This window comes from Equus quagga, chromosome 2 (assembly GCF_021613505.1).
Source record: "Equus quagga isolate Etosha38 chromosome 2, UCLA_HA_Equagga_1.0, whole genome shotgun sequence".
Lineage (NCBI taxonomy): Eukaryota > Metazoa > Chordata > Mammalia > Perissodactyla > Equidae > Equus > Equus quagga.
The window spans coordinates 102,480,304-102,552,065 of record NC_060268.1 but is presented as its reverse complement, the minus strand read 5'-3'; the positions used below and the strand labels follow the sequence as shown (position 1 = coordinate 102,552,065).

Sequence of the window (71,762 nt, the reverse complement as noted above, 5' to 3'; positions counted from 1 at the left end):
GGCTGTCCAAGCGAACATTACATAATTGTATCTGGGGTACAGCCTCTGAGTCCAGGATCCCCTCTGATTCAATCTCGTTCCCCACCCCCTAACAATGTTTAGACCAGCATTCCCACTGCCAGCCCAGAGGCCATCTGGCGCCATTTTGAGAAGGCGTCAGACAGAAGCAAGGAAAACAGCGGCTTGGTAGTAGCTTTACTAGGAAGCTGGTGAATGCAGAGCAATTGCCAGTAGCCCGCCCACCACTGTGAGCTTAAAGCTCAGGTGGGAGAAATGTGTACCGAGAGGATAATTGTAAAATATTGCCTTTATCCTTGAGGGACACTGCCTCTGCTCTTAGAGAGCATCTGAAAACTCCCTTCGTATTAAACAATCTAGGAACGTGTGAAGCTGACAGTTCTCAGCCTCCAGGCCTATCCTGAAGACTCCTTCTTCCTCTTAGTGTCCACTTCTTGTGCTTAGGCTCTCTGGAGTCCCTTCTAGTGCCCGTGACCTGTGGCCTCTGCCACTCTACTCCTACTCCTGAGCATGGGATCAGTCTAAAGAGCACCTCCACCCCACATGTGGGCACAGAAACTCATTTCAGTCCAGCATCTCTCCAAGCCCTAGCCATTGTCTGCACACCCCACAGTCACATTCTGTCACCTCTCAGCAGTTCTCCACCCCAGCAGCATCCTGGACTTCCTGAGCCTGTTGCTGCCACATATGTCCTAGTGGCTGCTGCTGCTCCTGCTGCTGCCCAGACACCTGCCTCCCAGGGCCAGAGCCTGCCTTGTCGTTACAACCATCCCAGGTGGCAATGCCCACTGATCCATAGGCTAGCTCAGCATTCAAAATGGTACCTATGGAGCCACCCTTATTTTCCTTTACTTATGGGCCCATACGTTTGTTTTCCTAGTAAATTCCTCCAGATTTTGCCTGGGGTGGCCACAGAATGTGAGCAGCCAAGTCAGGAAGTTCTGAGTCTGTCACAATCAGCCATTGCTGCCTACTGCCACTGGATCGAGCAGTTCCACGCAGGAAGTGGTCCCTGTTACGCGGCCCAGCATCTAAGGCCTGGCCTCAACGCTTAAGGTCCTGCCTGCTCTCCTGTCTCTTCCTGCATTTCACCTTACTTGTACCTTTTCCTAGAGTCCTAACTATAAACTTCCTGCATATTCCCTCACAGCACCTTGAAATCCACTGAATAATTTCTAATGTATGCGATACTGACTGATCTTGCTTATATTTTCACTAAGTCCATCCACTTATTTTGCTACCATATAATATGTCTGTCTATTTCTATAATAAGTCTATTTCTAGGAATGAGGAGATGGGAAGGCGATAAAGAGAGGGTGGGGAGAGGCAGGGGGCTGGAGGATTGGAGTCTTGCTCCGAAAATCTTGTTATTCCTGCATCTTCTGATACTTCCCAGGTTCACCTCAGGCCATTTCTGAAGGAAAAACAGTTTCTAGCAGGCCTTTTTAGTTAAATTTAAATGACCTACAGTAGTTTGTCAGGCAGACCACGGTTTGCCTGTTTCCATGCCAAAACTGATTTCCAAAATCATTTGTGATCATTGAGCTGTGTTTACTTCCACCAGAGTTCAAAGAAAAGCTGGATTCCTTCTGTCTCCTCTGTCATTTCATGGAAGATGCCGTCACTGCACTGTGATTAACCAAGAGGTGGTGTGCAAGTCACAGCCATAATCAAGCCTTGCCCGATGCCCACTGAGGACCCCGCATCAGCAGAGAAACGCCACTGGTGTCTTCAGATGACCTGTGGTCAGGCCATTAGGACCCCAAAGATGGTCTATTTCTGCGCCTCCTGCTCTATTCCTGTCTCAGTCAGCTGAGGCTGCTGTAATGAAATACCACACACTGAGTGGTTTAAACAATACACATCTATTTCCCACAGTTCTGGAGGCTGAAGGGCCAAGATCAAGGTTCCAGCAGATTCTACTCTTGGTGAGTACTCTCTTCCCAGCTTGCAAACATCCAGCATCTTGCTGTGTGTCCACAGCCCTCTTCTGTGTGCACATGAAGAGAAAGAGCGCTCCAGTGTCTCTTGCTCTTTGTAGGAGGGCACTAACCCCTTCACGAGGGCTCCACCTTCACTCATGTAAACCTGATCACCTCCCAAAGGCGCCATCCCCAAATACCATCACATTCGGGATTAGAGCTTCCTCACGTGAATCTGGGGGGACGCAAACATTCAGCTCACAGTAACAACTGCCCGCAGACTGCAGGCTCTGGACTTCTGCACGGACACACAAAGGCAACTTGGGAGCAGGACAGCTGGAGGGGAGAGGGAGAGCAAGAGCCCATGGACAAGCCCCATGTAATCTGTCCAGAGTTCCTCTCGGGAGCCCCACTGCAGTCCAAACACCACCAGGTTCAGACCCCCATCTAGAAAGGTCTGCTGATGCCCGGTGCCGACAATACAAAAGCGCAAACATCACAGACAAAGGACAACCTAACCAGCCAATGCAAAGCCTGCATTCTCACAGTTTGAGGTCCCCTCAAAGAAGCCCAGCCCCCCAGATGAAACTCTATTCCTGCTAACACCAACCAGAGCTGGCCATTTACTTTTGAAATGTCACCATGTAGCCCTAATCGATGTGGGACCTTAACTCCCAACACCAATTCTATGTGCAGATACTCACTTGTCCTGTGTGTGTGTGTGTGTGTGTGTGTGTGTGTGCGCACGCACACATGTGTGTGTAGGCTGGTTGGTGTCTGCATAATCTGACCACATTAGACCCCTGAAGTGACTATGCATCTCAGTGCCCTGCTTCGCTCTTGGAAATGCTGCTTGTCCCTCCTCCTCCATGTGGGACCTGCCATCTGAACACAGATGCCCTTCCCCCAGCCAGTTGATTGGCCCAGAGAAGTCACCTGACTCAATTCCAGCCAATCAGATCTCAGCCCAGGATTCTTCAAACTGGAGCTGGAGAAAGAGGTCCCTTCTTTTCTGGAGGTTGGGTGAGGACTGCCTGTGGCCCTGCTTCCTGGCTCTCACTTTGGTGGCAAAGCGGGAAGGTGCCTGATTTGACTAGGAGTTTGAAAACCCAGAAGTGCTCCCTAGCTGCCTGGCACAAACCTGCCAAAGGAAGCAGCCCACCTTGTTTCATCTGCTCTGACCTTTTGCTCTCTGGTGAAGTCCTGGCCATGATGTCCTGGGCACAGTCCATTCCAGCCTGGCAAGGCCCTGCTCTGCCCAGGCACTGGACCTGTCCTTGCTCAGTGCTCAGGACACCCAGAGGCACCTCATCACCCCCAATTTAGCCTTCATGCCTCCTAAGTTAGCCACAGAGAAGGAAACACGAGGCAAGGACTCCTTCCTGGCTTGGGCAGCGCATGCGGCCTCTCTCTCCAGCTCTGGGTTTTCCACATGCTAGTCCCTCCTCAGAATTTCCCTTCCTCCTGGACCCACCTGGTGCCTGTTCTCCTCCAAAACCCCACTCAAACATCACCTCCTTCTCAGAGGAGGAAAACCTTCTCTAAGGCCCTCTCGGGCTGTATGTCCTGCCTGACAATGCTTCGTTATAGCACCGGCCGCCTCATATGGGAGGGGGAGCATTTGAGTCTCTCTCTCACCAGCTCATGAGTTTTCAGTGGACGTGAGTGTGTCTTATTCTTTGTAAAACCAGTCCTAATACACAAGATGGAATTGAGGAACAAATCTGCAGGTGATTGAGCTCTAGACTCAACCACCTTTTAAGAGCAAAGCCCAAACTGAAAGGAAAGAAATAATATAGACTAAGGCAGAAAATAATGAAATAGAGAAAATAAACAAGAGCAAAAGTTGGTTCTTCAAAAAGATCATCAAAATTGACAATCTTTTAACTACACTGACCAAGAAAAAAAGACAGAAGAATAAAATCCAGAGTGAAAGAGAGGACGTTATCACCAACCTTACAAAAATAAAATATTATAAGGGAATACTAGGAACATTTGTATGTCAATAAATTAAACAACTTAGATGAAATGGACAAATTCCTAGAAAGACACAAAAACTGAAACTGAGTCAAGAAGGAATAGAAAATCTGAAGATTCCCATAACAACTAAAGAGATCGAATTAGTAATCAAAAAACTATCCATGAAGAAAAGCCAAGCCCAGATGGCTTCACAGGTGAATTTTACCAAACATTTAAAGAATAATTCTTACCAATTCTTCGCAAATTCTTCCAAATAATAGAAGAGGACTTCTCAACTCATTCTTAAGACCAGTACTACCCTGATACAGAAATCAGACAAAGAATCACAAGAAAAGAAAGCTAAAAACCAGTATCTCTGCCAATATAGATGCAATAATACTCCAGAAAACACTAGAAAAACAAATTCAACAACATATGAAAAGTATTACATACCTTGATCAAGTAGGACTTATCCCAGGAAGCAAGGTTGGTTTAACATCCAAATATCAGTCAATGTAATCCACCCTATTAATAGAATAAAAGACAAAAACCACATGATTATCTCAGTAGATGCAGAAAAGGAATATGAAAAAAATCCAAAACTCATTCATGATAAAGACATTCAACAAATTAGAAATAGAAGTGAATATCAGCCTCAACCTGATAAAGGGCGTCCATTTAAAAATCCACCCTTAACATCGTACTTAATGACGAAAGACTAGATGCTTTCCATTTAAGATCAAAAAGAAGACAAGGATGTCTACTCTCATCACTTTTATTCAACATTGTAGTGAAGCTTCCAGCCAGGGCAATTAGATAAGAAAAAAAAAATATCCAAATTGGAAAGAAAGAGACAAAATTCTCTATTTGCAACTGACATGATCTTGAATGTAGAAAATACTAAACAGTCCACAAAAAATTAGAAAAACTAAATGAGTTCAGCAAGATTTCAGTATACAAGATCAGTATTTCAAAAACAAGTTCTATTTTTATACACTAGCAATGAACAATCAAAAAATGAAATTAGGAAAACAATTCCATTTACAATAATATCAAAAAGAATAAAATATGTAGGAATAAAGACAACAAAAGAAATGTAAAACTTATACTCTGAAAAATACAAAACATTGTTTAAAGAAATTGTAAAAGATCTAAATAAATGAAAATACATATCATTGTTCTTGGATCAGAAGACTTACTATTATTAAGAAGGCAATACTATCAAAGTGATCTATAGATTCAAAGCAATCCCTATCAAAATCCCAGATAATTTCTTTGCAGAAATTGACAAGCTGATCCTCAAATTCTCATGGAAAGTCAAGGGACTCAGAATAACCAGAACAATCTTGAAAAAGAAGAACAAAGTTGGAAGACACTTCCCAATTTCAAAACTTAGTACAAAGCTATTGTAATCAAAACAGGGTGGTGCTAGCATAAGGATAGACATATAGACCAATGGAATAGAATTGAAAGTCCAGAAATGAATACATACATCTATGGTCAATTGATATTTGACAAGGGTGCAAAAACCACTCAATGGGGAAAGAATTATCTCTTCAACAAATGGTACTGAGATAATTGGATATCCATCAGCAAAAGAATAAATTTGGAGCCCTACCTCATACCATATACAAAAATTGACTCAAAATGGATCTGCAATCTAAAGATAAGAGCTAAAACCATAAAACTCTTAGAATAAAACAGAGGGGTAAATCTTGAATTTAGCAATAGATTCTTAGATATGACACCAAAAGCATGAGCAACAAAAGAAAAGTAGATAAATTGGACTTCATAAAAATAAAAACCTTTTGTGCATCAAGGACATTATTAAGAAATTTTTTAAAAGACCTACGTTATAGGAAAAAAATATTTGCAAATCATATATCTGATAAGGGTCTAGTATCTAAAATATAAAAAGAATTCTTTCCTGAGTGATGTCATGTCAGAGTGAGCTCTTCCCTTAAACTCTCCCCCCTAAGATACAATGAAAAGGAGGTTCATAAACCAACAGAGGACATTCACACAACACAATAGATGTCTGAGAAATCCACACAGCCATACATCTGAGAGTGGGGGTGCTGGACCCCCTCCCTAGGAAAGAGTGGAAGGAGGTAAGGGGATCTCCTTTCCCTCCCCAGTGGCAGTGATCTAGGGCATAGGACCTTGCGCAGCACCTGGCACATGGCTTTGAGAGGAAAAGGGAAAGAGGCAGCCCTCTGCAGGAATGCTTGCACTCATGGAGTTGCCTCCCAGCCTGTGGGATGCTCCACACCAAGGAGGCTAAGCAATCATGGAGGCATCCCCACCAAGCTGAGCAGCCCAGATAGGCAGACAGTGAATGCAGAGTGGAAGCATGTGGGATCATGCACACAAAAGAAAAGCACCACTTCCCCCATAATGCCTGGTGCACCAGCTCGGCCAGCCAGCCAGAGCAGGGGATCCCCGCCAGAGCACCTGCACCTATGTGTGTAAAGCAGTGGCGGCCAGTGGGCAAATGTAGATGGTCCCTTTTGGCACAGCTTCCAGTGGACAGGCACATTGCCAGGGGTCACAGCAGGCTCAGAATACACAACTCCTGCCCCCACCCCTAGTGGCAGCAGGTGGAATCTGCAACCAGATACTATCACTATGTGATGGCAAAAGTCCACCCCATCAAATAGCATGAAGAAATATATTAACACTCAAGACCCAAAGGAAAGTGACAAGTACCCAGAAATAAATCCTGAAGTCACAGAAATGTACAATCTAAATCACAGAGAATTCAAATTAGTTATCATACAGAAACTCAGTGAGTTACAAGAAAACTCAGACAGACAGTTCAATGACCTCAGGAATAAAATTAATGAACACAGGGAATTCTTCACAAAAAAGATTGAAACTATAAATAAAAAATAAGAAATGTTGGAGATGAAAAACACAATGAAGTGATAAGGAAAAATCTGGAATCCTTAAAAAAACAAAGCTGATATTATGGAGGCCAGAGTTAGTAATTTAGAAGGCACAAATATAGAAATGCTGCAGATGGAGGAGGAGAGAGAACTAAGACTCAAAAAATGAAGAATTTCTCCAAGAAATACCTGACTTAATTAGGAAATGTCACATAAGGGTTATAGGTATCCTAGAGAGAGAAGAGAAGGAGAAAGGAGCAGGGGGCTTATCCAAAGAAATAATAGCTGAGAACTTCCCAAACTTGGGGAAGGAGCTGGAATTACATGTAAATGAAGATAATAGAACTCCTAATTACATCTATGTAAAAAGACCTTCTCCAAGGCACATATCAGCAAAACTGGCAAAAGTTAATGACAAAGAAAAATTATTAAAGGCAGCAAGGCAAAAGAAAATAACCTACAAAGGAACCTCTGTCAGGCTTTCAGTAGATTTCTCAGCAGAAAGCTTACAGGTTAGGAGAGAGTGGAATGACATATTCAAAATTCTAAAAGACAAAAACTAGGCAAGAATATTCTATCCAGTGAAACTATTCTTCAGATTTGATGGAGAAATAAAAACTTTCCCAGATAAACAAAAGCTGAGGGAGTTCATCTCCACAAGACACCCCCCCCACAACAAGAAATGATCAAGAATGCCCTCATACCAGAACCAAAAAAGAAAAGCTTTAGAAAGCTTTGAGCAAGGAGAGAAATAGATAGACAAAATCAGAAAATTGCAGCTCTCTATCAAAACAGGTTTAACAAACAATTATAACATTGAAGATAAAGGGAAGGAAAGCATCTATAATCACTTTATTTTAATCACAAACTCACAACAGAAAATGGAATAAGTTATGATGACAATAACTTCGATGGGGAAGAGGAAAAGGATAGGACCTGCTTAGGCTAATAGAGATAAGAGGCTATCAGAAAATGGACTATTTCATCTATGAGATCTTTTACATAAACATCATGGTAACCTCTAAACAAATAATCAGAACAGAGACACAAATAATAAATAAATAGAAAACTGAGAAAATCATCACAGAGAAACACCAAATTGAATTGGCAGTCAGAAATACACAGGACGAGAAGCAAGGGGAATACAGAACAACCAGAAAACAAGTGATAAAACGGCAGTATTTAGGGGCCGGCCTGGTGGTGCAGTGGTTAAGTTCACACATTCTGCTTTGGCAGCCCACGGTTCCCCAATTTGGATCCCCGGTGCAGGCCTATGTATCACTTGGCAAGCATCCCACATATAAAGTAGAGGAAGATGGACATGGATGTTACTCAGGGTCAGTCTTCCTCAACAAAAAGAGGAGGGTTCGCAGCAGATGTTAGCTCAGGGCTAATCTTCCTCAAAAAAAAAAAACAGGCAGTATTAAGCTCTCATATATCAATAATCACTCCAAATGTAAATGGATTGAATTCTCCAATCAAAAGACACAGAGCAGCTGGATGGATTAAAAAACAAGACCCAACAATATTCTGCCTCCAGGAAACACATCTCAGGTATAAAGACAAACACAGGCTCAGAGTTAAGGGGTGGAAGACAATACTCCAAGTTAATGGCAAACAAAAGAAAGCAGGTGTTGCCGTACTTATATCAGACAAAGTAGACTTCAAGATAAAAAAGGCAATGAGAGACAAAGAGGGGCAGTATATAATGATAAAAGGGACACTCCACAAAAAGGACATAACACTTATAAATATATATGCACCTAGCACAGGAGCACCAAACTACATAAAGCAAATATTAACAGATTTAAAAGGAGAAATTAACAGCAACATAATAATAGTAGGGGACCTCAACACACCACTTACATTGATGGATAGATCATCCAGACAGAAAGTCAACATGGAAATAGTGGAATTAAATGAAATACTAGACAAGATGAACTTAATAGATATATACAAACACTCCTTCCAAAATCAGCAGAATACACATTCTTCTCAAGTGCACATGGAATCTTCTCAAAGATAGACCATATGTTGGGAATCAACGCAAGCCTCAATAAATTTAAGAAGATTGAAATCATATCAAGCATCTTTTCAGACCATAATGCTATGAAACTAGAAATCAACTACTCTTGTAAAAAAAAAAAAAAAAAGCTGGGAAAGTGAGAAATGTGTGATGACTAAACAACCTGCTACTGAACAACCATTGGGTCAATGAAGAAATTAAAGGAGAAGTCAAAAAATAGCTGGAGGGGGCCAGCCCAGTGGCCCAGTGGTTAAGTTCGCATGCTCTGCTTCAGCGGCTCAGAGTTTCTCTGGTTCAGATCCTGGGCATGGACATGGCACAACTCATCAGGCCATGCTGAGGTGGCATCCCACATAGCACAACCAGAGGCACTCACAACTAGAATCTACAACTATGAGCTGGGGGGCTTTGGGGAGAATAAGGGGAAAAAAATAAAAAAGAAGATTGGCAATAGTTGTTAGCTCAGGTGCCAATCTTTAGAAAAAATATAGCTGGAGACAAATGAAAATGAAAACACACCATATCAACTCTTATGGGATGCAGCCAAAGTGGTCCTAAGGGGGTAATTCACAGCAATACAGGCTCATCTTGACAAACAAGAAAAATCTCAAATAAGTAATCTTAAACTACACCTAACAGAACTAGAAAAAGAAGAACAAATTCCAAAGTCAGCAGAATGAAGGAAATAATAAAAATTAGAGCAGAAATAAATGAAATAGAAACCAAGAAAACAGTAGAAAGGATCAATGAAACTAAGAGCTGGTTCTTTGAGGAGACAAAATTGACAAACCCTTAGCCAAACTCACGAAGGAAAAAAGGGAGAAACCCCAAATAAAATTAGGAGTGAAAGAGGAGAAATTACAATGGATACCACACAAATACAAAGGATTATAAGAGGATACTATGAAAAGCTATATGCCAACAAATTGGATAACCTAGAAGAAATAGATAAATTCTTAGAATCATACAATCTCCCAACACTGAATCAAGAAGAAATAGAGAATCTGAATAGACCAACCACAAGTAAAGAGATTGAAACAGTAATCAAAAACCTCCCAAAACACAAACGTTCAGGACCAGATGGCTTCTCTGGAGAATTCTACCAAACATTCAAAGATTTAATACTTACCCTTCTCAAACTATTCCAAAACTTGAAGAAGATGGAACACTTCCTAACTCATTATATAAGGCCAACATTACTCTGATCCCAAAGCCAGACAAGGACAATACAAAGAAGGAAAATTACCAAAATCACTGATGAATATAGATGCAAAAATCCTCCAAAAGTATTGGCAAACTGAATACAGCAATACATTAAAAGGATCATACACCATGATCAGGTGGGATTTATACTAGGGACACAGGGATGGTTCAACATCCACAAATCAATCAATGTGATCACCACATCAAGAAAATGAAGAATAAAAATCACATGATCATCTCAATAGATGCAAAGAATGCATTGGACAAGATCCAAGATCCATTTATGATAAAAAAAAAACTCTCAATAAAATGGGTAAAGAAGGAAAGTACCTCAACACAATAAAGACCATATATGACAAACCCACAGCCAACATCATACTCAATGGTAAAAAACTGAACGCCATCCCTCTGAGAACAGGAACAAGACAAGGTGTCCACTCTCACCACTCTTATTCAACATAGTACTGGAGATTTTGGCCAGAGCAATTAGGCAAGAAAAAGAAATAAAAGGAATCCAAATAGGGAGGTAAGAAGTGAAACTCTCGCTGTTTGCAGATGATGTGATTTCATAAATAGAAAACCCTAAAGAATCCATCGGAAAACTGTTATAAATAAACACCTGCAGCAAAGTTGCAGTGTACAAAATCAGCTTACAAAAATCAGTCACATTTCTACAGTTTAATAATGAACTAACAGAAATAGAAATCAAGAATACAATCCCATTTACAATTGCAAAAAAAAGAATAAAATATCTAGGGATAAATTTAGCCAAGGAAATGAAAGACCTATACAATGAAAACTATAAGACATTATTGAAAGAAATCAATAATGACGTAAAGAAATGGAATGATATTCCATGCACATGGATTGGAAGAATAAACAAAGTTAAAGTGTCCACACAATCTACAAATTCAACGCAATCCCAATCAGAATCCCAGTGACGTTCTTCACGGAAATAGAACAAAGAATCCAAAAATTCGCATGGGGCAACAAAAGATCCCTAATAGCTAAAGCAATTCTGAGAAAAAAGAACAAAGCTGGAGGCATCACAATCCCTGACTTCAAAAGATACTACAAAGCTATAGTAATGAAAACAGCATGGTACTGGTACAAAAACAGACACACAGATCAGTGGAACAGAATTGAAAGCCCAGAAATAAAACCACACATGTATGGACAGCTAATCTTCAAGAAAGGAGCCAAGAACATAAAATGGAAAAAGGAAAGTCTCTTCAGTAAATGGTGTTGGGAAAACTGGACAGCCACGTGCAAAAGAATGAAAGTAGACCATTATCTTTTGCCATACACAAAAATTAACTCAAAATGGATTAAAGATTTGAAGGTAAGACGTGAAACCATAAAACTCCCAGAAGAAAATATAAACAGTATACTCTTTGACATCGCTCTTAGAAGCATCTTTTAGAATACCATGTCTACTTGGGCAAAGGAAACAAAAGGAAAAATAAACAAATGGGACTTCATCAGACTAAAGAGCTGCAAGGCAAAGAAAATCAGGTACAAAATGAAAAGACAACTCACCAGCTGGGAGAAAATATTTGAAAGTCATATATCTGACAAGGGGTTAATGTCCAAAATATATTTAAAAAAAAACTCATACAACTCAACAACAAAAAACAAACAACTCAATCCAAAAATGGGCAGAGGACATGAACAGACATTTTTCCAAAGAAGATATTCAGATGGGCAACAGGCACATGAAAAGATGTTCAACATCACTAATTATTAGGGAAATGCAAATCAAATCTACAGGGAGATATCACCTTACACCATTATAATGCCTATAATCACCACGATAAAAAATAACAAATGTTGGAGAGGGTGTGGAGAAAAGGGAACCCTTATACACTGCTGGTGGGAATGCAAACTGGGGCGGCCTCTCTGGAAAACGGTATGGAGATTTCTCAAAAAATTAAAAATAGAAATACCATACAACCCAGCTATTCCACTACTGGGTATTTATCCAAAGAACTCGAAATCAACAATTCAAAGTGACTTATGCACCCCTATGTTCATTGCAGCATTATTCACAATAGCCAAGACATGGAAGCAACCCAAGTGCCCATCGACTGACAACTGGATAAAGAAGATGTGGTGTATATATATATATATATATATATATATATATATATATATACAATGGAATACTACTCAGCCACAAAAAAACAACATGGATGGACCTTGAGGGTTTGATGTTAAGCAAAATATGCCAGTCAGAGAAAGACAAACACCATATGATTTCACCCATATTTGGAAGATAAACCAACACATGGACAAAGAGAACAGATGAGTGGTTCCCAGAGGGGAAGGGAATTGGGGGTTGGGCATAAGGGGTAAAGGGGCACATATATACGGTGACTGATAGATGATAAAGTACAACCGAAATTTCGCAATGTTATAAACTATTATGACCTCAATAAAATAATAATAATAAAAAGAACTTATAACAACAACAAAAAGACAACCCAATTAAAAAAAAATGGCTAAGGACTTGAATAGACATTTCCCCAAAGAAGGTATACAAATGCCAACAAGCACATTAAAAGATGCTCAACATCCCCAGTCATTGGGAAAACGCAAATTAAAACCGCAGTGAGGCACCACTTCACACCCACTAGGATGGATATAATAAAAAAAAAATTGAAAATAACAAACGTCGGCAAGGATGTAGAAAAATTGGAACCTTCATACATGGCTGGTGGAAATGTAAAATGGCGCAGCTACTGTGGAAAACTGTTTGGTGGTTTCTCAAAAAGTTAAATATAAACTTACTATATGACCCCACTAATTTCTCTCCTAGGTATAAACCCAAAAGAACTGAAAACAAATACTCAAACAAGTGTATGTCCATGCATGTTCACAGCAGCACAACGCACAACAGCCAAAACACAGAGACAGCCTAAATGTCCATATCAGATGCATGAACGGATAAACGAACTTGGAATACAATGGAATCATAGGCAGCCAGAAAAAGCAATGAAATACGGATATATCGTTGTGACTTTCTCGGGTCCCGGATGTCAGACGGTAAGCTGCAGTTCATCAAGAGACCACAAGGAAAATTTAAGCAGAGTAGTTTATTACTCATAGGTCATGGAGGAAGGACACAGCACATCTCAAGCGCCCAAGCAAGGAGGTCAAGGCAGGGTGCACCCTCGGTCCGTGGGTGGAGTGCTTTGGGGTTCCTGGGCTAAAAATCAGTCAGTTCAAACAAAAAAGAGTGGGGTTTTGGTAAGTTCCACAGGGGTCTTCCCTAAGGGGCGCACGAGGGGAAGATGCTGGGAGGCGGGGAGACTGCTGCTCACAGGGGCCGCTGGAAAGTCAGATCAGGAGTTACGTGTGCCAGTGCCCACAGCTGTAATCTAGGGTGGGTGCTCGGCAGGGGCTGCCATCAGCGCAAGGCCCCTGCAAGCCGCTTGGCCGCACAGAATGGATGCTCAGGCAGCAATATTGCGAGGTCGTTTAGCTGCCCTCTAGACACACATGCTCTCTGTGGATGAGCCTCTGGGTCTTGCCGCCAGTTTACAGGAAAGACAGAGGACAGGGCACATGGTGAAGGGCAACAGAACAATGCAATCAGCAAGACGCAGCCTGTGCAAAACCACAGGTCAAACGACCCCGGTCTGCAATAAGTAAATTCTAAGAATTAAAAAAAAGATGGAGAGGGAGCCAGCATATTAACAAACATTTAAAAAGATATGTTTTTGTAAAATAAGTGAGGCTTAAGTGTAGTGTGAAGGGATGCACACTTGGGTAGTAATTAAACTACAAAGCCAAGCAGGAAAGTGATTATTATAAATCCGGATAGTGATCATTTGCGGCGGGAGGGAGTGGGGGGAGACCGCGATGGGCACAGGGAGGCGCCTCGGTGAAGTTCCATTTCTCCGTCTGGATGGCCATTACAAGGTGTTCCCCTTCTAAAAATCATTAAGCCGCGCATTCGTTTTATGTGGCTTCCTATAGCTTCGTTTTACTTGCAAACAATGCCCTAGCCCAGAGATTCTGATTCAGGGTGTGGGGCGGTGCCCAGGTATGTTTTTAAAACTCCCTGGGTGATCATATGGTGCAGGCAGGTCTGAGGATAACTAAACACAAGCACCCCAGATCAAGCTTAAATAATACTCAGGAGAAACGACACAAGAGCCAGAAGCCCAGAATACTTAAGTAGATCAAAGACTTAGACGTTCACAAAACAACTCTGGATGTTTTTCAAGGATTCATACACAGGTAGGACCAAATATACTGGACTGGGTCTTTAAAAGGAGAGAAGGGAATGAGAGGGGCAGATCAAGAAAGAAAGAGAAAATAGTAATAAAATACAATTTAAGAAGAGAGGGGCCTTGTCTCAACCGATGATGACGAGTGCCATGAATTGAGAATTCTGATCAAAAGATATTACTAATCCCATTTTACAGGTTAAAAAAAAATAATGTTCAGAGAGGGTAACTCATTTGCTCAAAGTCACACAGCTACAATGTAACAGAACCCAGACTCCAACCTCAGGCCTCTTCTGATTGCTAGTCCAGGGTTATCTCCGCTTGCTCTCTATGTTCAACATCTCGTGGTAAGGCCACAGCAGACCACAGTGCTGGTCACACTTGTGAGCTTGCTGGCATTGGAGCTCAGGCGTCACCCGTCTGTGCTGTCTCCTCCAGGGAGTCAGGTCCAGAATACGCGCTGACAGCTTCCATTCTGTGAGCATCTGTAATGTGCCAAGCGCTTTATGCTCAGTTTCTCACTTAATCGTTGCGGTCACCGTGGGAGTCCATGTCATTATTCCCATTTTACAGATGAGGAACAGACTCAGCGAACGTAAGTGGCACGCCCAGGTGAGGTGAGTCAGTGGCGCCAGTGGAGGTATGGCAGCTGGGGTCACCCCTTGGCCGAGGGCACCAACAGTGTGCAACTCCATGCTGCCTGTGCCCCTGCAAACAGCGGGACCACCCAAGGTTGCTGCTGTTGCTCTCACCTGTCGCCAGGTAGGGAAAGGGCTTTGAAGAAAGCCAGCATCTCCGCATTCGGCCTCGGGGCGGAAGAGGAGCAGCATGCCGGGAGGGACCTTCCGGGTGATCCCAAGAGGAAAGAGGTGGAGCGCTTCACCTGACAGCTACAGGTTTATCCACACACCCTTGGGTCTCCCCTGCTCCTCCCCGCCCTCCTGCCCTCAACAGCACTACTGGATGCCCTGGGCAGGTCCTGTGCCCCATAGTGAGGACTCAGAGGGGAGCAGAGGGGTCCTCAGACGGCTCGTCATCTCAAGGCGGAGACCGAGTAATGCAGTTCACTCCAGGAGGTGCTAAATGCCCAGGACAGGGCACAAGGCACCTTGGGAACCTGGGCCCCGCGGTCATCGTCACTCAGCCCTCAGAGTTGAGAGGCGGCTTCCCAGAGGAAGGCACGTTTGTGCCGAGCAGGATGTCCTCAGGCAGATGCACGGGGGCAAAACCGTTTCATAACTACAGCTGAAGACCAGTTAACACGGATCCATCAAATGAGACTTCGGGATTTTCATCCCTGCGAACAAAAGGGATTCATCCTTCTCCGCAGCACTGTCAGGTGCAGACAGATCAAGAGCTTCCTTCTCTCCTAAATAAAGCCCGGGAACTACACTGGTCCTGCCAGGCTCTCTCACCTTAGCAGAGGGTGACTGGCCCACTGGCCCAGGGGTCCTCCTGTCTCTTCTCCCGCCCACTCCTTCTGCCTCTTTCTTCCTCCCGGCTGCCCCAGACCCACCTTTCTGCTCAGTTGCTTCTTTTCTCTGATTCCTCGAATTTCTGATATTAAGTAGCATTTCCTCTGCAGGCAAAACTACACTAATTCAGATGGAGCAGGGGAAGTCCAGTCTGACCTTCAGAATGTGTGCACAGAAGCACTTTGAAATACAGCCTCTCACTCGGAAACCACAGCCTTGGGAGGGTCCCCAAGGGATTGCTCTAATCAATAGACGGTAGCCAGCTTTAACCCCCTTCTAGAACTTTCCACCCTGTATGATTTCTCAGGCCTGGCTGTGAGCTCCTTGCAGGTGGGGTCTCGTCTTAGTCATTTCCAGGTGGCCAGCCACACAATAAATATATGCTGAAGAATAGTTCACAAACAGGGCAGTTGTTTCTTTGGTAAATGGATGTTTTGGAAACCCAAGCTGTCGTCAACTTCCACGCTTTCCACTTTCAAATGACCTGCCCTTGAATATATCTCGTATATGGCCTTACATATGCCTGATTCAGACTTTTTCTCACAGCTGTGGGGAGAAGTGTTGAGTTGGGCAAGGCCCAGCAGATTGTCTATGCAAATAATCCATAGTTAGTCTATAAATCAAAATTGGGGTGAGTTTATTATGAGCCAGGTTTGAGGACTATTTCCTGGGGCCTTCCTTCCCCAAGGAAGGAAGGGCACCAAAGAAGTGGGGGTGTACAGAATGGTTGTATACCATCTTGGAACAACGAGCATCCATCACATGTGACAGGAATGTCTCTTTTACTGCTGTCCTGAGATGTGTAGCTGGCACAGCAGGTCAGTGGTCAGCAGGTCAGTGGTCACAAGGGTAGCACAGCAGGTCGGTAATTAATTTTCAGTTCCCAGGAAGAGATGCTTATCCTTAAAGAAATGCCAATATGGTGGGAAGTTACACCCCTATGTTTAAGGACACCATTCTTCTCTTTGGGACACAGTTAAGTGTTTAAGGCAGAAGTACAACATATGCTCAACAGCCACATCAGGCCCTTTTGGAAAAAAAAGGTCAGGATGAATTAGTTTACACCAAACAGCTTCCTCATATGCTCCAATATATCCTGTTGCTTTTCACTCGTTTTTCAGGATCCAGACAGAAAGACCTCCATGTCTATACAGCAGTATTTGTCCATTATTCAAATGCTTTATTTTCTTTTCCCCCGGTTTTATTAAAATAGTGGAAAACACTAAATGGAGGTGCTCAGGCCCCAAGAAGAATTCAACCGCAATGGGAGGATGGGTCTCCAGGTGGGCCAGAGGGAGGGCCCTAGCCCCCACTGCGTGCCTGCAGGCGTTACGTCACTCGACTGTGTTTGCATGTCAAGGAAAAAACTATAACTAAAGTGGACACATGAGATGCTAGCAAGTGAGCCTGGAGTGCTGTATCCCGGCCTGGAGGGGAAGCAGCATCGTACCATCTCTCATCTCTTCCTTCCCTCCCACACATCAGTCTCTTCTCGGCCTCCATTCTCGCCACTTCCCACCCTCTCCATGGAGCTGAACAGGGAGGCCCTGCTCTGTGTTTGAAGATGGCTTGTTCCTGGGAGGGGAGCCTGTCACACACGGCCCTCTGAGCAGAGCTGTATACATTCTGCAGTTACTCAGTAAACCCTTTGTTTCCGAAGAGCAAAGGTCATTGGCAACCCAACCTCTGCCCCATCCAGCAGAGGGAGGGGAGGGCTGGGCAGAGCGCAGAATGGTGGCCAGAGGCCACAGCTCAGAGCCCTGGCTCTGCCCCTAGAGCTCAGGTGATCTGCTCCAGTTCTCCAAACCATCTTTTTCCCAGCCTATAAAATGGTACAAAAATAATATCCTCTCCGGATGTCATAGGGATCAGTGATAGAACATAGGCGAGCACTTTGGAACCATAAAGTGCTGTATCAATATTGGTTGATCACACTGTTGTTGAGGTCATTCTTCTATTAACAGCTCATCTCCAATCACATATTTCTAGAGAAGGAGTTTGTGCCTCTATTGGCCCGGCCCCTCTCCAGGCAGGAAAGCCAGAGAACTCATGGGGAAGCTGGTCCTCGCATCTCCCTCCTTTGCCAGGGCTGAGCCCCGTCTGAGAGGCTTTCTCCCAGAGGGTGCCCCAGCTCTCTCACCCTGCCCCCAGGCACCTGGGCCCCCAGAGCTGCCCTCCACGTGGGCAGCAGGACTGTCCAGCCCAAGCAGAGGGAGCTGTGGACTTTGTCCATGGCCGTTCCCCAGACTCCACTGCAGTGATTTTTAATGTCCCTGCACCCTGGCCGTGCCCTGGGACACGTGCACTGGGATCTCCAGCACTGACTTACTCATCTGTCACAGACTCAATTGTTAGTTGCCACACATTTATTGAACACCTTCCAGGCACCAGGTGTCGGACCACCTGCTGTGTGTAAAATGCAGACAGACATGGAGCCAGAGTCACTCACTCGTGACTGGGGACCTGATCACTATAAAAGAGAAGGAGAGGGTGACCCGGGATGGGGGACTGACCTGGCCTTGGGGTCTCTCTCTCAATCTCCTTATGTTCATCCTGCTCAGCATCCTATGCGTGCTTTCACTCTGAAGCCATGTCTTTCTCAAGTTGTAGAAAATTCTCAGTCGTTACCTCTTCTGCTTCTTTTTCTGCCAGTCCCTTTCAACCTGCTTCTTAAGTTCTTTTCCATCTTTTCATCTCCTTACACCTGTGAGTTGCTTTTTTATCTTTCAATTCACTAATTCTATCTTTGACTCTTTTGTCTATTGATTTCATTAGCACATTTTTTATACCCAGATTTCTAATCAGTTCTTTTCCAGAGCCCATCTGTTCTGGAGTCATATCTTTCTGGCCTTATTTTATAATTTCTTGTTGTTTTTGGAGAATACCCATCTTTCCTCTCGAAGGCCTTGAAATGCTACTTTTTTTTTTTAGGTTTTCTCATATTTCCATTTCTTTGGCAGTGAATTTATCTCCTTATTGTTGATTTTCTTTCTCACTTTTGTTATGATTAGTTTTCTTGTGTGCCCCAAACAAGTTTTGCGTTAGCAGTTTAGAGCTTCTGAAATGCCAGAGTGGAGGACACCGCTAACTCAGTCGTTGGTTTAGGGCCTGGCCCAGGAGCTGCCTTTCCAGCTGTCTCTGCACCTGCTTGCCATCCCAGGGATGCAAGATTTTCAAACCTTAACCCAGAGAGCAGTTCCAGTTTTTCCCAGACTCCTTTCACAGGTGGCTGGACCTGCCCTAGCTCCCAACTCCTGAAGTCTTGCCACAAGTCCTGGCCTCTGGTTCCCAGGTCCTATCCACGTTGAAGCACAGAAGACCCAAGGACGGACCCACTAACTGCCCAAGGGAGTCAGGGAAGCCTGAGAAGAGAAGGTGCGTTGGTTAAAAGGCCCCTACTGTGGGCCATGGCCAAAGCAATTGTGACTTGTGGAATAGACCTATTAGAAGCCCATGAAGGCAGAAGATATTAGACCAGCAGTGCCTGTCAGTCCCTGGATGGAGAAGCAGCATAAGCTGTTTGACAGCAGAGTTGTGAGGGTGTCATACAGGCCCCTTAGCCAGGTCACCTGCCCAAAGGCTGGAAGACAAGAAAAAACCTGCAGTTTATGAATGCTGACCTAGAGGCAGACTGGCGCCACCATGAGGCCAAACCATAGAATTACACAGAGGAGGCAGCCCTTCTGCCTGCTTCACAGACCGCCCTCCACCATCTGGCACATCATCTTGTACAGGCCCTTTGTCCAAGGTGCATAGCGACGTCTGGGCCAGTTGCCCAGGTCACTAACATCAGTAAATAACATGCATGTGTCGTTGGTCAGTTGTCATTTTTATGAGCAATTTTTGTAATATATATGAGTCAATACCCATTTGGGATGAATTTAAAGAATAAATAGTTCTCTAGGTTCGGGATGGTGCATTTCAGGAGGAGAGAACACCAGGACTTAGAGTATTGGGGAATGACGGGATTAGAGAGCAGTGTGGGGTCGGGTAAGGAGGCTGAGACCAGAGAAGCAGGCAAAATTCAGAATTTTGAGATTTACCCTGTGTTGTTGAGAAGCCCGCACAGCCTTCTTGGCAGGGGAGTAACAAGATCATATTTACATCTTAGGAGGAAAACTGGCGGGTGCGTGAATGAGCTGCTGGGGCAGAGAGACCAGAGGTAGGGAAGATGCCACGGTCCAGAGGAGAGCTGATGAGAACCCACAATTCTCAGGGATAAGCGGGCAGAGAAGGGAGAGGGGGCAGAGGAAGGAGAAGGAGAAAGAGGAGGACGGGGTAGATGGGGGAGGAGAAGAGGAGAGAGTTGGGATGCAGGGCCCGATCCTGTACCAGGCCAGGCAGGACACATTGGTCCACGTCCCTCCTCAGCCACACCCTGTGTCTCCCCATTATCTCCAGTCTCCCGGCAGGGGAGGCAGCTCCCAGCCCAGCCCTCGTCAGAGAGTGGCCTACCACATGCCTCCCACTGGAAGCCGGATCTGGGTTTTGACCCAGCTCCAGGCCCTGGGACTGAACTAAAACCCAGGATAATTCGGGAGGCCCTGGGCGGCCTCCCAGCCTCCCCTCCATTCGTGCCCATTCACCACCACCCCTAGCCCAGCCAGCAGGTCACTGGGGCCACACATCCCCACCTCGGTGTTTTGCTTGGATCCTCTGACTGGGCTGCCACCCCCACCAGGATCTCCCTGGAGATCTCCTGAATACACCACTTCCGTCATCAGGCCCTCATGTGGGAAGGCGGATGCTACAGGTGTGGCCCCTGCAGTCACAGAGATCTGAGTTTGAGTCCTGGTTCAGCCTCCAACCAGCAGCGTGGTCATGCTTGAGTTACTTTGCCTCTCTGAACCTCAACTATTTCATCTGCAAAAGGGGACCAGCAGAAGCTCTCCTAAGGTTGTTTTAAGAAATACATGCAACAGCCGCTGCAAAGTGCTCAGTATTTGCTGAGAATTACTGGCATCTGGAAAGTTCTGGATCAAGGTTAACAGCTCTGGTGAAGCTTCATTGCTTGCACATCCTTCCCCATCTGCCAGTGAGTTCTTCCGGGAGAGGAACCACATGTGATTCACGCCTGGAACAAGACACACCTTGGAATTGCTCGTTAAACAGATCAAGGAAAGTGTGAATGAGTGACCACAGCTCTCTTTGCCAACACTCTGCCAGTCGATGCATTCCTAGTGACTCCTGGGGGAGACCTCTGACTGTGACGTGGAGGACTCCATTAGCCATCAGAGCTGGTGCCCTTTCGATGGGCAAAGAGCAAACAGGGGCAGGGATGCGGAGTGAGGACCACGCATCCGTAGGCTCCCCACTCGCCGGCCCTTCTTTCTCTACTCTCCCGGGGCTCCCCTGCCTGGAACTTGGGGAACACCAGCTCTCAGAAGGTCCAGAGCTTCTCCTCCCCCCGCTGGCCCCAGAGTGACCAAGCTCTGGCTGTCCGTCCCCTGATTCCCATCTATGGAGACGGTAACTGACTCCCAAGCTAGGCCTGCTTTGGGGCGGGAGCATTGCCAGGCTGGGCCCTCTCTCTCTAGTCCGGCTCCTCAAAGCCCTCCAGGCCTCCACCTTGGCGTCCATCGGGCCTGCATTGCCCGGTTGTAGCAAGAGTCTGGCTAAGTCAGTTTAGCGAGAATCCTCCACCCTTGATGTCTGATCCCCCTCACTATCTGATCCGATTCCTCATCCCCGGCCCTTGGTATCTGCTCGCTCTGGCTGCCTTCACCAAGAACCGTGTCAAGTCGGTTTAACCAGAAGCCTCCCTCTCCCCCCATGGATGTTTCCTCTTAGTAATTTTCCAGCCACTGACCCCCACCCTGCTCCGTGGCTATAAATCCCCACTTGTCTGTGCCGTATTTGGAATTGAGCCCAGTTCTATATCCTAAGGGCTCTTCTCGCCTACTGCAGTAGTTCCTGAATAAAACCTGTTTTTCCCACTTTACTATCCAGCTCTGACTTTCTTTAACAGCCCCCGTAAGCACTGCCCAAGGAATCTTTTTGACAAAACCACAACCCCCTCCCGGCATGGGGTGCCCAGCTCACGGCAAGGGCAAGTCCCTTCACGGAGGACTCGGAAGGGGACTCGGAAGGCGCCAGTCCCTCCACCAGGACAGCCAATCCGAGCTGTCTATTTGTCCAGCTGCGCGTGCCCAGCGCAACACCCTCTTAGTGGCCTGCCTCCCACCATGGCCTCGCCTCCCACGATGGCCTTGCCTCCCAGCGCCTCTCCCTCCCCCTGGGGCCCAACATCCCCATCGGCCTCCCATTACCCGCCAGCCCCCATCCCCAACACTTTATGCTCTCATTGGCCTCCAAGCCTTTGCACATTCTAGGCCCTCTCTTTGGAACCCTCCCAGTCCCCTTCTCTGCCCGGCTATCTCTTCTTTCTACAAGACTCTGGTTCCTCCTGAAAACCTTCCTTCCATCAGCAGGATCAAGACTCCCTGTCCATGTGGTCAGAACCTCCCCGGAGTGTTGACACATCTCAATGGTGGTCAGGTAGGTCTTGTCACCTCATCTACCTCTCTGGAGGTCACCCAGGTCTCCAAACACCAGTGGCCTCCCCTCGCTCCTGAGTGCCACCTATAGCCGGGGCACCATGAATAAACCATAAAATATGTGTACACAGAGACCTCAACTGTCCCATACATTCCCAGCTGGTGAGATGTTGCTGCGGCCCACAGGAAGCTGGACATTCCTCTTAATCCTGAGGCTGCAACCACCACTCCTGATTCACTGGGACACCCCCACCTGGCTACCCCACCTGAGCCTCCCACCTGGGCATCCCACGTGGCCACCCACCTGGGCGTCCCACTTGGGCATCCCACCTGGGTCCAGCAGTCTTTTGATGGAAAGTGTTGGCTGTTGCTGTCCCAGATGCCATTTGCTTTGAAATGAGACCCCTCTCTCATGCCTGCCATTTCTCTCTTCCCTCATCTAAATGATTAACCTCATAAACCAACTGCCAGCAAGCCCACCCCTGAACTGGCAAGGTGCCTCCTTCTGCGTCCCCATAGCCCCTGTTCACACATGCATATCACCCCTGCTTGTAATCAGTCCTGTGCACGGCTGTCCCAGGGAGACTGTGCCCGATTCACCCCAAAGTCCCCAGCACCACCCCATGAAAGAATAACTGGAGTGAACTTCTGCCTGGTGCGTCCCATGCTCCTCACAGACAACACAGAACCTGAAGACTTGTCCCCCCGGAGAAACATCCATCTCCAGAGTGGGAACGTGTATTCGTTTCCTGTTGCCACTGTGATAAATTATCACAAACTTAGGGGCTCAAAACGGCACAAGTCCATTACCTTCGAGTTCTTGAGATCAGATCTAAAATGTGTCTGCAGGGCTGCCACCCTTCTGGAGGCTCCGGGGCATCTGTTTCCTTACCTTTTCTAGCTTCTGAAGGTTGCCCACGTTCCGTGGCTCCTGGCCCCTTGCTCCATCTTCAAGCCAGCAGCGTCCACCATCAAATCTGTCTCTCATAGGACTTCTGTCCTTCCATCTCTTCTCTCTGACTCGACTGCCTCCCTCTTATAAGGACCCTTGTGATTACATTGGACCCACCAAGATCATCCGGGATGATCTCCCCATTGCAAGATCTTTAACTGAACCACAGCTGCAGAGTCCCTTTTGCCATGTAAGGTGGCATATTCATAGTCTGGGGATTAGAATGTGGACGTCTGTGGGGAGCCATTACTCAGCCTACAGAAGCTCGGAGCCCAGAAGCCTTTAAGACAGTGAAGGCTCCTAGTTTGCCTTCTCCTTGTGCCAGGAATGCCCTTGGATGGCATTCTCAGCTGCAGGCTCTCCCCCTACTGTTCCCGCCTCGCCCGCCCGCACCTAGAAGGGGATGGGGGAAGAAGCCATCACGCACCGAGGGGCTTCTGCTTGCAAGCACATTAATACGCTTGTGTTATCCTCAAAACCACCATCTAGAGAACCCAGGAGTTCCCCTGACACCCCATCCAGCCCAGCTCCAGCTGGCCTGCGGGAAACCAGCCCCATGCTGCCTCGCGTGGCTGTAACAAGGATGCTAGCAGGGCGGGCACAGAGCCTGGGTTCCAGACATCCCTGCACCCAACTCTGCCATTGCTCTGAGCTCCTGCCCACAGCTCAAAGTTCCCATCCAGAGAAGATCCAGCCATCAGGAGGATCCTCGGAGCCCCTAAACCAGCAGAGACAGGACTTGGCCAGACCCTGGGCCCACTGGGGCCAGGCTGGGGGCAATTGATCCTGCAGCACCCAGGGGGCTGGTCCGGAGGGTCATCATGCCAAAGCTGGGCCACATCCTGGGCTGGACCCTGGGGATGGAAGTGAATGGTCTGGATCCTGCCTTGTGGAGGGGACAGTCTGGAAAGCAGACAGTGATAGGAGGGCAAGAATATGACAGCTAGAGGACCCTTCCAACCACGGTCACAACAGAGACCCCACTGCAGCCCCGCACCCCACCATCCCCTAAAAGGGGCAATGGCAGCCCCCTCAGGCAATGCGTTGACGCAGAGCAATGCGAATGACTGCATCCAACATTCACCCCAGCCTTCAGGGCTCTGGGGACCATGTCCCAGACCATGGCCCAAGGAGGCCTCAACGTCAGAGGGTAAGACAACTGACCCCAGACCGGGAGCCAGAGGCACCAGCAGACACTTGGGTTGTCCCATGAGAGTCTGTTGGAGCCAGGGTCTCCAGGTGGAGGGCTGAGCCAGACATGGTGTGGGCTCATAGCCACCCGAATCCAGCCACCAGACCCTGTGAACAGTCCCTGCCACCTCCACATGCCAGGCATCACGACCTAATCCTGCTCTGACCCCAGCACTCCCCTGGGCCTGGGACCCCAAATCTCAGCAGTGGGTGGGCTGTGTTCTTACTGCTTGAGACCCTGCCTGGGCAGCCTCTTGGCTGCTGGCAGTGGTTCTACTGAAGGCCACACAGGCCCCACCTGGGGAGATCCTTTGTCGCATTGACGGAAGCACTGCGGGCCAGCCTCAGTCTCACCAGCAGAACCCTCCCCACCCCACAGGCAGCTCTACCTGGGCCCCAGAACTCCACCTGAGGCTGGAGTCACCAGTCTGCTCACCTGCCAGGACCCCAGCTCCCCCGGAGCCAGCCCCTGCCTCGCCGGGGCCCGTCACCCCAAAATCCAGGGCTGATCTTCCTAGGGGCCAGCTGGTGTGCACCCGGGCTCCCTCCAGTGCCCAGGCTTGCCAGTGGGCAAGGCACAGTCTCATCCCCTCCAACCCTGTCTCCACTTGACTGCCAGAATGATCACTCCAGAGCCCGAACCTAACTGTGTTCCTCCCCTTCTTTATAGCCTTCCATGACTCCCCAGTGCCCACAGGATAAAGCTTGGCACTCAAAACCCTCCCCACCTGGCCCCTATCTACCTCCAAAGCTTCAGCTCCAGAGACTCCTTATTCCACCTCCTGTGTCCCAGCCCCACTGAACATCTCCCAGCTCCCTGGAACCCCTGAGCCATCCTCACCTCTGAACACCCAGTTCCAGGCCTGGAATGCACACTGTCCCCTGCCACCACCACCCATTCCTCTTCTCTATGATCAACTCCTATTCATGCTTCAGTGTCCCAGTCAATGTCACCTCCTCTGAAAGTTTTCCCGATAGCTTCAGAAACTTAGTGATTTCTTCCTTTGGGCTCCCACAGGCCCCTGGATATAGTGCTGCTGCAGTATTTTGGGGGTCCAGCCCTGGTGGTCCAGTGGTTAAGATTCAGCTCTCTTACTGCTGTGGCCTGGGTTCGTTTCCTGGTCAGGGAACCGCATCACCCATCTGTCGGTTGTCACACTGTGGTGGCTGTGTGTTGCTGTGATGCTGAAAGCTATGCCACCAGGATTTCAAATAACAGCAGGGTCTCCCCTGGTGGACAGGTTTCAGTGGAGCTTCCAGACTAAAATAGAGTAGGAAGAAGGACCTGGCCACCCACTGCCAAAAACATTGGTCATGAAACCCCTATGAATAGCAGTGGAGCATTGTCTGATACAGCACCAGAAGGTGAGGGAATGGTACAGAAAGACTGGGCAGAGTTCGTCTCTGCCGTCCACAGGGTCGCTAGGAGCTGTACGCAGGATCACTAGGAGTTGGAATCAACTTGATGGCACTAACAAGTACTTTTTGGTACTGTTTCATTATGTTTTCATTCGGTGTCCCCCGCTTAGAGCGGGAGCTCATAAAGGACAGAAAAAGTATCTTATTCATCTCTTTTTTCAAGACCTAAGACTTTTCCCATCATATTACCAAAATATAGGGCATACTTACTGAATGGATAGATGGACATTTGGGACAGATGGGACAAGATGGATAGATGAATGGATGGATGGACGGACGGACGGATGGATGTATGGATGGGAGGATGGGTGCAGGAGAGTCAATGATGGATAGCGGACGGGCACATAGATGAATGGATGGATGAATGACAGTTGTTTGATGGGGATGGGTTGTTAAGTGATGAAGGTGGATAGATGGATGAATGTTTGGATTGTGAGGAATGATGAATATTGGGTAGGTAGGGAGATGGATGGATAGATGGATGGGTTGTTGAATGGATTAATGAATAAGATATGAATGATGGATGGATAGGTGGGTGGATGATGAGTGAATGATGGATAGATGGTGGATGGATGGATGGATGGATGGGAAGGTAGTGAATGGTGTATAATAGGTATGCAAGTGGAATGGATGGGGGTATCCAGGGATGAATTAAGCGCTTGGGAGAGAAAACAGCAATAAGAAAGAGGGAAGGGCTAGCAGAGAAACCTTTGCTGGGGCCATGGAATCCATCTATTCTTTCCAAGCTCCCCAGGTTCAATGGGATGAAACTCAGCACTAAGGCCTGGTGTTAGACCAAACCCCACCTTGCATCTAATATTTCAGACTGACTGTAGGCATGCCTTTCACTTCCTGAGACCTGTAAAAAGAGTCAGAGAAGCTGAGCAAGGCCTGCAAATTGGAATGATTTTTTTGGATTACAAATCAGCCGGTAAGTGAATCCTAGCAAACAAAATTACATCACCAATAACCCCACTAGTCCTGAGGGTGGGGTGGGGGTGGAAATAACAGGAATATTGATTCAAAAATGTACCCAGAAGAATGAGATTCCAAATCCAGGTGGCCAGCGGGCTAGGGTGGTCACTGGCGATATGCGGTCCCTGGCAGCATGCCACAGGGCAGGTAGTGATAGGCCTTGCACACTATGCAGTAGAAGCAGGTCCACATGTCAAAGATGGCCACACAGGCCAGCATGTCATAGCCTGTGAGCTCAGAGAAGCTGCAGAGAGAGACAAAGGTGGCACCAGGGCTCTGAGGGGCCCCACTCCTCATTGCACTTGGGAGCTGGGGGTGGGGGCTGTACCACACATGGGGACTCCAGCAGGATGATGCAAGGCCTGTTTGGTTGAAGCCTCCAGAGAGAGACTTTGGCTGGGATGGACAGTGCAGGCATGAGGTAACTGAGAGAGGAATCAATTGTGCACAGAGGCCGACTGTCAGGAGGAGAGACCAGACGTGGTTTGTGATCACTCCTTGCACTGCGCCCCGCCATTGTCACGTACTACTCACCTTTCCACTTACGACTCCACACAATCTACCTCCATCTGTGTCCCTGGCCTCTGGATGTCTCTCTCTGACTTCCCATCAGTTATGAGCTGAACTGTGGTCCCCCCAAATTCATCTGTTGAAATCCTAACCCCTCAGAATATGACCTTATTTGGAGAGGGAGCTTTAACAAGGAAATGAAGTGAAAGTGAGGTCAGTAGGGTGGGCTGTAATCCAACCGGTGTCCTCATGTAAACAGGAAATTTAGACACAGAGATAGACACGCACAGAGAGAAGACGATGTGAAGACACAAGGAAAAAAAGAGTCATCTACAAGCCAAGGAGAGAGGCCTCGTGGCCCTCAGAAGGAACCAACCCAGCTGACACCTTGCGCTTGGACCTCTAGCCTCCAGAACTGAGAGGCAACAAATTTCTCTTCTTGTTGAAGCCCCATCTGTGGTGCCTGGTTACAGCAGCCCAGCAAACCAATACACCATTTCTAGGTGTCTGTCTCTTTCTGTTCCTCACTCTGTCTCTCTTTCCTCGTCCCTCTTTTGTAGGGTGGCCAACAGTCCTGGTTTTCCTGAGCCCATGGGGGTCTCCACAACTTGAGTCTTGGAGGTCAAAACCAGGAAAACTGGGACAAGTTGTTCATCCTACATCTTTTATCTTCATTACATCTCTGCCTCCCCACCTTTCTCTCCTCTCTCTCCTTCTCTCTCATTCTCTTTCTCCCCCCACCTCTCTCTGAGGACTCCCTTGCTCTATTAATGTCTCTCGTAAACATTTGTTCTACACACAGCTTCTGGGCCTGTGTGTGGTCTCCGGGATTATCAGGCAGGTGGGCGGTAGCTGGAAGGCAGCAGGCTGGCCAGGGCAGGGGTCTTTAACTCTGGTGATCACAGAACTGCTCAAAATGGGTGAGGCCCAAGAGCAGCTCCCATGGCGGTGCCTGGGTAGCCGACCCACATCCGGGTCCAGGACGGGCCTCCTTCACATTGTGATTCTTGTTCTGTTACCTTGCCCATTACACTGCCCCCAGGTGGGGAGGAGCTGAGAGTGAAAATGCATTCAGATGCTGGTGTTAGCAAAGACTGGCCAGAGTTGAAGGTGACAAGATGTTCCTTGTATCTTAAGCTGATGCCACTGTTTGCAAGGCATGAGCTTGACATACTAAAGTATTCATTGAGTGAATGGATGGATGGATCCATTAACTCATGGGATTAATTAATTAGATCTTCATCATTTGAAGGCACAATTATGTCCAGGTGTCTAGCCCCGATTCCTGCCCAGTGGTTTAACCACAGTGGCTCCCTCTCCCTCCCAGGAAGGGCTTGCCCTCAAAGGCTCTGCTCCACCCCAGGTGTCAGGAGAGCGACAGCGGCAGTAATCCAGGGACAGCATTTACAGCTGGCAAAGCTTCCTCATCGACACTGCTGCCTGTCTCCATAGGATTCTTATCTCCACTTGTCATTTTATAATGACCTCAAACCCTTTTTCAAAGCCACTAAGAAACTAGAACTAAAAAATAAACTCAACGGAGAGCCAGGCATAGCTCCATCCTTGAGGATGGGTGCAGCTGGGAGCCAGCCGTTTTGAACTCAGGCCCTGAATGATGAGGTGGCGTTTTTCCATGCCCAGGTGACTCCCTGTGTTTCGGTTCAGTGCCACAAATGCCCCCTCGGGAAACTGTCCCCCTGTTTTTGCCTCCCACTCTGAAGCCCCCCAGCAGGGCAGAGTGGTGGACAGACGGGGCTGAGGAATGGCCTGGGGTCTCCGGGCATCAACAGGCTGCCCCCAGGCTGCACCTACAGGGCCCATGGGGCCCACATGAGACGGAAGGTCCCCTTCCTCCCCAGGCGTGCTGAGAAGCCACCACACTGAGCTTCTGCCCCAGCCAGGCGGCCTGGATGGAGAACAACCTAAGAAAGTCCCAGTGACGGGCCCTCTGCGAAAGGACCAGCTGCTGTGGTGTGCAGTCCAGCCTCAGAGCCCTCAGAGGGGAAGGACCTGCCCACACCCCCGGCCTCTCGGGGTGTGCTTCCTCTCCTAGCAGACCTTTCTGGAGCTCAGGCTGGAGCCAGGACCCAAGAACAGGAAGGGGCCTCTGCACCACCACACCACCCCGGTGTAACAGAGCCAGACTCGGCCTGGGAACAGCAAGAGGAGCGGGAAGCAGAGGGAACATTCTGTGAGGGGAAGGAAGGGATGGCCTGGGCATCCGGCCCCAGGGCACGCAGGCCCAGAGCCGGTTCAGGGGTAAGGCCAGGCCCAGGACACTCGTGGGACCTACCCCAAAAGCCCTGAAGTAATGCCAGCAGAGGCCATGTGTCTGAGCCCCTCAGCTACCATTCCACCCACCGTATTCCGCCCAAGAGGGGCAGAGCCTGAGGCAGTGACTTGCCTAAGGTCTGAGACACAGCAAGCGCTTTCCAGACTGGGACTGCAGAGAAAGTGGGGCCTCTGAAAGGCACCCAGAACCCCGCAGCTGAGAGCGAGGAGCAGCCTGAGGGTGTGAAAGGGCCCTGGCCTGCGGGTCAGGAGGCCCAGCGCTGGCCCTCCTCAAAGGGGGCCATGCCCTCTCTGGGCCAGGTCTCACCAGTAGCCAATGAGGGCCATGGTTTCCCAACCGGCTGTTCTGAGCCCCAGGGTGTGAGGAAACCACACACAAACACATACACACAGAGACACGTGTGCTCACAGGCACACACACAAACACGCACACAGACATGTACACACACGTGCACTCACAAACACATGTGACGCCACATGCACAGGCAGGCTTTGACCAAAAGAATTCTTTTCTCCTCTTCTATGTCAGATTTTGATGACTGAAGCCAAAAAAGATGATCATTCGTGGGTTGAAAAGAGGCAGCAGGATGGCCCGTCCTTCACCCCTCTTGCTGTACTTTCTCTCTGCCAAGGACCAAGCCAAGGATGCACAGAGGGGCCTGGGACATGCAAAGTGCCCACAGAGAACCCACCCTCTGCTTCTCCAGAGCTTGCTCTGGCGCACAGTACGTGCTCCATGAGTGCTCAGACAAGATAGGCAAAGAAAAGGGGTCAGCCTTTACCCTTCTTATGGCACCCACTAAGACAGAATGTGGCGGAGCCCCACCTGACCCAGCAACCACTTACCACAGCTGAAGGAATTGAGGACCACTGCAGTCTCGGCCGGCTGGGCTGCAGGGCCCCAAGGGCCTGAATTGAGCGTGGACAAGGCCAGGAGACTTAAGTCGGGTCAACAGTGTAAGCCAGTGTGGAGACACCAGAGGTGGCTCCACTCCTAACAAGGAGCTGAAGGAAAAGCCTTTCCTTCTCTCAGCCTTACTTCAGGGGGTCCCAGCAGGGGCAGACCAGCCGGTCCAGTGCATATATTATCCACCTGGGACACACTGTCCCACACTGTCACTCCAGGCACAGTGACTGTTGTAGGGCCCTAGCAGGGAGCCGCTAGGCTGGCGGGTCAGAGGGTCAGGATGCCCAAGGGCCATGGCCCCAGCACTGCCTCTGCCTCAGAGACAAATGTCACTCAGTTCTCACCCTACTATCCACAGGGAGCCCAGCCACTCTCTGGCCCCAAGCAAGCAGACCCCTTTGGTGGAAGCCCACCTTTCCCGGACCTCCCGGCCTCTTCTCACCGGCCAGACCCTGCATGTCCACCGACACTTCAGACTGAGCATGGCCAAGCTGAGCAGGTCTAGGGTGAAACTCTTCTCTCCACAGTGCGAAGGAAACCGCGAACTGGAGCCACACGGTCCTGGGCTCTCGGCTCACCTGCCCTCACCTGCGATAGGACTTCAGGCAGGATGCCCTGAGCTGCTGAGCCAGTCTCCCCACCGTCAAATGAGAGTGGCAATAGCACCCCTCGCACCAGGGGCCAAAGAAGAAGAGATTATGGGTGCAAATGTTCTTCCGATCTCCTGCCAACTCCAGGAAATAAACCTGACCAGGAAAACCTAGTCTGGGCCACACTGGTTAGAGGCAAGTTGTCATCACCATCATCAATACATACGACAATATTATCTGGATCAGCATGGATCTAATCTCCATTTTTCCTCTTCAGGGTGCTCTGCAACCCCTCCTCTACTCTTCAACTCCTGCCTAGCCCACCTCACAGCACCTTCCATCCACCATCCCAATCTCCCTCCCCCTCACCCTCCTACCCCTCCCGCCTCATGAGGTTGACCAGATGTCTGAGGGGCTCTCCACGGTGTTAAGTCAGGTAACCAGACCTGGAGACTCCAGAGTGGGCTCTTGCCAATCCTATGTTCTGACTTTGGTGCGCCCTCTGCTACACAGCACCCAAGAAGGTAAAAGCAGAGCTGGGGCCTCCAGAGCATCACCTCATCCCTCCACAGACTCTAAGTCACAGGTAGGCGGTCCTGGCGTAGAGGGCGTGGGGGCGGTCCAGCTCCTCTGCAGACATCCAGTGCTCTTACTCCATGAAGCCAATGTGCCCCTCGATGGATGTCTTTTTTCGCCTCCAATCAATACGGTGACATTGTGCTCTCCAAGGTTGGTCTTAAGTCATGCAGGATGAGAGACAGTCATTCATTTGTGCAAAAAAAAAAAAAACCCACAAAACTCTTTTCTCTCCACCTATGGGCCCCTTGCCTATCCTCTCCACTGGAGGTAGTGTGTGGAAGGCAGGGGTGTGGTCAGCACTGACAGATCACATTCTAGGAATTCAGTGACTGTGGCCCAGGGGGCTCAGGAGAACACATGATCGAAAAATACGTTGTTCTGTTTTTATGCTATAAAATTCTAAACGGTAAATTTAACATGACAATAAATTGGATTATTGTCCACATTTTCATGCATACTGTAGGTGAGACTTTCATTTGTAATTACCACCAATGAAGCCTAGTAAAAGCCTTGAGTCACTGGAAGCCAGTATTCACAGGTGAGATGATGGATGAAGCCGTGTCGCCATGAGTAATGATGTAATTAGCATGAAATAAATGGCCCTAGGGAACTGAAAAGTCCAGAAGATCAATGATGTTTCAATGCACAGCTTCCAAAGAGGCATGGCACTGTGAGTAATAAAAGTGTTGCTACCTTTTTCTCATGGCAGGAAATATGAAATTAGCCAGGAATGGCTCACTTGGAAATAAAGAAAATGAGGAGATGGTTCTTGGACCTGAACAGGGAGAAATAGTGCCTGGACACCATGCAAAATCTTCATGTGCACTTATTAGACACTAAATAAATACAGAAATATCTCTTCTCTACCCATCATTTGAAATTTTTATCGACAAATCACAGTATCTCACATGGGTCTGTGAATTTTGCAATATGTCTTCAGACCAAATTACTTATATAAACAGAGGCCCTGAGTCAAGTATTCATGTGATAATTTAAAAGCAAATCAATAAAAGAATAAAAGTAGAACATATAACTTCCAAACCCGTAGAGGAGGAAAAAGAAAATAGAGAAAACTTGATCATCCAAAAAGAGGGGAAAAAAGAATCCAGAAGAAACCAGAGAAAGAACCGTAGAAAATGAATGATTAATAGAAAACACAAAATAAAGTGGTAGAAAGAAATCTAAATGTATCTCCAATCACAATAAATATAAATGAACTGAACTACAGGTTAAAAGACAGAGAGTATCAAAATGAAACAAAACAAAATGCAGATATGTACTATCTACAATGGGCAAGGCCAGCTGTAAGGACATAAATGGTCCGAAAGGAAAAGGATGGACAAAGACTAACCCAAGGGCTGGGAGAGCTCTGCTACAATCAGATGAGCTGGACTTCGCATGAAGGAGCACTTTAGGGTGGGGCAGGCAGGAGCTGGTCTAGACTATGCAACAGCAACCCACACGGTCCTTCCAGTCTGCAGCTGGCGAGAAGGAGCCCTCGATATCTGAAATAACTTGCCCAAAGTCGCTCAGATAGAGTGACATGGTTCAGATTCCAGCCACACCTGTTTGAGTCTGAAGTCTCGGTTCTACACCCTTGTTACTTCAAGTATGGTCCCTAGGCCATGCATCCACACCACCTGGAAGCTTTTCAGAAACACAGAATCCCAGACCCGACTCGAGACCTACATATTTCCTCAGAGTCTGAATTCAATAGGATCCTCCATGATCTGTATGCACTTTAGAGAAATACAGCTCTAGCACTCTGCCAGCCCTTGTCACCCGCTCGACCCCCAGGCTTACCTGGCTTGGGAGCCATGACTCGCTGACATCCTTAAATGTCATCCTCTTCTTCCCTAGATCGGCTGAGGAACAAACATTTTGAGCTAAGGTGAGTGGCTGCATGGCCTCAACAGTTCAGTCTCAGGAGCAGAATCTCATTAGCACAGCTGTGTGAGTGCAATTATTTGAAAACGCCATTGTATTTTGCCGTGATTACTCTGTTCGGAGCAATCAATCGCTTTACCGGATTATCTGTCCCACAAAGGCACAGCCTGTTTGCTCCCCAGGAGCACGGAGGTATCCACCGCCATCACCACCACCTCCACGTTAAAGCACGTCAACCTTCTGGCAGTTCTCCTTCTCAGATCTTCCCTCTTTCAGAGCCTTGGTGAGAGGGCGAGCCTACCACTGCCTTTATCCCCCTTGTCTGAGCACCCAGGGCCCATCTTCTCCCCCAAGATGCCCACCACACACCAACATTCCACTCCCCTGCTGCACTGGCCACAGGCTCGGTCCAGGCTCCTTCCAAAGGGCTTCCGGGCCCTCCTATGGTCTCACACCAGCTGCCTCTCCACCCTTATCTCTTGCCATTGCCCCACCGGGTTCCCACCCTGCAAAACGCTGCCCTTCCACACCTCTCTGCCTTTGCACAGGCTACTCCCTCCATGGAAAGCCCTTCCATCTGTCATAACACCTCCCACTTCACAAACACTGCCGTCTGCCCGTCCCCCCACCCGATTCCCATGTAACTACTATGGGGTGCAGCCTGGGAATCTGTTTTGTTCAAAGCTCCAGGTGATTCCAGTGCATAGCCAGGGTTGAAACAACCGCTGCATACCTGCTTCGTCCACGTGCGGCTACTGAGCGCTAGAAATGTGGCGAGTGCGAATTGAGACGTGCCGTCAGCATGGGGTGCACACCAGATCGTAAAGACTGAGCATGAAAAGAAGAACATGAAAAGTAAAACAGCTCAATTTTTATATGACTTATATTTTGAAATGGCACTATTTTCGATATATTGGGCTAAATGAAAGGTTATTAAAATTAATTCCACTTGTTTCCTTTTTGCTTTTTTAATGATGCTACTAGGAAATGTAGAACTGCAACGTACATCTGGTCTGGGACCTGGAGGCAACGAGGGCTCACGGGAGCTCAGAGCTCTGTGGGTTTATTCTCCCAAGATCAATTTGCCAGATGCTATGCCTCTGTCTGTCCCCCTGGAGAGCAGCACCTCTGACTGCGGCCACCTCCTTTGTCCCTCATCAGATGGTCCCAGGGCTGGGAGGCGGACCTGAGGGCACTGTTCCCTGTGTCCCTGAGCTGTGTCTGGGCCTGTCCAGCTGATTGCTGGGGCCGACGAGCCCGTGATGGGAAGACAGGACGTGTCAGTGGAGCTGAGGCCACCCAGGCTGGAGCCTCGAGACCAGAGCCAGGCCCAGGCTGTCCTGGAGCCCAGGGCTGTGTCCAGATGCCAAAGGAACCTCAGAGGCATGCTCCGTGCTGGCACCTGGTAGGCACGTGGGGAAGGGTGGCACAGTGGGACCCATCTATGGCATCTCGACAGTGTCTAAGAGGGCCTGAGACTTGTGGGCAAATCTGGAGATGGGCTGTGTCACAAGGCAAGGAAGATTTAAACCTGGGCCCTCCCACGGTGGCTCATGAGGTGACGAGCCCTGACGCAGACTGCTCATGCTCCATGACTCCATGGCGAGCACTTCACACAGGTTTCCTCATCGGATCCTCAAGCGCCCCTCTGAGTTTTGGATTTGAATCTCTGCTTCATAGATGGGGCCACGAGAGTCAAGAGCAGAAAAGCGATTCGCCCAAGGAAAGTAAAAGTTTTCAAACTCAGTCTGACTTATCCCCTGATGCCTGAGCCCTGAGCAGGAGAGGGAGTAAGGAATCGGGCGTGCTGGGTGATGGGCAACGGGGTCATTGCACCATCCTCTCTCATTTTCTCTCTGTTTGACGGCTTCCATTACCAAGGTTGCCAGTGCTCTCTCTGGTGACAGAAGCCCCAGTTCCCTGCTCAGAGCTGTGCCACACGGGCAGGATCCAGACCAGCCTCAGCTGAGAGGAGTTGCACCAACCTCAGCCACCAGGAGAGGGATGTGGCCGGTACTGAGGCAGCCAGATGGAAGATGGCTATTCCGAGGCTACCAGCCCTGTCCCTGCCCCTGGCCCCTTCCCTCCCCGAGTTGGCCTGAGAGTGGCCCTGAGCCAGGCCCACAGGCAGCCCACCTGGCCTGATCGAGCTGAGGATGCAGACATCTGAGAGCTGGCATCCTCCTCGAGATCCTGACCTCTCACACTAGACCTCAGGTGCTGTCCCTAGGCAGGCTGGGGTGTGGAACCGACTGTCCCCAAGCTGGGACCCCACCTGCCCAGCTACGTCAGTGGACCTTCAGGCTTTGATCCTCCAAAGACAGACAGTCCTAATTACGGCGTCTTCTGTACCCCAAGGCTGCCCCGGCCTCCCCACCCTCGCCTGGCTTCATCCCCAGCTCCTTGTCTCCAGGCCGTGCTGAGAGCCTGGGCGGACCAAAGCTGGCAGTGGTCTCATGAGGAGGGGGAGCAGCCCCCTCTGCCCTGGTGGTGCCCTCTGAGGGGTCCCACAGCCAGGATCCCTGTATCTTCACATCTTCCAGAGCTTGGGGCCAAACAACTCTGTTCCTTTTTAAAATCTATTTAAATTTTTATTCTGACATAATTCTGACTCATAGGAAAATAAAATAATAATTCCCATATACCCATCACAAGGATCCTCCAAATGTTTACACTGACTGTCCCTCTCTATCTACCGACCTATCTACCCATCTACCTAGACAGACATTAGCATTTTTTCTTGAACCATTTGAGAGTGAATTGCAGACCTGATGTCCTATTATCCCCAGACCTTTGGTGTAATTTCCTGAAAACAAGGACAATCCCTTACATAACCACAGCACAACGATCAAAATCAGGAAATTAACATTGACGTGTGCTATGATCTAATCCTAGCACAAACCTTACTCAGATTTTGCCATTGATCCCAAGCACGTCCTTTATGCCAAAAAAAAAAAAAGTCCCAAGCAGGCATTGGACTCAGCTGGCAGGCCTCTTCAGCCTCCCTTCACTCTAGAACCAGCTCTGTCTGCCCACCCACCCCCCCCCCCCCACCCCTCCCACCTCTCTACAGAACCCACACCTTCGCCCGGGGAAGGTGTGGCTTCAGAGGAAACCCCACTGACCATGGCCGCCCAGCCTTTCTGGAATGCACAGCTGAAAGGAACTTGTGTTCCACGCTCTGGGCCCCACCCCAGCACAGAGGCTGGCCTGCAGGGTGACCCGGCTGGGCTGCCAAGGGCTGGGCACACAGCACTTGCCTGGGGCCACTTGCATTCCAGATTCAGGCACTATCATGTTCTTCCTGAAGGAGTCATTTAATGCTAGCCTTGCCCACTCCTCTCCATCCTAAACCCCTCAGGAACCCCCCACCCTTATTTCCTGTCACGCCCACAGTGGGTGCCAGGTGAACGACTAGATGACTGGGTAGAGGTGGCCTCATCAATGAGTCCCCTTCATGGTGCCTGCTGGGGCGTCTGGCCCCCAGCAAGGCCTCAGGCAACATAGGAGAGTGCAAGGGGACAGTTCAGTACCACCTCTCAGGACATACCTGGTACAGTGTGAAGAGGGAAAGAGGAGAATAGGATTATCAATAAACGGGACATGGGGCATAAGAATTTGGCATCTGCAGCTTTAAGGGGGACGTTGCGACTCTAAAAGATCAGAGGTGGACACTCCCTCACTCAGATTCCTCACTCAACCTAGGTGCTCACTGATGAGGTCCTTTGTGGGGGACATGGAGATAGACCCTAGCATGGCTCCCAATGAGTCACACCTTTGTATGAGCCCCTCCCCTTAAGTGTGGGCAGAATCTGTGACTTTTACCCAATAGAATAGGGCAAAGTCGAAGGATGGCAAAATTGCAGATGTAATTAAGGTCCCTAATCAGTTGACCTTGGATTAATCAAAAGGTAGATTATTGGGCGTGGACCAGACCTTCCTTGAAGGGAAAAATCGGAGGAAGTCAGAGACTTTCTTGCTGGTCTTGAAGGAGGAAGCTGCTGTGAATTCATGGCAATGAGTTCTGCCAACAGCCTCAAGAGGGAGCTTGGAAGCAGAATCTTCCAGGCTCTAAGGGGGAACACAGTATGGCCAACACGGTGATTTCAGCCTTGTGAGAACTTGTGAGGTCCTCGAGAGAGGACCGAGCCATGCCTGGACTCATGACCCACAGGAAATGCGGGGTAATAAATGGGTGTTGTTTCAAGATGCTAAGTTTGTGGTGACTTGTTACTTAGCAATAGAAAATGAATAGGGGAGATCCAGAAGCTTCCGGTTCAGGTTGCCATTGGAGAATGTTGCTGGTCTCTCTGCTTGTGCCCCGACTGCCCGGCCACTTTCAGGGCAGCCTTTGAGAAGCAAGCATGTTGGTTTGCTCCGGTGGTGTCTGTGTCCAGTTTCTCCATCAGCCAATCCTTCTGGAGACATGTGTTAACAGGGTGGCTGTGCACAGGGCCACAGCCCTAACCTCCCCTCCTGCCCATCCTCCCAGGGTGTCCAGAAGGAGCTGAGGTTCCTGAGGCTGCCACCTCTTGTGGGCACTCCTGCACCTTCTGGGACACAATGCAAAAGTGGACTGGGCATGTTCTGACCAACTCCACATCCTCAAGCTCCATTTTGGGGCTTCCATGAGCTCCAGCCTACCAATCCATGTCCCCTCCCCAAAGCTTGACCATTTTGATCACGGTCATGGAGTGAGGGCTGCGAGTTGTCGGTCACACTGCCCTGGCTGCCTGACTCTAGTGCACTCTCACTCTAGGATGTGATGCTGCTCCCGACCTCGGGTCCCGACAGGGGCTGCTGGCAGCCCAGGGCAGTGTGGTCCTTGGCGACTCCTCTGCTCTGCAGTGATGGGAAACCTAGCAGCTTTCAAAAGGGGCCTTTTATTCTCAGTCTTGTTTTATTGGGTTTTGAAACTTGTCAAGTCATTTCTCAGGTTGCTGTGCTGTTTGTCACAGCCAAAGTCTTCTGAGTTGAAGAAATCCTCGAACAAGCAGATTACCCATATGAAAGTGGAGAAAGAAGAGAAACAGAAAAACTATATCAGTTGCTAACCCGATACACGGACAGGTGGGCAATGGAAGGCGCAGAGTTACTGTAGTGGTTGGCCTGGGCATCACGGGGTATATAGCTCAGTTAGGGGAACCTCAGAAGGAGAGAGAAAGCTCCTGGTGTACAAAGCCTCGAGTAGGCCAAAAGAGCCCTAGGGAAAAAAATGAAGTTTTGCAGTTCATGAGTGGTATACAATCTGTATCAGGGATGCTGGAGATGACCAAGGCATCGTGGTAAAAACTGCCAATGCTGATGTTACCAAGGGGCATCGAGAAAGCGATTGAACTGCATCCTAAAGATGCTACCCCAGCTCACCTTATGGGTGTTATACGTTTGCTGAAACGCCTAGGCATCAAAGAAGAATTGCTAAAATGCTGTTTTAATTCCCCCTGGTCCCACCCATGAAGAGGCCGTCGGCTGCTTTCAAAGGGCAGAACGAGTGGATCAAAACTCCTACAGCCAAAGCTTGCTTCTTTTGGGGAAGACACACTTGACGCCACACAACAGACAGCTGGCTGCTTTCTGGCTGATGAAGCCAAGGACCATCCAGCACGCAGAGGAGGATAAACAGGGACAGACAGGGGCTGCTCAGGTGCTTACAGGTTTCATTGACAAGAACTGACAATTTTTCAGGGAAGAAAGCACATGAAATAGATAATGAACTTCGCCTTTTCACCAAATCATGAAATAATACACTAACCATAAAAAGGAAAGAAAGAAAGAACGAAGGTTAAGTGGCTCGGCTATTGGACGCCAACAGTCAGCCACAGACCCCTGGAAAAGCTTTCTGCCCAGCCCCCCTTCCTCTGGGCAATGAACACAGCTTTACTGTTCCCGTGGGGAAAAGGGAACATGAGGAAAAGAAATAGCTAGAGAGAAAAACACCGATTCAGGTTTTCAAGATAGGAGTTCAAACATCTATTTCCTCTGTCTGGGAATATGTAAAGTTATGTGGGAGAAATAATTTGCCAGTCTCTACTGACTCTAAAAGTCTGGTGTGGAAGCTTAAACCTCTTTAAAAGAAAAAGTCTTAAAATATTATCCAAAAGATGAAAGCAAAATGTGGTATTAAATACAATGGAATAGGGGTCGGCCCGGTGGCGCAGTGGTTAAGTGCGCACATTCCACTTCTCGGTGGCCTGGGGTTCACCGGTTCGGATCCTGAGTGCGAGCACGGCCCTACTTGGTAAAAGCCATGCTGTGGCAGGCGTCCTGAGTACAAAGTAGAGGAAGATGGGCACGGATGTTAGCTCAGAGCCAGTCTTCCCCAGCAAACAGAGGAGGATTGGCAGTAGTTAGCTCAGGGCTAATCTTCCTCAAGGAAAAAAAATACAATGGAATAGCATTCAGCTTTTAAAAGGAAAGGGATTCTGACACGTGACAACATGGATGACTCTTGAGGACGTTGTGCTCAGTGCAACAATGAAATGTCAGTCACAGAAGGACACATGCTTGATGATTCGACTCCTATTGAGGAACTGACAGCAATCAAATACACAGAGAGGGAAAGGAGAATGGTGGCTGCCAGGGGCTGGGGAAGGGAGAACGGGGAGTTGCCGTTTAATGCAGGTACAGAGTTCTGGAGATTGTTAGCCGACAATGTGACTGTACTTAACAGTACTGAACTGGACACTTAAAAATGGTTAAGATGGTAAATTTTATGCTATATATATTTTGCCACAATAAATATATACAAATGTGTATATACTAAAAAAAGAAAGAAAGAGAGAAGGAAGGAGGAATGAAGGAAGGAAGGGAGGGAGAGAGGAAGGGAGGGAGAAACAGCCATAGGCATTTTGAACCAAGAACTCAGAGCCACGAGAAAGTGCTGTGTCCGTCCACCTGGGTTGCACCTCTTGCTTCATGACAGCCATCTGTGTAGCTGAGCAGTGACATTCTGCAGCCACATGTCACTGTCTGTACTGGGGTGGGGCCCGCACCTGCTGGTGCAAGACTACACTGTGGTGGTCAGGCAGCTCCCCCACACCTCACCTTCCCCGGGTTTTGGTCCGTCCAGGCTCTCAGTCCAGCCTGGAGACAAGGAGCTGGGGATGAAGCCAGGCGAGGCCAGGGCAGCCCTGGGGTCCAGAAGGCACCATAATTGGGACCGTCTGTCTTTGGAGGATCACAGCCTGCAGGGGCTCTGATGCAGCCAGGCAGGAGAGGCTTCAGTGTGTGGACAGTCCGTTCCATGCCCCAGCCTGCCTAGGGACAGCACCTCAGGCCTGGTGTGAGAGGTCAGGACCTCGAGGAGGATGCCAGCTCCCAGATGTCTGCGTCCTCAGCTCAGTCAGGCCAAGTGGGCTGCCAGTGCGCCTGGCCCAGGGCCACACACAGACCAACTCAGGGAGGAATGGGGTCAGGGGCGGGGATGGGGCTGACGGCTTCAGAATCCCCAGGATGCAGAGATGGCCAGACTCAAGAACCCTCATAGATTTTCTGAGGCTCAGAGGCTACCCTCCCCCAGGGGCAGAGCCAAATGAGATCCCCCAGGTCCTCTCTCAGTCAGGACCCGATCCTCCCTCCCTGCTCCCTCTGCCCCGGGCCCAGTGCAGCCCCTGAATGCAGACCGGCCCTGGGAACTAGGGCAGGGGGGAGTGGGGAAGTAAGCCAGGGTCCATGCAGACCCCCTTCCCCACCCTCTGTCTTCCTGCTAGTCATGCTCCTTAGGGCTCTACCAGGACCTCAGTCAGGCCACCAAGGCCTCACACACAGGCATGGAGGGCCCTGGCTCAGCCTCACCCGGGGAGGGACGACAGCTGCCGTGATAGCTGTCCTAGGAGGCAGGGAGGTGGGGACCAGGCACAGGGGTTTCGCGAGCAGGATTTTCAGAGTGAGAGAGCTACGGGAACGCTGTAGCTGGAGCAGAGGAGGGGCTCCCCTCTCCACCTCAAATCCAGCAGGAAGAGATTCCACTCATATAGCTCCACCCCACAGTGAAAGTCAGGCTTGATGCGGCCATCGATGCTAGAATCTGCCAGGAATACAGAACCAAGGACGGCCTGGCCTACTGTTATGGCCAAAGGCCCCAGAACAGAGCCACAGGGAAAATGAGAATGCCAGGTCCTCAGTGAGGGGGCCGCCCACAGCCTCCAGCCTCAGCCGAGAGAGATGGGCAGGGCTTGGGCTAAGGGTGTGGAGGGCAGGCCAGAGAACAATGAGGAGGAATGTCCCTTCATGGGGAGAGCCCCTTGTGACACAATCTCTGACTCTAAGGCCACTGTTGGTGGCCTGTGGGAGGAGACCCTGCCCAGCCAGGACCTTTTGTACAATTTACTGTAAGGAGGCTGCACAGCCAACTGCTTAAGTGTGAGGGCCCTGGGGTGGGCCAGGCCTGAGGATGAGTCCCAGCCCCACCCACCTTACTCACTGTAGGATCCTAAGCCAGCCAGCTCATTCCACCCTCGCTAGATGCAGGCAATGACTGTACCTGCCCCTAGGGTTGTAAGGACTAAAGGGGACCAGTACAAACAGCACCTGGCATGTGACAAACACTGAGTAATTGTTAGCCATGATGACGATGATCATCATTATCATCTATACGGAGCTACCAAGGAGGAAATCTGCCAGCCGGGCTCCAGACACCTGCTTGCAGGCTTGCTCACTGGCTCCCTCACCTGGGAGCTTTAGGGATTGCAGTGGGCCCGAGAGAAAGGGCCCCCTCATTGGAAGGGTGTGCATCCCCTAGCCCTGCTCTCTGCCCCTGCCGCGCCCCCCGCCCAGGGCCACAGTGGAGCCACCTACTGTGCAAACACATGGATGGAGCGCCTTCTGCATGTCAGGTACTTATCACACAGATTATTCTCAGACTAAACCGGATAGGCTTATTATTCCCATTTCACAGCGAACTGCCGCTCCAAAAGAGGAAGTGATTTACCCAAAACTACACAGCTAGCTAGTTAGTGCTGCAGCCAGGCTCCAACTGCACTCCTCTGCCGTTCCTGCTGATCCCCACAGGGAATCATGCCAAAGTCCATGCCCCCAGTGACTGTGCCTGTGACAGGAGCCAGCCAGTGTCACACAGCAGTCAGCAGTGCAGGCACACCAGTACCTGGCTGCCAACGCCTGGTCTGATTCTCTCCCATGCGGCACAGGGTTGAGAGACATCCTGAGACACGCAGAGGTACCCTTGGGAGCCCTGAGGAGCTCAGGCACCATGGGCAGCCAATAAGCCAGAAGAAATCACTAATCAGAAAAATCAAATATCTCATTTTATTAAAATATTTTCATAGCTGATGGAACAGGAAACTGAAAAGCTGAGATCTGATGCTATTCTCTCACAGCTAAGTTCAGAGGGCCCGGGTAAAGTAAGCTCACCTGCTGGGTGACTTGACGTAATGAACACACACACACACACACACACACCCCTCCTCTCCCCACCCCAGACCCCAGAGCAGAGAGTCACCCCTGGGGAACATGCGTCCTTTCCTTGCATTCTTCCTGTGGATCACCAGGAGAGAAGGGTTGAAGTTTATCAGAAAAAACGACCCAAGCTCTCGGGTTCTGAGACGAGGATAGGGTGATGCCACCTGTCTTGACAACCTTGATCTTCTCTGCCCTGACCCTCCAGAGCACCCCCCTCCCCTTTCTCGAAGAGCTGAGGAGGCCAAGCCCGGGAACCAGGACCCCGAAGTTCGGCTCTGAGCCGGCCACTGATGCCCTGTGCTCATTAGGCAAGTCGCTTGCCCTGCCGGGCCAGTCGTCCTGTTTACTGAAGAAGGCAACAGAGTGTCCGTCCTCCAGCTTGCCTCACACGGCTGTCCTGAGAGACAAACGACAGATGGGATGTGAGGAGCCTTGAAAGCTTTAAAACGCTGTATCCCTGAGAAGGACGTCGCACTGGTACAGAGCCAGCATCTGACAAAGCAGGAGACAAATGAAACGCTGGGATAAAAAATACTTGCAAAGACTTCCACTTTCCGGGCCGGCATGGAAGAAGCTTGGAAGTAACCACTCCACCCTAATAACCAGTAAAAAGCTCAAAAATCAACTGCTCTCTTCTTAGATCCATAAGAGAAGTGAGGTCACAGCACAAACTGCAGCCCCTGAAATTGGTGAGACAGACAGGGGAATACAGAGAATCACACCTTCCCGGAGGAGAAACCTCCTCGGGAAGCAGTGCTGGGTAGGAGACCCTGACAGATGCACTGCTGGGGGCCCAGCGGACAAGTCTGAGACTTGAGAGCTGCAGGGGGCGCCAGTCCTAGGGAGCCTCCACACTGCTGTGAATTTAATCTCCAGGAGCTCTGCCAGGTCCTCACAGTGAACACCGGAGAAAAATCCCCTCATGTGTCCAGCAGGAAGAGAGTTTCCTCTCTTCAAAAGTAGCCACTTTGAAATGTTCCAGAACATTCTGTTCTTCTTAACAAGGAGCTGCCCTTGGGAAGAGCTATTTAACCAGGGCCTAACCTGCCGGGGGGCAGGTAACTGACCTGGGGCAAGGGAGATACCCAACTCCGGTGAGCTGAAGCCTTTCACATGGAAAAAGAAAAATGCCTAGTCCACCCCACTCCAGCCCTCCTGTTCCACCTGAGCGGGGAGACGGGAGGGACACTGAGAAACACTTGTGAAGTTCACAGACCAGGGGCACAGCTCACCAAAAGACTGAGGCCCACTCACAGGACTATAGGACACTTCCCCCCAACCCCACAACCTACCACCCCATTATAAAGGCTTATTCACAGCAGTTCCTTTTACCCTGTACATCATGTCCAGCTATCAAGAGAAAACTAACAGGAAGAAAAATTTTGAAGAGACAGAGCAAGCATCAGTACCAGACTCAGATATGGCAGGGATGTTGGAATTATCAGGTCAGGAATGTAAAACAACTAGGATTAATATGTTAAGGGCTCTAATGGAAAAAGTAGAGAGCACGTAAGAACACAAGGGCAATGTAAAAGGCAAGAGAGGTAGAAATTCTAAGGTAGAATCAAAAAGAAATGCTAGCGATCAATGAGGCCAGCCTGGTGGCATAGTGGTTAAGTTCATGTGCTCTACTTCGGCAGCCTGGGGTTTGTGGGTTCACATCCTGGACGCAGACCTACACACTGTTCATCAAGCCATGCTGTGGCGGCACCCCACTAACAAAATAGAGGAAGATGCGCTCAGATGTTAGCTCAGGGCCAATCTTTCTCACCCAAAAAAAGAAAGAAAGAAAGAAAAGAAATGCTAGAGATCAAATACATTATAACCAAATTGAAGAATGTTTTGATCAGCTTATTAATAGACTGGACATGGCTCAGGAAAAAATCTCAAAGCTTGAAGATATAACAATAGAAACTTTCAAAACTGAAAAGCAGACTAAAAAAATGGAAGAGAATACCCAAAAACTACGGGACAACAACATAAGGTATAACATACACATAATGGGAATACCAGAAGAGAAGAAAGAACAGAACAGAACAGAAGAAATATTTGAAACAATAATGACTGAGAATTTCCCCAAATTAATGTCAGACACCAAACCACAGATCCAGTAAGCTCAGAGAACAACAAGCAGAAAAATGCCAAAAAGAACTACCCCTGGGCATATCATATTCAAACTACAGAAAATCAAAGGTAAAGAAAAAATCTTGAAAGAAGCCACAGGATAAAAATACCCTATCAACAGAGGAGCAAAGATAAGAATTACATCTGACTTCTCAGGAAACCATGCAAGCAAGAAGAGAGTGGAGTGAAATAGTTCATGTGTTGAGAGAAAAAACACCACCAACCTAGAATTCTATATCCAGTGAATTTATCCTTCAAAAGTGAAGGAGAAATAAAGACTTTCTCAAACAAACAAAAATGGAGAGAATTTGTTGCCAGTAGACTTGCCTTGCAAAAATGGTATAAGAAGGAAACAATATAAGTCAGAAGTTCAGAACTACACAGAACAAAAAATAGCAATGAAGGAGGAGTAAGAGAAGTAAAATAAAACTTATCTTTCTCATTCTTAACTGATTCAACAGATCACAATTTGCTCAACATAATAATGGTAACAATGTATTCGATTGTGTAAGTCTGCTTGTGTTTAAGTGAAGTGAATGACAGCAATGATACAAGAGATGGGAGGAAGGGATTAGGATTATTTTGTTATTATAAGGTAGTCACAGTACCTGTGAAGTGGTGTAGCATTATTTGAAAGTGGACTTAGATTAGTTATAAATGCACACTGAAAACTCCAGGGAAACCACTTAAAAAAGTAAAAAAGGAAGTATAACTGATATGCCGAGACAGGAGAGAAAAACAAATCATATAAAATGCTCAATTAAAACCACAAAAGGCAGAAAAAGAGTGGAACACAAAAATACGCACAAAGGACAAGGGCAACAAATAAAAAACAGGAACAAATATGGTAGATGGTGACCCAACCATATCAATAATCACTTTCAATGTCAATGGTCTAAATGCACCAATTAAAAGACAGAGGTTGTCAGAGTGGATCAAAAAACAAGACCCAACGACACTCATGAGTCGCTTAACAAAGGGGATACATTCTGAGAAATGCACTGTTAGGCAATTTCATCACTGTGTGACCATCATAGAGCGTACTCACACCAACCTGGATGGTACACAAACCTAGGCAGTATGGTCCTAATCATATGGGATAACCATCATATTTGCAGTTGGTCGTTGACTAAAACATTATGCAGCATGTGACGGTATATGTTACCGACAAGAAACCCACTTTAAATATAAAAGACACACATACATTAAAAGTAAATGGATGAAGAAAAACAAACCACCCTAACACTAATCAAAAGAACGCAAGATTAGCTATATTAATTTCAGACAGCGCAGAAGTCAGAGCAAGGAAAGTTATCAGAGATAAAGAAAGACATTACTTAATGATAAAGCAGTCAATTGTCCAAGAAGACATAACAATCCTTAACGTGTATGCACCTAACAACAGTACGTCAAAATACATAAGGCAAAACCGATAGAACTGCAAGGAGAAATAGATGAACCCACTACTATAGTTGGAGACTGCAACACCCCTCTGTGAGAAATGCACAGATGTAGCAGGCAGAAAGTTAACGAGGTCATAACTGAACTCAATACCACCACCAGTCAACTGGACATAACTGACATGCACAGACGACTTCATCCAACAACAGCAGAACATTCTTCTCAAGCTCTTAGGGAACACTCACCAAGACAGACCACATTTGGGGCCACAAAATGCACCTTAAGAAATGTACAAGAATAGGGATCATACAATACCTGCTCTCAGACCACAGCGGAATTAAACTAGAGATAATAACAGAAAGACGGCCAGAAAATCCCAAAATAAGTGAAGATTAAACAACATACTTCTAAATAACACATGGGTCAAAGAAGAAATTCTCAAGAGAAATTTTAAAATATTCTGAATTAAATTAAAATGAAAACAAAACAATAAAATTAGTAGGATACCGTGAAAGCAGGGATACAGAAAAGTTAAGTTTCCTTAGAGGGAAATTTAAAGCATTGAATGCATATATTAGAAAAGAAAGATCTAAAATCAATCATCTAAGTCTCCACTTTATGAAACTAGAAACAGAGGAGCAAATTAAATTCAAAGTAAACAGAAGAAAAAAAGAATTAGAGCAGAAATCAATAGAAGTTGAAATCAACAAAACCAAAAGCTGGTTCTTTGAAAAAAATCAATGAACTTCTAGCCAGGCTAGAAAAACAGTGAGAGGACACAAATTACTAACATCAGAAATGAAAAAGGGGACACTGCTGCAGATCCTATAGACATTAAAAGGATAATAAAGGAATACTACAAAGAACTCTATGCCCACAAATTTGATATCTTAGACGAAATGGACCAATTCCTTGAAAGACACAATCTGCCAAAACTCACACAAGAAGAAACAGAGAATCTGCATAGGCCTGTATCTATTACAGAAACAGAATCAATTAGTTTTCCATTTCAGAAAAGAATAGGCTCCTTTGTGTTGGTGATAGAGGACGGTTATCCAAAATACACAAAGAACTCCTAAAACTCAACAATAAGAAAACAAACCACCAGACTAAAAAGTGGGCCAAAGACCTTAACAGACATCTCACCAAAGAAGACACATAGACGGCAAATAAGCATATGAAAAGATGCTCCACATCATATGTCATTAGGGAAGTGCAAGTTAAAACAACAACAAGCACCACTACATACCTATTAGAATGGCCAAAACTCAGAACACTGACACCGCCAAATGCTGGGGAGAATGTGGAGCGGCAGGAGCGCTCATCCATTGCTGGCAGGAACACAAAATGGTACAGCCACTTCAGAAGCCACTCGGGTGGTTTCTTATAAAACTAAACATACTCTTCCCATATGATCCAGCAATTGCAGTTCTTGGTATTTACCCAAAGGAGTTGAAAACATGTCTACACAAAAACCTGCACATGGATGTTTATAGCAGCTTTATTTATAATTGCCATAACTTGGAAGCAACCAAGATGTCCATCAGTACATGAATGGATAAACAAACTGTGCTCCATCCAATGGACTAGTACCCAGTGCTAAAAAGAAATCAGCTATCGAGCCATGAAAAGACATGGAGGCAACTTAAAGGCATATTACTAAGTGAAAGGAGCCAATCTGAAAAGGCCACATACTATATGATTCCAACCATATGACGTTCTGGAAAAGTCAAAGTTACAGAGACGGTGAAAAGGTCAGTGGTTGGCGGGGTTCAAGGGGTAGAAAAGATGAACAGGTGAAGCACGGAGGATTTTTAGAGCAGTGAAAATAGACTGTATAAGATTATAATGGCATAGACTTGTCATTACACATTTGTCCAAACCCATAAAAGTACAGCGCCAAGACTGAACCCTGATGTAAAATATGGTCTTTGGGTGATAACGATGTGTCAATGTAGGTTCATCAGTGGTAACAAAAGAACCACTCTGGTGGGGGACGTTGGCGATGCGCAGGCTGTGCATGTGCGGCGCAGGGGGCATATGGGAAGTCTCTGTACCTTCTTCTCAATTTTGCTGTGAACCTAAAACTGCTCTGAAAAATAAAGTCCATTAAAATGTAAACAAACAGACACTGGTAAGACATACATAAAAGGAGCACATGTTATTATGTACAAAGAGCTCTAACAAATCAATAGAAACAAGAAGAATCCATCGAAAACGGAAAAGAGATAGGAACAGGCAGACCATAAGCAGATTCAAATGGTCAGTAAATATACTCACTAATAATAATAGCTAACACTTACTTAGCCCTTATTTCGAGCCAGGAACTGTGCCAGCACTCCACAAGCGAGGTGCCATTAAATCTCAGAATCCAACTAATAAGGCATTTTCAGATCCCCATTTTACAGATGAAGAAACTGAGGCGCAGGGAGGTTCAGCAACTTGCTCAACGTCACACAGCTTGAGAGTAGCCAACAGGATTCCTCACCCAGGCCATCTGGCTAAACACAACCTCACTCGTAGTGAGGGAACTGCAAATCCAAATAACCATTCAGACATCATTCTTTCACTTATCAAATTAGTCAAAATATTAAAGTTTGGTAACTCTCAAATGTTGGCACGAGTGTGAGAAAATAAGCATTTTCACGTATTATTGGGGCAAGCTTTTTGGAGAACAATTCGCCAATATCCATAGACATTTTGTACCTATCATCTGATGAAAACTTCATCCTACAGATATTCTCACATACGGACACAAAACTCCACCTACAAGGATATTTATTTTCACATGGTTTTTATAATAGCAAAAAATATGGGAAATAACAGAAAGCCAAGCAGAAGAGGACCGGTTTAATTTAAAAAAAAAAAAAAAAGCACTTTCATATTCTATCCAATACAATATACCCATAAGAAAAAAGGAGGTAGCATCTATCTATGGCAATATTATCTGCAAGATACATTAATTTTAAAAAATAAGTGCAGAATAGTTTCTAAGTTGGTCTCACTTGTGTAAAATATTTACAAGTCTGAATTGGAGGTTTCAGAGGACACGTCCTGGAGGAAATTACAGTGATAACCTGCAGGGACTGCCAAGTGGGGACACAGGCAGCCCTTCGTGTACACTGTGTGCTATTTGAAATTCTTATCACAAACACGTGCAATGCTTAAAAAACAGAAGCCAAGGTCTGCACTGTTAGAAATTCTCATCATAAACATGTATTCCTTTCATCTTTAAAAAAACAAGCCAAAAGCCAGGACTGGAGTCACACGGACTGCAGCTTGAATTCCAGCTCCTTCACCTCCTGGTTGTACAACAAGGCAAGATATTTGAACTCTCCGAGTCTCACCCGCCATGGGGAAGGGCAGCTAACTGTGAGAAGCAAAGACCATAATGTATGCAAACCCATCACCGCTCTGCCATTCCTTTAGCGTCGGGAATGTGGCAGGCAATATTATCATTGCCTTCATTCATTGGCAGGCTATGAAAAACCAATGTTTTCAACCAGTTAACTGTGCGTACCAACAACCACTTGTGGTAGATTTTTGGTCTCTTCCTTATTATGAGATTGTGACGTCTGGAGGTGCAGCAGCCATCTTGTGACCATGAGGACAGCTCTTACAAACAATCTGAACGTGGCAGAGCAGAATTAGGGAAAGAATCTGAATCTTTGAGGTCTTCACAGCGCTGCTGAGCCTACTCTAGAACAGCAACCTCTTACATTCTTAAGTGGTAAATTAAACATCCTAATTTAGATAACTTTTGGCTCATAATTCAATTACTTGCAGCCAAAAATGTCCTAAGGGAGATACTATCTCAGAGAGGCCTTGTGGGCATGGAACAAGAAAGGAGCGCTTGTCCTGGACACAGCCACTCTCTTCCCACTGAAGAAGAGAAGCCCACGGGCTCTTTCAGTCCCCTGCATGCCCCTCAGCCACACCGCAGTCGTGAGGCTGTCCCCAGTCCTCCTGCCTAACCTGCTGTAAGGAATCGGCTCTCCCTCTAACCTCTCTCTTGGCCACCATCACGCATGACACACCCAGCTGGCCTGGGACACCAGACGGAGCTGGTGGAGACAAAGAATGATAGGGGCAAAGACCCTCAGAATCCGCCCCCATTGCAGTGAACTTTAGGCCCAGCCCCTCTCTGCCGGTCAACTCCAGCTCAGACCCCCCCTCCTCAGCCCACTGCCCCCCATACTCCCTCCCCGTGTTCTCTGCTGCCAGAGGCCAGTCCCGGTGGGGGGCGGGGGACGCACCCTGGCTGTCCCCCCTGCTCTCCTCAGGGTTCAGGGAATGGACCCTCTCTGGGCGGTGCCGCGGGGCACGTTGAGAGGCTCTAGGGCATTGAAAGACAAAGGCAGGCCAAGAAGGGTCGCAGACACACACCGGCTTTAGGGTCGAAGGGCGAAGGCCTTGCATCCAGCGACCACGGGGTGTACGACTCACATTTGGAGTCAGAGGTCTAAGTCAAATGAGGCTGTCCTCCCCTCCAAAGGCCACAGATGCCCCCCGCAACGTTAAATTCCACCCCCCAACCCGCGCTGGATTCCACCCCCTCCTCCGCAGGATCCCACATCACCCACTGGCTTCCACACCCCGCCCTCTCCACCCCCACCCTCTGCCTTCTCCATCCCCACCCCCTTCTCCATCACCACCGCCGCCCTCTCCATTCCGGAATCTTCCGCCCCGCGGTTCTGGCTGGCCTGGAGCATCCGGAGGAGGGGCGGAGGGGGAGGCGCAGGGAGCCGGCCCGGCGGTGCCGGTCTTTCCCGCACCCCGCCCCGCGTCGGGCGGTGCCTCCTCTCTCTGCCCTCCGCCCGGGGGCGGGCCGGGCGCGAGGTCGCTCCTGGCCGCTCGAGGCCGCTGCGGGCCGGGCGGGGGCAGAGGCGGGGTTCCCCGCCTGCGCCCCTCGCGACCACTAGGGGACGCCCGGCTCGTCCCGCGGGCCGCCGCCGACCCTCGCCGCAGCCCCGGGAGCCCTCCCCTCCGCGGCGCCACCCGGGGACCAGGGGTGGGGCGGGAGGAGGAAAGGGGCCTCTTTGCAGCAGCCCCAATTCTGTAACGACAGGGGACCGAGGGGACATAAAGCCACGGGAGAGAAGGAGGGGACCAGGCATGGACTGGGTGCAAAATTTAAGGGGACAAGGAAAGACTCGGTAATCAAGATAAATAATATCAATGCAATATTTTTAAGTCAAAATTAATGCAAAAGAATTAATGATAAAATATCAAAAATCAAATAAAGACAGGATCCGACCTTCTCCCTGGCTGGCCCGCCCGTCAGCAAGGCTTAAGCGTGTTCCTGGCGCCTCCAGGGACCTCCGGCCCTCCTGGGACCGCAGCCCTGCGGGGTCGTGCTTTCCCCCGCCCAGGGGTGTGACCAGGGAGGAGGCTGTGGGCTACGCTGCGGGGACTGTGTCAGGGGAGAGGGGGATTGGGGGCATGGAATCATCTCAAGAAGTCCTTTCCTCTCTTCCTGAATTCCTCCCGCTCTGAAGGAAAAGAAAATCAAACCAGTGAGTCTCCCTCGAATGATGTAGTCTGGACTCAGGAAAGCCACAAAGATTGCGTACAAGATGCACCCTTGGCCACCATCTTCCCAGACCCTTGACAGGTAAAAATGAGAACTGAACAGAGGGAAGGCCAAGCAGAGGCTAAAGGTGAGGGGCTGAGTGGGCATAGGGTGAGGCGACAATTGCCCTCCTCCCACCTGGGCTCCAGCACCCTAAGTTTAACTCCTTGGTGAACCTATGGAAAGTTCCAGCTCTGGGGCCGCCCCATGGCCAAAGCTGAGCACAGATGGGGTGCCCCTCCAGCCTGATCAAAGCCTGGCCACTCGCCCGACAGAACCACTAACTACCGATTTCTCTTCTTGGGCAAAGTGATGGAGACCTGACAAAGCAACCCCAGGTTGCCCCAGGGAGGCCACCTTCTCTTGGAGGATGCTTAGAAGCTGTCTGGCAAGCTCCAACATTTCAGTTGTCCAAAGAGAGCGAGGACAGGTGGGGAGGAAAGGCCCAGCGTCGTGAAAATCAGGACCGCAGAGACCCAGACCTGGCCACGGCTGGGGGAAAAACGCCAGGAGGGATAGGCCAGGCAGACCCTCGGCAGAGGGGGAAGGAAGCAGGGGCACAGATGGTGGGATGGTGGGGAGACACGAGGTTTCTGGGGGCCATGAGACAGAAAAGGAGACGAAGGGGGAAACTGAGATTAAAGAGAAATGGGGGTGGAGGTGGGGAGAGAGCCAAGGGCAGTGCATGCAGGATGGGCCAAGACTTCCCACTTGTCCTGGGGCCCCCAGAGAGGCACTGCACCCCCCGGCCCATGTTCACGGGATGCTGAGGAAGCACCCTATCTTTTCCCAGGAAAGGTTCAGAACTGGAAAGCTCCAGACCAGGACGGACCAGGTAAGGTGGCTAAAAGCCATGCACCTTAAATTGGACACGCTCACCTGCCCCGAGTCCCAGACGTCCACTGCCGTCCCCCTACCAGCCCCACATTCTCTCCTATAATGTGGGACCGTGAAAGATGAATTTTAGGACACCCATCTGGGAGCACATGTTTCAGGGCCCAGACCTGCCTCCTTGCTGAGCCATCTCGGGTTTGGACGGGGAGAAACTGAGGTACGAGTCACGGAGAATCACTGTGGAAGCGAGCGAAGGCCGCGGGTGTTCACCCAGCTCGAGGAGCAAGAGAGTCAGGCCCCACCTGTCCGCCCCCAATCCTATCGGCCATTGCAACTTTGGTTTGGTTTGGGTGTTTTTTAATAAACATCCCTTTTTCTGAGATGCTTTGTCTGGTTTATCATCTGTATGTAACCACAGCACCAGATGACCGTGTGGATTCATAGGGATCTGGGGACCAGCGCAGACCTACAGGATGACCGAGTGACAGGCCCTGGGCTCCGCCTGGTCCTGCTCTGCCTGACGAGCTGGATCGAAACTGATAAAGGACCAGTCATAGCTTCAGATGACAAAACTGGGCTAGGCCGAATAATGAACAAGAAGGCATTTAACACGGGCAAAGGCAGAGATGTGCATTTCAGGAACCCAGGTCCCTGGGTGGGGACACAGATGAGAGAACTGTTTCAGAGCAGGCTGCAGAGAGAAGATGTGGGCAGGGCGGGCCTCGGACCAGCACATGTCCATGCGGAGGGGCTGCTCAGGGCTTGAACACACTGTTGGCGGGGCCACCCCAGACCCCACTGATGCCCTTTGTTTCTGTGCAGCCCTCCCCCAGGATAGGCCCTACAGCTCCACAGAGAGCCCTGCCCCGGGGCTCCTGGAGCTTCCCGGCCTGCGTGCCAGAGCCAGAAGTGCCCAGAGTTTACCCCCCACCCCACCCCAGTAGCCCTTACCCTGAGGCCCCAGGGCTCCCCTGTGGGACCTGGCCAAGGCCAGGCTCTACCCAAAACCACACCCTCAGCTTGGTTTCTGTCCCTTCCCTACCTTGTGCCCCCGGCTCCCCCTCCCTTCATGCATCCAGAAGCCTCGTCCCAGCATGAGTTTCTGGGGAGCCCAGCCCCAGACTAGCAGTGAGACCCTTGATGGTCCTCCCCAGAGGGTCCTCCACGGTCTCAGAGGGCCTCAGTCGGAGCACATGTGTCCCAAGCTGGGTGCAAAGCAAGGGCGAAGGACCAGGACAGAGGCCCTAGATGAGGGATGGTCAAGGAGATGGGATGTGGGGCTTGATCACAGCCAAGCTGACAGGGTGAGAGCTTGCCCCAAGGAAGGGGCCCCCAACACCACCAGCACGTGTGCTGAGTGCTAACTGGGTGCCGGGCGCTTTACACAGGTTACTGCCTTAATCCTCACGAGCCCAAGAAGGAGGCGCCGTTGTCATCCCCATTCTAGAGATGAAGAATTTGAGGATCAGCGAGGTCAGTATCTTGCCCCAGATCTCACGGCCATAGGTGAGATCCAGGATTCAAACTCAAGTTTAGAGCACTAAGCTACAGTGCCCCCCACCAGGACCTAAGTGTCAGGACCTGCACTGGGAAGGCTGCGTTGGCCCCCCATCAAAGAAAAATCCAGCACTTCCAGGCGACAGAGACCCAATCCAGCTGACGTGGGAGGTGACGTCACAAGGGGACAGGACCGTTCCCTGCTTTTCCACCCTCCCTCACACCATGACCCAGGCCCACAGTAGCCTACATCTGGGAGGAACAGCTTCTCCCCCAGGGTGGACTGGCCATGCCCTGTCAGGGTGCTGGCAGCCAAGGGCCTGGACCAAAGATGTCCGCGCTGTGTCCTGGCCAGGCCTGGAGGAGACAAGGCCCGGAACAGACAAGCCCCGGAAGCCAGGCTTCAGCTGTTGGGGGCCCCAGTGGCCAAGAAGGAGAGCCGGTGGTCAGAAGGGAGGAGTCCCTGGGGAGGAGGGAGGGAGATTCCTGCCTGGGCAGGGGGCTCTAGGAATCTGGGGTGGATGCTCCAGAGGACCGAATCTACCAGAACAAAACAAGACCAGCCAGGCCCACCCAACAACACTTCCCTGGCAAAGCTCTGACCTCCGAGACTTTATTTCAAATTCAAAACAAAACCAGTGTACAAATAATGAAATCCATCACCTCCCAGAGCACTGCCTGAAGGGATCCCAGAAAGTCTAGAGAAATCTGGTGTCTGAGAGGAAGAGATCTGTCAACTAAGCTGGCGGCTGTGTCCGGGGACCTTAAACCACTGCCCGGCCTGAGAGGGGCCACAGCAAACAGGGGTGGCTTGGGTCTCCAGGTTGAATTCAGAGATTAAGCTGCAGTGGCTCCAGGTGGATGGGTCGGCAGAGGCCGTGCAGCCTGGGCTAGCGAGGCCAAAGGTATGGTTCTTGCTGTCTCAGGGCAGCGAACTTAACCAGGAGGGTGTTCTGGGGCCCCAGCCACGCACAGCCCCAAGGCCCACCCAGGCTGGGCTGGCTTCTAGCACCACCCCACATTTATCTGGGTCATGATGAGGTGGGTGGGGGCTCGGCTAGCCCTTCCCGTTCCAGGCCCAGCCCAGTCTGCCATCTGGGCATGCCAGGTGCAGCCTGGATGTGGCAGAGACTGGCACACATGGGCCAAACAGAGAATGAGCTCATGACAGTTTGCATATGACAGAGAAAGTCTCTTCATGAAGGGTGTCACAGGTCCCAGCCAAACCCTTTGGCAGGTGGCCCCTCACCTGCCCGTCCTGAACACACCTGCCTCCCTTGGTCCCAGGTGGTACCCTCACCTCTTTTTGCTCAAAGTGGAAACCTCAGCCTCCTAGAATCCTGCTTGCCGCATTTGTCACACGCTGTGTGTGTGTGTGTGTGTGTGTGTGTGTGTGTGTGCGCGCGCGCGCATACATGCCCCCAGCTGCCCACTCCATCTCCCCCTAACAGGACCCTCCTTGGCCCCCATGCCCTCATCTCCCTGGGCTCCTGCTCCCACCTCTTCCACATGCATCTCCTCTCCGATGGCAGCCAGAGGGATCTTTCTAAACTGAAGTCTGGCCCCACTCCCTTCCACAGCTCCCCTAAGTCCCTTTCCTCGGTCACACCAGGATCTTCACAATGGGGACCCCCTTGCCAGCCTCCCAGCCCCACAAACACCCCAACACAGTGACTCGCCACAGCCCAGGCAGAACAGGTGCCTCCAAGCCTCTGACCAGGCTGCTCTCTCTGCCTATAGGTCTTTCCCCGCTCCGCCCACCTGTCTAGCCCCACTGTGTCCTCAAGACCCTGCTCGGCCGTGGCCCTATGTGATGGTGCCCTCCCCTCTCCAGCTCATCACCCCTCCCCTCGTGTCCACAGCTGGGGCTCCTGGAGCCCCTGTGCAGGGCCAGGCAGAGGGCAACCGGGTCCCCACGTGTCACCCCCTGAGCGTGATGTGCCCGCCCTGTACCACACACAGAGGGACAGACAGGCCCAGGCCTCCTGGCTGCCTGAAAACTGGCTTGATCACATTTTAAAAGGGGGACGTCAAGTCCCCGCCTGCCACCACACCAACTCTCTCTGCCCCAGCCCCACCCCCAGTTCTGATTTGCCGTCATTTTGAAGCAGGGGTGGCATTTTACCTGGTCTCAGCTGGGAGTCGGGAAGGCATGTTTTGGGGTAAAAAAGCCCCATCTTGGGGCTTTGGGAGGCATTCTGACCCAAAGCTTGCCTTTCTCACCAGGTTCCTTTGGCCTCTTAGAATGCCACTCCTGCTTTAAAAGTCTTAAGCCAAAGGAACAAGGTGACAATGGTGCAATTTCAGGCACTGCAACGTATTTGGGGACAGGTGGACACCTGTTCTCTCCTGCCTGAGGCCAGCCCCTGACGCAATGACCTACACGGGGGCGGGCTCTAGAAACACCCGCAGCCCTCTGTAATGCTCACTGCCCTCATACTGATGGGGACCCTCACACACCATGAGCTCAGGAGGGCAGGGACAACCTGTCTCGTTCCCCAGGGAATCCCAAAACCCAGTACGGATCACAGGCTCAGGAAGTTCTTGTTCACGACTGCCCTGCTCTGAGTGGTCATGTGCTCCCCAGCTCCCGCAGGCCCTGGCTTGTGTCCCCGCCCACCCTGTCAAGCTACGGGCCCGGGGCACGTCAGCTACAGCCATGTCAAGCTCCGTGGTTCCATCTGTCAAACGGGGGAAGAGGTGAAGACTCAACAGAAAAGGTGACGAGCACAGCGTGTGGCACACAGGGGGCCCTTGACAATGCCAGCTCCCTTCCCGAAAGACCCAGTCAGTCCCTGTCACTTGGGGCCCCACCTTTCATGTCAGGAACTCATGATCTCTCAGCACTGCTTTAAAACTGAGCCACCAAGAGTCCTGGGGAATTTGTGGCAGAGTTCTGAGGAGACACTGAACAGAAGGTCCAGTATTTTTAACGAAAAATCAGGATCTCCCTTAAGCACAGTGCTGACACTGTCCCAAAGTTCAGAGCCCGGATGTGGCTCTCGGGAACCAAGCCCTTAAAATCCAGCCCCACAGATAGGAGCAGGCAGCCCCCAGGCTGCAGCCCTGTGGTCAGCAGACACACGTCCATGGCTGCCAGTGGGTCCAAGGAGCACAAGGCCCCCACCATCCCTGGCCCTGGTCTGGGGCTGAGTCCATGGACCCACGACAGCTCCGAGGGTGGCAGCTCCTCACTCAGGGGCTGCACTGGAGCAGCCGCAGCAGCTGGGTCTCCGCAGGGACTGCATGACAGCTCGCAGCGGCCCCCTGCGGCCCTCCACAGACAGGCTGTCCTCGCTGGCGGGCGTCCGCTGCAGCTGCTCAAATTGCATCTCCAGGTGCTTCTGGATGGCCACGCCCAGCACCTCGGGGTCCACCGCAGCTCCGTACACCTCCCAGGTCATGCCCTCAGCATCCCATCGTACATCCCGCACAGGGGATGGTGCCTCCTCCAGGCCGGACCCCAGAGTTATCTCCGGGAAAGTGTGCAGGGCCACAGGGGCATCCAGGGGCGGGCTGGTGGCCACAGCCTTGCAGACTGCCATGGGGGCTGCCTGTACACCAGCATCCTGGGCTGAGAGAGGGGATGCCAACCCGGGAGCCAAGTCACTGGCTGAGGTCATGGTCCATACATCCTTGGTCCTGGCACCAGGCTCCACAGCTAACCGGGTAGGACCCCAAGGGTGGGCACAGCAGTGGGAATGCCCAGGAAGCCCCCCAGGCAACCTACACTGGAGCTTCACCCCAGGCTGAGCCTGCAGCCCAGACTCACTCACGGATGCCACAAGTTTGGGAAAGGCCAAGATCCCTGGGGCCGGCAGGGCATGGCAGCAGCCACCGGCCCCCACTTCCCTAAGGCAGCAGAGCAGAGCTGCTGGGGGTAGAGCATGGCAGGACGTGGTGGCCGACTGCCCAGTGGCTTTGGGCCCAGTCATGGGGCTGCTGTGGGTGGTTGTGCCTCCCAGGTCCAGCGGCGGCACCCACACCTGACTCTCTCCTAGTGTCCAGGCTGAGTTGGAAGTCCCATCCTCTAGAGCCAGGTCCCGTTCCAGGCCTCCAGGGGCCTGGCCTCCCTGGCCAGAAGCACTGCCAGGCTGCAGGCGAGCCCTGTGGACCGGCGAGCTGCCCAGGGCCGAGCAGCTGAGGCTGGCCTTTCGAGCCCCCCTGTGGCCCCGGGTCAGGGTGCTGCGGACCAGGTCTGAGTGGCTCCTCTGCACAGTGGCAGCGCTGGGGGCCCTCAGGTGACACAGGCCACCACTGACCACAGTAGACACATTGCCGACAGTGCTGCTCCGCCAGTGGCCCATGGCAGTGGGCTGTGGCTGGGGCCTGGAGGCCTGTGCCTGTTCTGTGCTCTCAGCCTGGTGTGCCTCTTCCTCCGGGACCCGGGGACCGGTGCTGGCCTCGCCTGGCTGGGCCTGCCACCCAGTGCTGCTGGCACTCTTACGGAGCTCTGCCCTGTGCCCCTGGCCTTCCCCCAGCAGGCTGGAAGAGCTCCGGGACAGGGGCTGCAGGCGGAGGCTCCGGGGTGCCCGGGCACCCGGCTCCGGGCGGCTGGTGCTCATGGCTGCCTGCAGGAGAGAGAAAGGAAGGGAGTGGAGTTGAGTTGGGTGGCAGCCCCTCAGCTGGACTCTGCTGTGGGCTCACACGGTGCTAGGCACACTGCGGGGACAGCTCAGTCCCGATGCATCAGAGCCACAAGCAACACCATGACAGGACACCAGACTGCATATCAAAGTCATCACACATACACAGGGGCAACACTACAAACATCTAATAACCAGTGTTCAGCGGTTAGAACCAGCCCCAGAATAAGGTCCTGGACACGACCGACCATGCCAGCTGTTGACTCCTCACTGTCGGATTACAGGGAGGGAGGGGAAGTCAGGGGAGAAGCCAAGGCTGCTGGGGCCTTGCAAGCAGGGGCTTTGGGAGAACAGCTCTTAGTCAATCAGCACAGAAGTATCTCAGTATTTTAATAACTTCTAAAGCTCGACTGGCAAGGACTAGCCTAGTTCCTCCCAGGACTGTCAGCATCCACCTTGCTCTGGACTGGAGCATCCCCGGTACAGAGCAGGGGCTCAGAGGTTTGTGTGAACAAACAATGAAGAGAGGACACACCGAGAACCGCCTGGGCCCGGCCAAGGCTGGGAACCAGGAACGTCACTCGGGGACTCCCTGCCAGGCAGGACCAGCTGGAGAAACAGGGTGTGGACAGCAGGCACGAGCTGCAGTTTGGGTAATCCGGGTCCTCCCTCCCACCCCTGGGCTGAGAAGAACTGCCAGGAACCAACCACCTCCGGCCAGGGCAGCAAGGCCACCCGAAAGGGAATGTGGGAAGGGCTCTTGGGAACTCAGTTTCTGTCTAATTGCAAACTTCATAAGGAGATGGCTAGTGGCTGTTCGAGCCAACAGTGGGATGTTTCTGTAGCTGCAGTCCCCCGAGGGCTCCAGGCTTGCTGTGGAGGCCAGCGCAGCACGACTTCCTGCCACGATGGGAAGATCCTGTGCGGCAGTGTGCCATACACTAGGTGCTGGCCACACGCGGCTCCTGAGCACTTGACAGGTGACTAGTGTGACTGAGAAACTGAATTTCTAATTTTACTTAAATTTAAGTAATTTAAGTTTAAATGGCCACATATGGTTAATGACTACCACACTGCACTCTGCAGCTCTAGACACAGCCTTGCCCGGGGCAGGAGTGTCCTGTCCTGGCTGCTCCTTGGGGCGGAAACCAGATTGGCCCCCGGAAGGGTCAGGAAAAGCATGAGTAGCCAAGAGAAGACGAAGATCCAGGCCTTGCCTTCAAGGAGCTCTAAGATGGACATTTAAACAGAGAGGGGCAACAAACCTATTAACAATCACGGTGGTGGTAAAAATAATAAGGGCTCCCAGTGTCCAGTCCCCTACTATGGGCCAGGCATGTGCCACATCCTTTCCAGCACTATCTCATTTAATTGTCAGAACCACCTCATGACATAGTCATCTTTTCCATTAGACAGAGGAGGAGGCCAAAGCTCAGAGAGGTTTAGTGACTTGCCCAAGGGCACACGGCTGGTAAGTGGCTAAGCCAGGAATCAACTCCAGGAGGGTCTGAGGCTCTCTATGCCCCCTCTGAGCACTGTGCAGACCTCCATCCTGGATTCTATCACCCTCCACTGTCATCACTTTGTTACTTATCCTGACTCAGCTGAAGTCCCAGCGCCCAGCACAGTGTCTAGCACTCCCAGTGGTGCCTAGGACAAGTCAGTGCAACAAGCGAATGAGGGGAACAAAGTCTGTACCCCCACCCCACCCCATCTGCTTCTTAGCAGCTTCTTAGGCTGCCTGGAGTCAGGAGGGCAGGAGGCATGTGGTCACAGACAGCCCCTGGCAGACAGACAACCACCAGCCACAGGTCCAAGAACGCAAGGAAGCCCTACCTGGGCAGCCTACACAGACTCTGGCTAAGCCCCACCTACTCTGGAGCATCCTGGGGAGCAGGGCCATAAAGAGCCCGGCCAGACTCTGGCCCGCTAAGGAAACAGGTGAGAGGGTGCCCTCAGACCCCGCCAGGAGCTGGTGAGAAGCCATCAGTAGCAAGGGACCCGCTGGGCCTGTCTCACCAGACGGCTGCACAGGGCCCAGGGTTGGCCATCACTCAGAGAGAGCAGCGACCACAAAGACCTGGGGGCTGGGGGGCGTGTATCCATTGGCTCCCCTCCTCACCCCACCTCCACAAGGGGCAGGTGACAAAAGTGAGACCTGGAGCAGCTCAGAGACGTCAAAGAACCCACAGCTGAACCCCAGCAGGGTCTTCCTCCTACATCCTGGCCTTCCCAGCCCAGAGGGAGGGAAAGGCTCCAACGGAAGTCACTCGAGTTATCCCCAGGGAAAGGAGGTTCCCCTCACCCCCTCTCACCAAGAAGAGGGGCCTCCTGGGGAGCGACGGCAGCTGATGAAATGGGCTCTGGAGCCCCCGTGAGCAGGCGGGCAGGGGTCTGCTTCCAGCCCTGCCCTTCCCCTTCCTGCACACGTGCCCTCAAGTGGACTCCTGACCTCTCTGAGCCTCAGTTTCCTCAGTCTGCAAAATGGAAGTAAATCCCCACCCTGGAGGGTTATTGCAAAGACTAAACGTGATGGCATATGGACCATCTGGAACGGTGAATATTAATAACAATCTTTTCTTTCCTCCTTCTGTCAGGAGTGACTTGTGCTCAAGCTGTTGCGGGGACTCGCACTGGGGGCAGAAAGGCCCTTCTAGGAAGCCATTGGGACATCCCATAGGTTAGCCTAGTCTTGCTTCCCAGTCCTTCTTCGCGTCATCCCATCCCAGGACCTAGTTGCCATCAGGGTGCCCAATGTCTCCACCACCACACTAAGTTTCTCAGTCTATTGTCAACCTTAATTTGGGAGGATACACATGCACATGTGTATACATACATGCATGCGGGCACATGCATGCAGACATACGCACAAGTTTGCAGTCTGCATTCTAAATGCCCCGAATGGTGTACCCTTCGGCCTAAAAAGCCATGGGAAAGGCTCTGGTTTCACCCTAAAGAGACCCTGGGAAGACGTTTTAGCACAGACAAAGGACAGGCACAGAGAGGCACTCAAGACCCCTAGTGTTCTTCGGGTGACACCTTAATGTTCTCTCTCCTGCCCCATTTGATGCCAATCAAGGTTGCCATGTGGCCAACGCCCCGTGGTCCATGCTGGACTGCCCTGCTCCCTTGGTTCTGCTCGTCAGTAAGTGGAAGAGCAACCAGTCTCACAAACAGCCATCAACCAATGTCACTGTGAGTAAAAGCTCTCAGTTCTACAGAAACTTCCAGACTGGCCCAACCAAAGAGACTGCAAAGTCAACTTAGTCAGAGATTCCAACTTCTGCCATGTCACTCCAGCCGAGGAGCCCAAGCCTTTGGAGGTGTGCCCAGGGGACTACCAAGGCCACCGCAAGCAGGCCCCATCTCAGATCACACTTGTGGCGTCCATATACGTCCCCTCTTGTTAACAGACAGGCATTTAGATGATGACTTCTGGATCCAGCAAAACCAAAACAGGAAAAGCAAACCCATGAGGTCAGGGGGGAAGCTGCTTAAAAATGTGAAAATCTGGACCTTAGCCCTGAGGGACCAGGTAGGATTACACCCTACAAATCCCTCATTGCATGGTGGGGGTGTGACAACCTCTAGCAGGTTGTCTGATCCATCCCAGCTGCAAAAGGGGGCCTGACAGGACCACCTGGGGCCAAAGTCGGGCAATGTAGCAGGGAGCATTCCTGGGCTTCTGAGAGGGAGCGTTTGGAGGGGACAAAACCTACCATCACAAAGAGGATGAAGGGGCCTTAAGAGCAAGACGCCAGGGTCACAAGCTGTGCCAGGAAAGGGTTCTGGGGTAACGGTGGGGCGGAGGCCCCATAGACCCAGCTCTGCTCAGCAGAGAGAGGCCCACGGCCCTGCCATCCCCTGAGCTTCCTCCCGCGAGGAGGGCTTGCCCACACTTCCCAGGAGGCACCTGGGGTGGAGAAGGTAAGCCTCCAGGCCGGCTGCCCCAAACCAGAGGCTGGTGGCTGGTGTGTCCCTACCTGCAATGCTCCCGGGCACCAGCATGGGCCCGCGCCCCACCCGTGGACACACGAGAGGCCGACGCACAGGCCCGTTTGCTGTGCGCGCCTGCAAGAAACCACAGCAGCACTCTGAACACCAAACAGACAGGCCGCCTCTGGCTTCGGGACCGAAGGCCTGAACACACCGCCCCAAACACTCCCCAGGGGCAGGGACCCCTTCCCCGCCCCTCCAGCCCAAAGCCCACCCAGACTTAGGGAGACGGTCCTCAACACGATCCCCAACACTAGGCTACAGACCTTCCCAGCAGCCGAGGCAGTGACTGAAGGAAGACGAGGCTGGAGGGCAAAGGAGTAGGGATGGAGGGCAGGAGGAATGAGAGGGGAGGGAGGTTTGGGGCTGGGGGCAGTGGGAGGAGGGTCGAGTGGGGCGTGGGAATGAAGAAGGGAGGAGGAAGAAGCTATGGGAGCAGGGGTGGAGGCAGAAGACGGGGTCCCGAGCAGAGTACTGAAAAATGGGAGGATGGGCAGAGGAGACGTGGAAGAGGGGATGGGACAGGCAAGCAGAGGAGAGATGGCAGGAGGGACGCGGCCACGGTGGCGCGGAGCGCCGGGCGGGGGCCGGGATGCGGAGGGTCCGAGCGCGGGGGGCGGTGAGGAGTGGGGCCCGGGCCGCCCAGACCCCCGCCCCCACGGGCACGCCCGGGGCCGGCCTCACCCTCTCGCCCGCCCGGGGCCGCGCAGGCCGGGGAAGCGCTGCTCCTACGGCCGCCACAGGTGCCCGGCGCAGCGGCCCAAGATGGAGCCGCCGCCGGCCCTGGCCTGGGCCGCACAGCCGCCAGCCGTCCGCCCGGCCCGCGGAGCCGGGAGCCGGGAGCCAGCGCCGGGGAGGCGCCGAGGGGGCGGGCGCGGAGGAGGGGCGGCGGCCGCTCACCTGGGCCCGCCCCGCCCCCGGCCCCGCCCCCGGCCCCGCCCCCGCGCCCCCGTCCTCCTTCCCGACCCCCTCCTCACGGCGTGACCCTGTTGTCGCGCCTTCCCGGCCTCGACCCCCGCCAGGAGCCCGTTTTACAGGCCTGCCCCACGAACCCCCAAGACACCCATCTTCCCGACTGATCCGGCCGACCCCAGTGTTGTAGGCTCGGCCCCCCCCAACCCCCCCCCCCCGAGACCCCGCCTCATAGCCCCGCCCCCTCTGCCCCTGCTCCTCTTCGGGACCACGCCCCGACTAAAGGTCTACATCTCTTTCGGACGACCCCCTTCCTCACGGCCCTGCCCCTGTCCTTCGTCATCCCTGCCCCGCCCTTCACACATCTCCAGGCCTCCAGGCTCCAGGGCCCGCCCCCTAGGATACCAGGCGGGGTCCCTCCTGGCCCCGCCCCTACAGACCCCCATTCTCCAAGCCGTGGACCCTGCAGTCCCATCCTCTCAGCTTCTCTCGCGCGGACCTGAAGACCTACCCTAGTCCTTTGAGCTCTGCCTCCACGGGCCCTGTATGCTCCTGGCCTTGTCCCCAGAGCCCTCAGCCTGGCCCCCACCACTACAACCTCGTGGACTCTATCCAGAAAGTTGCGTTCCCAGCTCCACTGCCATCCCTTTTCCAGACCACGTCCCTGTCCCCATCTTAGCCCAACTCAACTTTGGGCATTCATGTCTCAAGGATGCATCCATGGCATCCTGCCCCCATGGACCCCAAGAGCCTGTGCAGCCATGACTGCGGGGATGAGCCCACCCCACCTAAGCCCATAGCTCTTCTCGCTGCTCCCTGCAGCCCCAAAACGCCCTCCCTCGCTCCCTACCTGCCCCACGACGCCAGGATCCGGTCCAGGCCCTGAGACATCCCGCTTCCGCCCTACTGGGATGGGAGGCTGAGTGCTTGGTTGGCTCACATCCCCCAATCTCCAACAGCCGCCAGCCGGGCTCTGTGCACAGACTCACAACGGGCGGCCACCCGCCCAGGCCTGCTTGGACCCCTTCCCCCGTCTCTGGATTCCTCCCACCCACCCTCAGGGCCATGCGACAAGAGGAATGTGTCCCACCTCTGGGGCCCAGTCTTGGAGAATTGAGTCCCATTGTCGATGCTTCTCCGTTGATCCTGGCTCCAGGTCCCCTGATTCACTTGCCTAGCCCTTTGCTGAGGGATCTGCACCCTTCTGGTCCAGTGGCCCGGGAGCCAACACCGTCTCCGCCCTTCCTCCAGTTTGGGAAGACCTCAGGCCTAGCCTCACCTCTCCACCTTTCCCAGCCCCGCACCTCGGCCGGAGCATCAGGAAGGGGTCTGCAGAAAGACCCCCAGCACTCGGAGAGTGGACAGCCCAGGCAGGCGCTGCACCATGGGCTCCCTGTAGCCCCTAGCCTGGCATCTTGTCCGTAGGAGTGGGGTGTGGCACTATGCAGCAGGCAGGGCTCCCACCTCCAACCCAGGCACCCGGCCTCATGCTTCCGTGTGTTCTCTGAGTGTGGGATCCCTCCCAGTCGTGGTACTCCTGTCTGTAGCTCTAAGCTGCCCCTCATCGAATTGTCTCATTGACAGAAGGAGACAACAGATGCTACCGTGTCACACACAGCATTTGGCCCTGTGGGTCATGCTCTCATGCTTTCCGCCTGGCTTTTCACTATGAGCACCACCTCCTGTTCCCCCCTCAGCCTGAGACCCTACTGCTTTGGGCCCAGAAGCCTTGATCCTACCTTCTCCGCCCCTCCCCTGGGGACTCGCTCACTGGTGGAGTGGGTGGGGTTCTGCTCAGGAAGACTCAGACTGCCCTAAGCACCCCTTTCTAGTGGAGTCTTAGAGCGCTCTCCCAGAGTCTGGAGATGGCTGCCCTTGGGGGGCTGAGCACCAGAGGCCGACAGGGGTGTCCCAGTGGAGGCCCCAGGCCCTGGCCTCCCCATCACACGCAGCCTGGAAGGGGGCTTAAAGGGGGCTGATGGGAGATTTGTTGCCTGAGGCCATCACCACTCCTGACCCAGCCCAGGAATTAGGGCCCCTCCTTCCACATCTCGGGAATCTTACTCATATTCCCCTTGTAGGGAAGTCAACTGAGCCCCAAGAAGGGATGAGCTACATGGGGTTACTCTGAGTTGGTGCCAGATCCAGGACCCAAACCTGGGGTTCCCAGCTCCCCGAACATTCAAGAGCCCTCCAAGAACCTCACGGCGAGTGTTTCAAGGAGGCCCACTTGGAGTTGGGTGTCAGCAGAGGTCTGCCGTGCTGGATTGCCCACGGACACATTGGACCTGCCACCAGGGTCTCTGAACATCACCCTGGCCTTGGCCCCTTGTCCAACTGGCCCTCTTCTGCCATTTGTGGCTTGTCAAGGAAGCTCTTCTTGCTGTGGTGGCTGCCCAGGGAGAGCCCAGGATGGGGAGTCAGACATGAATTGCCATCCCAGCTCCCCCGCATAGTCACAGGCTCTGCAGTCCCACACCCCAGAAAGCTGTGCATCCATCTGGGCATCGGTTGCCTTATCTGCAGAGCGACAGTAATCATGCTCACCTCACAGTGCTCTGGGGAAGGCGGGGTTTGTGAAAGTGTTCTGCAGAGTGTTCTTGCTGCTATCAGTCATTTGATCAAATATTTACCAAGCTCCTCCTGTGTCACGTTCTGGAGATACAGGTTAGGACTGCCCAGGGTGGGGTGGGAGTAAGGTTTGTTGATTGCTTTGGTAGAGAGAGGAGGCTCTGGGTTAGGATCCCATGGGCCAAGTGCCATTTCCTGAGACTCAGAACCCTGACAGAAGAGGGGCAGGCATCGAGCTCTCTGGAGTTCAGCAGGAGAATGCTGGGATGGGCGAGACACCAGGTGGAGAGGCACGTGGCACATAAAGGACTGGAGGTTCCCGGGGCATCTGGACATCATGGGCATGGGGGTCCCTGAAGTCACAAGAGTGGATAAGGTCGTCAGGGAGAATGTGGAGAAGAGAGCCTACAACCCAGCTGTGAGCAACCAGGTGGCACAGGACTGAGAAGGAGCAGCCAGAAAGGAAAGAGGGAAACTGGGACATCGCTGTGACATGGGGGACTTAGAGGAAGCAGCTTCACCAAAGTGATGGAGCAGAAGCCACCAGAGTGGATTGAGGGATGGATGAGTCGAAGGGCAAACTGAAGACAGTGCATGTGCAGACAACTCTTTTAAGCATGGCCCTGAAGGGGAGAAGAAAGAAAGGTGTCCCCTGGGAAGGGATGTGGGGTCAAGAGAGAGGTTTTTAGTTTTGGTTCTGTTTTTTGGTTTGCTTTTTAATATGGTGCCTCCTGTAGTAGGTTTCCTTGATTTCCAGCAAGGGGAAACAACTCTGGTTAAGTTAAGCACAAAGGGCATGTGTGGGAAGACTGCAGGGAGCTCAGAGTGGAAGCTAGTCCTGGAGAGCTGGCCTCAGCTCTTCAAGACGGGAGCCAGGCGACTCCAGACCTCAGCAGCAGGAGCCACTCCATGGTCTCGCCCTGTCACCAGCACCGAGGAAGGATTCCAGTGGTTTGCTTTTCATGTGCCTCTCAGCTCAAGATCCAAAGTCCCAGGGGGGCAGGAGCTCATCTGGCTGAGCTACAGCCTCGTGCTCTCTGTCCTTGGATGGTGAGAGGAGTCCCTGTAAGAATACTTCTCTAGGAATGTCCACCACCCACCACGACACACACAGGAAGTTTTGTCCAGAAGGAGGAATGGAGCCTGGGTGGCCGGACACAGACAGATCCACTGCACATTGTAACAGACTGAGCATATTTGACAGCGGGGAGAAGGACCCATAGGGAGGAAGTGGATGAATCACAGAAAGGGTGGGAATCACCACTGACATAAGATGCCCACTGGGCTTGGACCCTGAACGTGTTAAATAGGAGTAGGGGCAGCTTATCTATGCGACCACGGGGCAAGAAGAAATGATGGGGATAGTGCCTAGGTAGGTCACTAGGATTGGAAATTGAAGTTTGACAGTTTCTGTTTTCTCTATGAAATAAAAGGCAAGCTCATGTGCTGGGACAGAAAGGGGAAAACGGAATGGTTGGATGGGGCAAGGGGAGCAGAGGAGATGCAAAAATAGTCATTGCAAAGAATGGAAGAGCCTGTTGGCCAAAGAAATGCAGTAGAAGATTGCCAGGCAATGTTGGGGCCCATGCAAGGTTTGTGACCAGCAATAATATTCCCCACCAAAGAAGTTCTTCATCAAAGAAAAACAAGTTTCAGTTAGGACTCAGTTGTAAGTGAGAGAAGAAGAGAGTCAAAGGTCCCAGCATTCTGGGTGCTTCTGGCCAGGAGGATGCACTCCAGCTGGCTGGGCACTTCTGTGCTCACCAGTTAAGCCATGGGTTCCCAAGAATCAGTTGAGTTTGTATCCAAACCTACTTACTCCAACTGTGCATGTTGTAATTATGGAAGTTAATTAACTAGAACGTGAACTGACAGGGTACAAAAATGACAAGAAAGTTTTGTTCCTGTGAAAACTAGGTTAAATGCTTTGGAAAATGAGTCACAAAAACTGCTGTCAGTTAAGTGTGGGAAAGGCAACTGGGAAAAGGATAGGAGGAAAATCATAACAATCTAGAAAAATTCCGAATCAGCTTCTCAACGGTCTTTAAGTTAACTGACTTGTCTATCAACCAATAATTTATCAAAACCGAATGCTGGATAAAAGGGCTAATATTGTATAGTCGAGGCAAATAAGAGAATTCACTGAATCTTGCTTCAGGCGTTGCTAAAACCAAAGGCTCAAATGATGTGGACAGAGCTCTCCTTGCTTGCTTCTTCACTCCGATTCCCTCTGGGTTAGGTTCATTCTTACGTAGGCTCTCTGCCCTTGGAAAACAAGGCTGCTGGCAGCCCATCTCCATCCTCACATCTCTGGATGCACAAATCCAATCTTATTGACCCTGTTTAATAAACGTGGGCCAGAGGGAGAGAGCTCTTTGATTGGCCAGCCTGTGTCATGTGCTCTTCCTGGGAGGGTGGAGCCACTTTACTATGACTGACAGCCCCTCCAGTGTCACACAGAGTGGTGGAAGGGCAAGATGCTCTTGCCAGACTAAAGGGAAAGTGACACTGAGCTGGCCCAAAACACAGATAACCAATGCGGGCAGCATCTCTGGGAGTCTCAGAGAAGGAGACTCTGAAGTTTGGATATGTCAGTGTGTCATCAACGCCTAGGGAAGACAGAGCTTTGCCTAAGTTGCACAGTATGTTTTTCAGACAGAAATATCCGTAGAGTGTGAGAGACCCCTGTAGTCATAAGATCCATGAGAGAAAAGGCTGTGTCTTTTTGTGATACTGACTCCCCAGGACCTGGCGTGTAGTAGACGCTTGCTGCGTGAATGCACGAATGAATGAATGAAAGGTAGCTCATCCAGGAATACCCATTACTGCCTCAGTTTAGTCCACCAACATTTTGTTGAGTCCCTAATAAGTGCCAGTGCTAGGCTGTGGGAATCCAGGCTGAATCAGGTGCCCTGACCTCAAGGCCTGTGTGATGAGGGATTCAGGGACGACAACGACAGACACACAGACAATTAGATCAGAGAGATTAAAGGGAGCAGAAGGGCTAAGACACCCAGAGGAGAGACCCTGCAGTAGACTTCTTTGCTTTTCAGCTCCCCACAATCCGTCCCCCCCTTTCATTTGTGGGATCACCCCAAAACGGAGACTGCTCGTTGTCCCCCAATACTCACGTCTCCTTTCTATCATAATAGAATTCTCCTGGCCAAGAACACGCCTGCCCAGAACAGAGACCACATTTCTCAGACACCGCACAGCGAGGTGTGCTGTGGGACTAGGTTCTGTCCCGTGAGATGTTAGCAAAAGTGATGTGTGCAACTTCTCAGTCGTGCCCTTCGGAAGGAATGTGCCCTGCCCTTTCCCTCTCCACTGGCTGGAATGAAATCATGGTGTTAAGCCAATCTGTACCATTCAGATGCAGGCAAGATCCTAAGGATGTCACAGCAAGAAGGCAGAAGAAGCCGCCTAGATCCCAAACCTGTACATTGCCTGTCAGCCCAGGACTATTTATGACCGAGTTTGACACAAAAGAGAAATGAACCTCTTGCCTATTTAAGTCACTATTTAGGGTGGGGACTCTCTCACAGAAGGAAAGCCTAGATACTAATCAATACAGAATTTTATACCTGGAAGAGAGACACTGCAGATAACAAAACTTAAAATATATTCTAAGTACACAGATACTGCAGGCTGCAAAGCTGGAAACCCTGGTTATTCCCCACTAAAGCAGTTGGTAACTGATTCCTGCAATGCCCTAGAATGTCATCTGTACCTCTTGGGAAATGGCTGAAAATTTCAGAATGTTGGCGTTTGCTAACTGCTTCTTGCCACTCTCAACAAAGTCCTACGTGAGCCAGAAGATGGATAGAGCTGGGCAGCATGCAGGCAGAGATGGAAGGGAATGCAATGGTGCTAAGAGAAGCTCTCTTTGCCTCTGGCCTACGAGCTAAGTTGAAAAGTTTTCCAGGTTGAAAAATCCAGCTGCTTCCATACCACAAACTGGAGCAGACACAGGGGATGTTTCTGAAGAAGTGGTATTGGCAGGAGACAAGGCTGTGGACCCTAGTCTTTCTCAAGCACTTTCACTTATGGGTTCTCAGCCTGCGAATGACAGCCAGCTCAATGGCAAAGACCACGTCGAGGGACGTGTGTTACCGAAGAAACCACAAGCCTGGCCGGCGCTAGCCTGCATTGCTGACTCAGCAACCAACCCCTAGCCACCAAACCCACTCGAGCAATAAGAGGGCTGCAAAACTGTGTACCCCCTAGAGGTGTGCACTTTGATGCCACTTCAGATGTGGCCACGGAAGACAGTGGACAAAGAGGTCCCCTTTGTCCAAAAGTGGGCCAAAAGTGGACAAGTAGGCCCAAAGGAACAGTCTTGGAGAGAGGGCCTGCCATCCAAGGCATTTGCTCCATTTCCTGGGAATCTTCACGATTTCTGCCCACCAGGATTTGATGATGGCAGGCAACCAGTGGCGACAGTGAGTTCCCATTTTTCCTTCTTCTGGACGGGGGTTCCTACTGTGTTATCCTATTCTTAGCGACTGTTGTATATTGCGTGTGATGAGGCAGATAGCTTGTGCATGAGGTTACAGGGCACTGCACCGTAAAGAACCACATCCAGACCTCACACTGCAGGCTATCCGTGCCCAGATCTTAGACTAGGAGCTGGGTGCAGGCACTGGGTGCAACTCTGGGGTTGTCTCCCCTAGAGAGAGAGCATTCAAAGCTTTGGAGTCCCAGTTTTGTCTAGGATGACAATGTGCCCAGCTAAATATATTCGCCTTTCCAGACTTCCTTGTAACTAGGGGTAGCCATGTGACCTTATTCTGACCAATGAGATGTAAGAGGGAATCACCTCTAGGGAAAGCTAGATGTGATGTCTTGAGATGCGGCAGCCATGCTGTGAACATAAGGACAGAAGCTACACAATAGGGAAGGTGGAGGAGAAGGAGGAGAGAGCCTGGGACTTTGATGAAATCCTTGAGCAGCTCCCTTTCCCTGGGCTGCCAATCTCTGGGCTGCTTGTTACATGAGAACAATAAACCCCTATCTCTTTGATCCACTGAGAGTCAGGTTGTCGGTATTTGCTTTCAAACACAGTCCTCACTATTTACGGTCTCTGTGTTTGAAGTTTCTCCACAGTCAGGCTTTAACATACAGATGATTCATGGTGCCATGTAAAGAACCCAGGCTTTAGAGCACTCAATACTGCCTCCAAATCTAGGGTCAGCCAATTTCTAGTTATGTGTCTTTGGATGGATAACAATAATACGTAATGAAGGCTGTTTGAGCCTTAGTTCCTTCATCTGTAAAATGGGAATAAAAATCCTGTGACATGCAGAATGGCCGTAATTAACAAGACA

General features: G+C 50.6%; 1 protein-coding gene and 1 pseudogene across 1 annotated transcript; one reads left to right on the top strand and one right to left on the bottom strand.

Annotated features, from left to right (window-relative positions):
* Positions 1 to 37,613: 37,613 nt before the first annotated feature.
* On the top strand, positions 37,614 to 39,199 carry LOC124235191 (regulator of microtubule dynamics protein 1-like; annotated as a pseudogene).
* A 15,770-nt stretch (positions 39,200 to 54,969) lies between these two features.
* On the bottom strand, positions 54,970 to 62,958 carry GPRIN2 (G protein regulated inducer of neurite outgrowth 2). The gene is made up of 2 exons (XM_046655126.1): positions 62,940 to 62,958; positions 54,970 to 58,941 (listed from the first exon to the last, which is right to left on the bottom strand). The coding sequence occupies exon 2, from the start codon at positions 58,933 to 58,935 to the stop codon at positions 57,562 to 57,564; it is 1,374 nt and encodes a 457-aa protein (XP_046511082.1). The 5' UTR covers positions 58,936 to 58,941; positions 62,940 to 62,958; the 3' UTR covers positions 54,970 to 57,561.
* Between the last annotated feature and the right edge of the window lie 8,804 nt (positions 62,959 to 71,762).

Bases quoted from the DNA above. Each gene is read 5' to 3' on its own strand.
- GPRIN2 (XM_046655126.1), bottom strand. From the start codon at position 58,935: ATGAGCACCAGCCGCCCGGAGCCGGGTGCCCGGGCACCCCGGAGCCTC.